Source organism: Bos grunniens, chromosome 6, assembly GCF_055505025.1.
Source record: "Bos grunniens cultivar Pamir isolate PY7600 chromosome 6, Bosgru_T2T1.0, whole genome shotgun sequence".
Classification (NCBI taxonomy): Eukaryota; Metazoa; Chordata; class Mammalia; order Artiodactyla; family Bovidae; genus Bos; species Bos grunniens.
The window spans coordinates 31,992,995-32,061,345 of NC_141170.1; the positions used below are offsets into that span (position 1 = coordinate 31,992,995).

At 36.6% G+C, this 68,351-nt stretch overlaps 2 protein-coding genes across 2 annotated transcripts; both read right to left on the reverse strand.

Annotated features, from left to right (window-relative positions):
* Window positions 1–31,596: 31,596 nt before the first annotated feature.
* LOC147370523 (uncharacterized) lies at window positions 31,597–34,578 on the reverse strand. The gene is given in 3 exon segments (XM_086405497.1): window positions 31,597–32,173; window positions 32,176–33,424; window positions 34,459–34,578. Coding segments are annotated over 3 exon segments (1,752 nt in total). The 5' UTR covers window positions 34,513–34,578; the 3' UTR covers window positions 31,597–31,724.
* Window positions 34,579–42,819: 8,241 nt separating this feature from the next.
* Window positions 42,820–55,900, reverse strand: CSN3 (casein kappa). The gene is made up of 5 exons (XM_086405498.1): window positions 55,836–55,900; window positions 53,347–53,408; window positions 47,395–47,427; window positions 44,853–45,381; window positions 42,820–42,993 (listed from the first exon to the last, which is right to left on the reverse strand). Exons 2-4 carry the CDS (start codon window positions 53,401–53,403, stop codon window positions 44,887–44,889), a joined length of 585 nt encoding a protein of 194 aa, XP_086261624.1. The 5' UTR covers window positions 53,404–53,408; window positions 55,836–55,900; the 3' UTR covers window positions 42,820–42,993; window positions 44,853–44,886.
* Between the last annotated feature and the right edge of the window lie 12,451 nt (window positions 55,901–68,351).

Genomic DNA, 68,351 nt, shown 5'->3' on the forward strand with positions numbered 1-68,351 from the left:
TACGGGGGGAGAGAATAGAAGACATCTCCAAATGAAACAGTCAGTTAATTTTTGCTTTATATCCTCCCTTTCATTTTAGAAACTGGTCTGCTTTTTCAGTTAGGAGGTGCTTTGATTTTGAGTGTCAGACAAATTTAGAATAATCTTAAAATGCATGCATACTCTGACTCTGCAACCCCATGGACTGTAGCCTGCCAAGCTCCTCTGTCCTTGATTCTCCAGGCAAGAATACTGGAATGGATTGCCATTTCCTTCTCCAGGGGATCTTCCCCACCCAGGGATTGAACCTGAGTCTCCTGCATTGCAGGTGGATTTTGTACCACTGAGCCACCAGGGAAACCCTATAACTATAAAATACCAAGGCACATTACGTGGATGATTAGAGAAAGTACCTGGGTATTACTTTCAATGCTAGTGTATTTACTTGGAAAATTGAAAAAAATATAGAAATGTAATTTGGAGGAAATCCAATTAGTTGGTTTTGTAAAATGCTACCACTAAATCTATGAAAATTTGTTTTTCCCTTAAAAACTGCTGAGTAAAAATCATCGTCATGTCCTTTAGGAATGAATGAAAGAACCACATAGGCAGCTGTGTTACCTGAATCTCAATGAAAGTATTACAGCTAAATTCCAGTTTAGAAATTATATAAAGGAACAGTATTTGGTGTTGAATTAAAAAAAATGGATATTAAAAAAATGCAGGAAAAAACTGTTTTTCCTGCTTGCCAAAGCTTTGTCTGAGGCATTGAATGTTGTGGGAAGAATTTTACAAGGAAATAATAATGATAACAGAAAAGGAAGGACTCCTTGGAATGAAGTGTGGTTGGTTAAATAAAAGTGAGCAGACATTTGAAGATCACATGTAATTCTAAAAATAGTGGATACTATACTCTCTGATCAAAGACAGATATGAGAAACTACTGAACAGCACGTAATTGAACCAGAAGAGCAGAAGTTTTTTTTTTTTTTTTTCCCTTCTCTCTCTGCAAGAGATATAAAAGGGAAAATCTAAAGCCATACAGTTCAAGAGAACCAGTCTCTTATAAATAAGAAATATATTTGCACAGTCATGGATAAGACAAGTCAAATATGTGAAATTTAATTGTTTATTTTAGATGTCAGTAGGAGACCATCTTACCCTCTTCCTTTTCACTGTAGTTACGTCTTAAGTGGAGGAACATTTTACAGCTTTTGATCATGAGAATGTGATAACAGACCCAGAGAATTACTGAAAAACAAACTTGAGAGATGGGTAAATTCACACTCATTTTTCACCTTTGGAGGGGAAACTCCTTAAAATGGAAGTGATGGGTGGATATAGACATTAAAGACAAGTAGGAGTCTTGGTGATTTATTTGCCAGTCTAGTTCTATTCCTTTAAATTTATTTGGAGATTTTCTCATACTTCACCCTCTTCAACAAATAGCCATCCCTTCCTCTGCTCTCTCTCCATTTTTCTCTATTTCCTTTCCACTCTTCCTTCTGCTTTGCCCCTTCTCCTCAGATTCCAAGTGATTTTGAATTGATCTATTTCCAAAGATGTTAGAAGTAGAAGGTAATTTCCTGTTTCTTTCCATCTCATGTGACCCTGTTCTGTTTTTAAAAATACGTACTCTCACTCTGACCCCCATCTTAGCGTTATATAACTTTCAATTTTAGGTAGTTATTCTAGTTTTCAAGTATATAAAATCTTACCAGGAAACAAATGGCAAAGACCAGGATGAGTCCAGTCAGGGTTAAAGCCTTCATCTTGTCCTTTTAACCCCTATAAGAAGATAAATAAGAGAAAAGATTTGTTATGTGCTTGAAAATGAAGAAATGATTACTAAACTGCTCAGCAATAAAAAATTAAAGTTTTATTAATAGCAATTTTAAGAATAAAAATTCTTTTCCTAAAATTAAACCTAAAATGTGGATGTAAAATTAAAATATTTATGTGTGTGTGTATATATATATATATATACACATATATATTGAAGACACTATCATTATTATTTTGAAACCACTGAAAAACTAGTTTTTTTCTACTTGATTTGCCAATGAGACTATTTTAAAAATTTGTGCTTATAAGAAGAGCTTCATTTTCTATCAAGAATTATAAAAAATAAATTCTTCACCTACTCGTTTCAGTCACTGCATGTGTGCACTCACATGTGAGCATGCATGCACACACACACAAAAGCATCCTACTTCCCCTCCCTTCCTAATTCCCATAATCATTTAGGAAAATTATGTGAGCTGTGGCATAAAAAGAGTTCTAGGAAGGTACACGGAGAGCTATTAAGTTGAGAGATAAACATTATGGAACTTGGTTTCTGTACATCTGATGGGTGATGTGGTGCTCTATGCATTACTGTATTTCAAGGACAGGTTCCAGGGAATCCTAAGAGTCTATAAAGCTATTTGACTTTTGCTCTTCTCTCTCTGATATCTGTATGTGTGTATATATATATATATATACATATATACATATATAAATACATATATATGTACATATAAATATATATATATATTTAGTCTACAGAGTTTTATACCTGTTCTGAAATTATTTTGTAAAATGTTATGTACTTTTCCTCTTAATAAATGATTTTCAGATGAGGTACACTTGACAATTAAAGTTATTGAAAATTGAAATCCAGTTCTGACCTACATTACTCTAATTGTAAAGAACACTATGTTTTTCTTCCTAATATAGACAGTTGTGTGGTTAGAGTGTGTACCATGTGTCTACCATGTCAGATTATTAAGATGAATATACAGAAAAACAGACTTCTGATAGCAGAATTTTGTGAAAGGAAATGGAAAATACAGCCTATACATGTCTTAGGCATTACCTTAGGGAAACTCAGTATAAATGAATTAGTCTCTAGTAGCATGTGGCAACCCACTCCAGTACTCTTGCCTGGAAAATCCCATGGATGGAGGAGCCTGGTAGGCTGCAGTCCATGGGGTCGCTAGGAGTCGACTCAGCGACTTCACTTTCACTTTTCACTTTCATGCATTGGAGAAGGAAATGGCAACCCACTCCAATGTTCTTGCCTGGAGAATCCCAGGGACGGGGAAGCCTCGTGGGCTTCCGTCTATGGGGTCGCACAGAGTTGGACACAACTGAAGCGACTTAGCAGCAGTAGCAGCAGCAGCATGATCATTTTCTGAAATACTGAAACATTATATTTCCAGTCATATATGGTTTGGAACTATTTGTGCTTTTACTTCAACAGTGTTGAAGTAAATTTACTAAAAGATAAAGCTTACTTGTAGAAAAATTAAAAAAAGAAAACACTATTTTTTCCAAAATCTCTTTGATCTTATAATGTGGCCAGTGAAGAGAATAGTATAGAGATCTCTTTTAAAACCTCCTTTAAGAAAACTCTGGAATTTCAATATCAAACTCTCAAAAATTAATATAATGAATGTACAGACTATATACTTTAAGAAGGATGTACTTAAATATACTGGCTTAAAGCTCAACATTCAAAAACATAAGTATATTTAAGGATATATATATATATAATATTAAAAACAAATATTAAGTATTAAATATACTTAGTTTTTAAATATTAAATATTTAATATTAAAACTCAACAGTCAAAAAACTAAGATTATAGCATCTGGTCCCATCACTTCAAGGCAAATAGATGGGGCAACAATGGAAACAGCAATAGACTATTTTCTTGGGCTCCATAATCACTACAGATGGTGACTGCAGCCATGAAATCAAAAAGATCCTTGCTCCTTGGAAGAAAAACTATGACCAACCTAGTTCAGTTCAGTTCAGTTCAGTCGCTCAGTCGTGTCCGGCTCTTTGCAACCCCATGAACCACAGCACGCCAGGCCTCCCTGTCCATTACCAACTCCCAGAGTTCACACAAATCCGTGTCCATTGAGTCGGTGATGCCATCCAACCATCTCATCCTCTGTCGTCCCCTTCTCCTCCTGCCCTCAATCTTCTCTCTCTCTCTCTTTTTTTTCCCCCTCATCAGTGTCCTTTATTTTTTGTTTTAATTTAATTTTATTTAATTTACAATATTGTATTGGTTTTGCCATATATCAAAATGAATCTGCCACAGGTATACATGTGTTCCCCACCCCGACCCCTCCTCCCTCCTGCCTCCCCATACCATCCCTCTGGGTCGTCTCAGTGCACCAGCCCCAAGCATCCAGTATCGTGCATCGAACCTGGACTGGCGACTCATTTCATATATGATTATACATATTTCAATTTCAATATACATATTTCAATGTATATGTAGACTCCCACAGAGTCTAAAAGACTGTTCTATACATCAGTGTCTCTTTTGCTACCTCGTATACAGGGTTATTGTTACCATCTTTCTAAATTCCATATATATGCGTTAGTATACTGTATTGGTGTTTTTCTTTCTGGCTTAGTTCACTCTGTATAATAGGCTCCAGTTTCATCCACCTCATTAGAACTGATTCAAATGTATTCTTTTTAATGGCTGAGTAATACTCTATTGTGTGTATGTACCACAGCTTTCTTATCCATTCATCTTCTGATGGACATCTAGGTTGCTTCCATGTCCTGGCTATTATAAACAGTGCTGCAATGAACATTGGGGTACACATGTCTCTTTCAATTCTGGTTTCCTCAGTGTGTATGCCCAGCAGTGGGATTGCTGGATCATAAGGCAGTTCTAGTTCCAGGTTTTTAAGGAATCTCCACACTGTTCTCCATAGTGGCTGTACTAGTTTGCATTCCCACCAACAGTGTAAGAGGGTTCCCTTTTCTCCAGCATTTATTGCTTGTAGACTTTTGGATCGCAGCCATTCTGACTGGCGTGAAATGGTACCTCATAGTGGTTTTGATTTGCATTTCTCTGATAATGAGTGATGTTGAGCATCTTTTCATGTGTTTGTTAGCCATCTGTATGTCTTCTTTGGAGAAATGTCTATTTAGTTCTTTGGCCCATTTCTTGATTGGGTCATTTATTTTTCTGGAATTGCTTGTAGGAGTTGCTTGTATATTTTTGAGATTAGTTCTTTGTCTGTTGCTTCATTTGCTATTATTTTCTCCCATTCTGAAGGCTGTCTTTTCACCTTGCTGATAGTTTCCTTTGTTGTGCAGAAGCTTTTAAGTTTAATTAGGTCCCATTTGTTTATTTTTGCTTTTATTTCCAATATTCTGGGACGTGGGTCATAGAGGATCCTGCTGTGATGTATGTCGGAGAGTGTTTTGCCTATGTTCTCCTCTAGGAGTTTTATAGTTTCTGGTCTTACATTTAGATCTTTAATCCATTTTGGATTTATTTTTGTGTATGGTGTTAGAAAGTGCTCTAGTTTCATTCTTTTACAAGTGGTTGACCAGTTTTCTCAGCATCACTTGTTAAAGAGATTGTCTTTAATCCATTGTATATTCTTACCTCCTTTGTTAAAGATAAGGTGTCCGTATGTGCATGGATTTATCTCTGGGCTTTCTATTTTGTTCCATTGATCTATATTTCTGTCTTTGTGCCAGTACCATACTGTCTTGATGACTGTGGCTTTGTAGTAGAGCCTGAAGTCAGGCAGGTTGATTCCTCCAGTTCCATTTTTCTTTCTCAGGATAGCTTTGGCTATTCACGGTTTTTTGTATTTCCATACAAATTGTGAAATTATTTTTTCTAGCTCTGTGAAGAATACCGTTGGTAGCTTGATAGGGATTGCATTGAATCTATAGATTGCTTTGGGTAGTATACTCATTTTCACTATATTGATTCTTCCAATCCATAAACATGGTATATTTCTCCATTTATTAGTGTCCTCTTTGATTTCTTTCACCAGTGTTTTATAGTTTTCTATATATAGGTCTTTAGTTTCTTTAGGTAGATATATTCCTAAGTATTTTATTCTTTCCGTTGCAATGGTGAATGGAATTGTCTCCTTAATTTGTCTCTATTTTCTCGTTAATAGTGTATAGGAATGCAAGGGATTTCTGTGTGTTGATTTTATATTCTGCAACTTTACTATATTCATTGATTAGTTCTAGTAATTTTCTGGTGGAGTCTTTAGGGTTTTCTATGTAGAGGATCGTGTCATCTGCAAACAGTGAGAGTTTTACTTCTTCTTTTCCAATTTGGATTCCTTTTATTTCTTTTTCTGCTCTGATTGCTGTGGCCAAAACTTCCAAAACTATGTTGAATAGTAATGGTGAAAGTGGGCACCCTTGTCTTGTTCCTGAATTTAGGGGAAATGCTTTCAATTTTTCACCACTAAGGATAATGTTTGCTGTGGTTTTGTCATATATAGCTTTTATTATGTTGAGGTATGTTCCTTCTATTCCTGCTTTCTGGACAGTTTTTATCATAAATGGATGTTGAAAGAGTCTGTGAATACACCTCAGGAGTTATTTGAAACTTTGAAATTCCAAGGTAAATTTAGTGTGAATTTGGAAATACACATTTAATTGAAGGCAGAGCTCATAATTTCTTCTGATTCTCAAAGTGGTCCACTCATTAAGACCATCTTCTGCAGGATGATATGGGGAAAATCTAAATTTATGGCTAAGTCATTGTGGTCAGAGAACTAAGCCATGGTGTTCAACTTTAGAAGACCACGAAGTGATTCTTGAGCAGCCAAGAGAGAGAATGAGAACTTTAGAGTTAGCATTAAGTGCCCAAAAGTAATGCCAATTTTAGTCTAGATCATTCCCGAGAGCAAAGTCCCAGGCTCAGAGTCTTTAACATTCTCACCAAATAAAATAACTCTCTACTTTCAAATTCTTATTTTTTTTTTTTTTAATTAACACTAGTAGGGGCTTCCCTGTGACATAGTAAATCCTTCAACTACAATTTACATTTTAAGAAAATACATTGGTGAGTTGGTTATTTTGGATTTAGATAAATTACTTTCAGAGGTAAAGTCCATCTCAACCTCTGTCATCCCCGTCTCCTCCTGCCCTCAATCTTTCCCAGCATCACAGTCTTTTCAAATGAGTCAGCTCTTCACGTCAGGTGGCCAAAGTATTGGAGTTTCAGCGTCAACATCAGTCCTTCCAAAGAACACCCAGGACTGATCTCCTTTAGGATGGACTGGTTGGATCTTCTTGCAGTCCAAGGGACTCTCAAGAGTCTTCTCCAACACCACAGTTCAAAAGCATCAATTCTTCGGTGCTCAGCTTTCTTCACAGTCCAACTCTTACATCCATACATGAGCACTGGAAAAACCATAGCCTTGACTAGATGGACCTTTGTTGGCAAAGTAATATCTCTGCTTTGTAACATGCTGTCTAGGTTGGTCACAACTTCCCTTCCAAGGACTAAGTGTCTTAATTTCACGGCTGCGGTCGCCATCTGCAGTGATTTTGGAGCCCAGAAAAATAAAGTTAGCCACTCTTTCCCCATTTATTTGCCATGAAATGATGGGACTGGATGCTATGATCTTAGTTTTCTGAATGTTGAGCTTTAAGCCAACTTTTTCACTCTTCTCTTTCACTTTCATCAAGAGGCTCTTTAATTCTTCTTCACTTTCTGACATAAAGGTGGTGTCATCTGCATATCTGAGGTTATTTATATTTCTCCCGGCAATCTTGATTTCAGCTTGTGCGTCCTCCAGCTCAGCATTTCTCATGATGTACTCTGCATAGAAGTTAAATAAGCAGGGTGACAATATACAGCCTTGACGTACTTCTTTTCCTATTTGGAACCAGTCTGTTCCATGTCCAGTTCTAACTGTTGCTTCCTGACCTGCAAACAGGTTTATTAAGAGGCAGGTGAGGTGGTCTGGTATTCCCATCTCTTTCAGGATTTTCCACAGTTTATTGTGATCCACACAGTTAAAGACCAACCTAGATAGTATATTGAAAAAAGAGACATTACCTTGGCAACAAAGATCCATCTAGTCAAAGCTATATGAGAGTTGGGCCATAAAGAAAGCTAAGCACTGAAGAATTGGTGATTTTGAACTGTGGTGTTGGAGAAGACTCTTGAGAGTCCTTTGGACTGCAAGAAGATCCAACCAGTCAATCCTAAAGGAAATCAGTCCTGAATATTGATTGGAAGGACTGATGCTGAAGCTGAAACTCCAGTACTTTGGCCAGCTGATGCGAAGAGCTGACTCATTGGAAAAGACCCCGATGCTGGGAAAGATTGAAGGCAGGAGGAGAAAGGGATGACAGAAGATGAGATGGTTGGATGGCATCACCGACTTGATGGATATGAATTTGAGCAAGATCCAGGAGTTGGTGATGGACCGGGAAGCCTGGAGAGCTACAGTCCATGGGGTCACAAAGAGTCTGACATGACTGAGTTGACTGGATTGAACTGAGAAGGAAATAGGAGATCTGAAAAGCACTATGAGCCAATTCAACATAATTAAGATTTGCAATATTTTCACACAACAGTAGAATACAAATTCTACTCAAGTTCCCATAGACTGTAAACTACAATACATTGGAACATATCCAGGGATATAAAATATGGTGCAAAATTTTCATGTGTTGAAAGTATTGAAATTATTCAGAGTCTGTCTCTTATCATTGTGGAATTATGTTAGAAATCATTATCAAAAGATATTTGAAAATAACCCACATATTTTCAAGTGCAATGTGACATTTACCAAGAGAAGTTTTTGACTTAGCCATCAAAATGCAATTTTGAATGCGGGTTATTTTGATGTACATTCAGTTCCATGACACAGAATGATTATTTCCAGACTTTTATTTGAATAAAGATAAGTTTACTAAGAATGAAAAAGCCTGTGGGCCCTTTGTGGTTGAGGGGAACCTATACCCTTCCTCCTCAATGCTAGTCTAGAGAACCCCAAAATGAGATTACTCTTTTCAGTTCCAGCAATCAGCCAATGTACACCTTGGGCAGACAAGAGAACACTTTGGATTTTAAAATAAGAGGAACCTGAGATCTAGACAAAGTTGAATTAGAAAACAGATCTAATTAACAAAAGCAACAACAAACTGGCTTTGGACATCACTGAGAAAATCTAGTCTTACTGTTCCCTAAAACTGACCCAGGCAAATTTTGTAAAGAATAATAGTCTTTAAAAAGAGTGCTGTTTTCTCGGGATGCTTCTTTTTTTTTTTTTTTTTTTAAATAATAATTAAGAGGAAGGATGGTTAGTTTAACTAAAATTTCAGAATTACCTAAGCAGATCTTTCTATCCTATCCTAGACCTTAAAACATGAGTTTCTCATTCATTCATCTCACTGTGACTAATAACTTAATTTGACTGCTATTAGTAATTGCTGTTCAAAGCAGTTGCTGGCAGTTCATTCACCATTTATACCTGAACAATTGCTTTGAGAATAGAATGGGGTCTAGTTCAAGCTGGTGGTGTTTTGCTGTGTAGTGTGTTAGTCAATCAGTCATATCTGACTCTTTGTGACTGCCTGGACTGTAGCCCACTAGGCTCCTCTATCCATGGAATTATCCAGGCAAGAATACTGGAGTGGCCATTCCTTTCTCCAGGAGATCTTCCTGACCCAGGGATCAAATCTGGGTCTCCTGAATTGCAGGCAGATTCTTTACCCACTGAGCCATCAGGGAAGCCCAAATGGTAGTGTAGTAGTGTATTTGCTGATATAGGTCTCTCAAAAACTTTATAAGTCTCTTGTCAATCAAATTAAAATTCACTCTTTTAGATAAAAGCATACTCACATCCCTTTAAGGTTGCATCCAATTTTCTTTGATTTCTTGCTGAAATCACTGAGGAACCACACCCTTAAGCTTCCTAAAGGGCTTACTATCTGATTGAAAAGACCTTTGAGGCATAGGCTTAATCTTTTAAAGGGTGACTACAGCAGTGGCCACAGGACTGGAAAAGGTCAGTTTTCATTCCAATCCCAAAGAAGGGCAATGCCAAAGAATGTTCTAACTACAGCACAATTCCACTCATTTCACATGCTAGCAAGGTAATGCTCAAAATCCTCCAAGCTAGGCTTCAACAGTATATGAACTGAGAACTTCCAGATGTTCAAGTTGAATTTAGAAAAGGCAAAGGAACCAGACATCAAATTGTCAACATCCACTGAATCATAGAAAAAGCAAGAGAATTTCAGAAAAAACATCTACTTCTGCTTCAATGACTATGCTAAAGTCTTTGACTGTGGATCACTACAAACTGTGGAAAATTTCTTAAAGAGATGGCAATACCAGACCATTTACCTGCCTCCTGCAAAACCTGTATGCAGGTCAAGAAGCAACAGTTAGAACCAGACATGGAACAAGGACTGGTTCCAAATTGGGAAAGGAGTACATCAAGGCTATATATTGTCACTCTGCTTATTTAACTTACATGCAGAGTGAAAAAAGAAAGTTAATCACTCAGCTATGTCTGAATTTTTGTGATCCCATGAACTGTAGCCTGCCAGGCTTCTCTGTCTATGGAATTCTCCAGGCAAGAGTATGGGAATGGGTTGCCATTTCCTTCTCCAGGAGATTTTCCTGACCCAGAATTGGACCCTGGTCTCCTGCATTGCAGTCTCTACCCTTTGAGCCAGTAGAGAAGCCCTGTACATGCAGTGTACATCATGTGGAATGCCAGACTGGATGAAGCTCAAGCTGAAGTCAAGATTGTCAGGAGAAATATCAATAACCTCAGATATGCAGATAACACCACCCTTATGGCAGTAAGTGAAGAGGAACTAAAGAGCCTCTTGATGAAGGTGAATGAGGAGAGTAAAAAAGCTGGCTTAAAACTCAACATTCAAAATTCTAAGATAATGGCACCTGGTCCCATCACTTATTGGCAGATAAGGAAGCAATGGAAACAGTGACAAATTTTGTTTTTTTGGGCTCCAAAATCACTGCAGATGGTGACTCCAGATATGAAATTAAAAGTTGCTCCTCAGAAGAAAAGCTATGACAAATCTAGGCAGAGTATTAAAAAGCAGAGACATCACTTTGCCAACAAAAGTCTGTAGAGTCAAAGCTATGGTTTTTTCCAGTAGTCATGTACAGATGTGAGAGCTGTACAATTAAAAATCTGAGCATCAGAGAATTCATGCCTTCAAACTCTGGTGTTGGAGAAGACTCTTCAGAGTCTCTTGGACAGCAAGGAGATCCAATCAGTCCATCCTAAAGGAAATCAACCCTGAATATTCATTGGAAGGTCTGATGCTGAAGCTGAAACTCCAATACTTTGGCCACCTGATGTGAGGAACTGACTCAGTGGAAAAGACCCTGATGCTAGGAAAGATTGAAGGCAGGAGGAGAAGGGGGGTGACAGAGGACGAGATGGTTGGATGGCATTACTGACTCAACGGGCATGAGTTTGAGGAAACGCTGGGAAATAGTGAAGGACAGGGAAGCCTGGCGCGTGCAGTTCATGGGGTCGCAAAGAGTCGGACACAGCTGAGCGACTGCCCAACAACAACTGTGCGACTTCATAGTACTTTGCAGCACTTCTGTGCTTCCTGAGGTCTTAACAGAAAAGTTGCACCCTTGGCTTTTTAATCTCAACCATATCTTCTGACAGTTCCTTGGATTTGAACTTTGGAAGCCATTTGGTAAGTTTGGAGTATCTTGCTGTCTGGAAAGATTGAGAGTTTTTGCAAAACAATCAAATCCTTTTTGCAGTCTATCCTCACTTTATGACTTATTTCTTGTTCCTCGTGTATTATCATAAGCAGTGAGAGAAAAACAGCTATAGCTTCCAGAATTTGGGGGGAAATCTTCTTAGCCAAATCATCCAGTTCACTGGGCACATTTTTTTTTCCCCCAATAACTTCAGGAGAAAAAGATACCTCTCTCTATTCTCAAGTAATTTGCTCCTCACTTTCTTCTGTCTCATCACCAGCAGTGTCCTTAAGTGTTTATTTCTGCTAAGAATCTATTCAAGTATTTTAGGATTTTTTAAACATACTCCTTAATATCCTTCTAGCCCTGTTCATGGCCCTGTTCCAAAGCTACTACCACATTTTTAGGCACTGGCTACAGCAATAGCTTCATTCTCAGATACCCAAATCTGTCTTATTTATTTATTGCTGCATAGAAATAGAGGCCTGATTATTATTTCTACACAGTATAATACTGGAGGTCCTTGCTAGAGCAGTAAAGAATGAAAAAAAAAAAAAAAGACTGGAGAGAAAATAATGAAATTAATCATTTGAAGACAACTTGTTTGCACAGGGGGCTCAGCTGGTAAAGAATCCACCTGCAATTTGGGAGACCTGGGTTTGATCCCTGGGTTGGGAAGAGACCCTGGAAAGGGAAAGGTCACCCATTCCAGTATTCTGGCCTGGAGAATTCCATGGAACTGTATAGTCAGTAAAAGAGGCAGACACGACTGAGTGACTTTCACTTCACTCTTTGCCCAGGTGAAAAATTCAGACAAATGTAAAGGAAAATGATCAGAATTACTAAGTTAATATAGCAATGTCACTATATAAAAGATTAATATACAAAATCAGTTGTATTTTTTATGTATCAGCAACAAAGGGAATACAAAATTTAAGAATTGTCACTTATAATAATAGAAAAACCCCAAATGCTTATTAAGTCTAATGAAATATGTTCAAACTTAACTCTGAAAACTATAAAACTGTATTGTATTAGTTTTCCATTCTGCCATAACAAATTATCATAAATTTAGCAGCTTAAAAGTACCTATTTATTATATTTCTTAAAAATGTCTGACGGGTCTCACCAGACTAATACCGAGGTATCCATTGTCTGCATTCTTTTTTGAAGGCTTTAGGGAAAAATCTGTTTCTTATTCATTTCGTTTGTTGACAGAATTCCATTCCTTGTGGTTGTTAAGGCCGAGGGGCCTATTTTCATTTGGCTATAAACTGAGAGCTGTTTTATTTATTTATTTTTTTTTAAGAGTTATTTACTAATTTTTTGGCTGTGCTGGGTCTTCGTTGCTGCCTGTGGGCTTTCTCTAGTTTCGCGAGCTGAAGTGGCTCTTATTTTTTGTCTTCCCATCGTGGTGGCTTCTCTTGTGGAGCATGGGCTCTAGGGCGCACAGGCTTCAGTGGTTGCAGTGCGTGGGCTCAGCTGGGCCTAGCCGCTCCTCAGCATGTGGGCTCTTCCCAGACTGGGGATCGAACCGTGTTCCCTGCATTGGCAGGCAGATTCCTCTCCTCTGTGCCACCGGGGAAGCCCTGTTGCTCGCTTTTAGAGAGTTACTTAACTCATGGCCTCCTTCCTCCGTTTTCAAAGCCATTCAGTCCTTTTGGTGTCACATCTCTCTGACTCCCTGTTCTACTTTCTCCTCTACTCTTAAAAGTTTATATGATTAAACTGGGCTTACCTAGATAATCTGTGATACTCACCACTTTAAGGTCTTTAATTTTAATCACATATGCAAAGTCCCTTTTGCCATGGAACATAACATTCACAGCTTCCAGCGATTAGGTCACAGACATATTTGGGGTGAGCGTTACTCTGCCTATCACAATCATTGCTTGCTTGCTTGCTTGCTAAGCCACTTCAGTTGTGTCGGACTCTGTGTGACCCCATAGACGGCAGCCCACCAGGCTCCCCCGTCCCTGGGATTCTCCAGGCAAGAACACTGGAGTGGGTTGCCATTTCACAATCATTAGGCAGAATTAAAAATTACCTAATAAAATAGAGGGCTCTGCTATGTTCATTAATTAGAAAACAATAGGATACAAGTGTGAATTTATTTTTATTGTGAGTCAAAGCCTTGTGTGAGGCCAAAATGTTGTAAAAGTCATTCTCTAAGAAATGAAGGGAAAAGAAGAAAAAATTCAGAAAAGTGGAGTTATTTAAATAAGTTTGCACAGATGGTCAAATAGGAATCTATAGAGAATGTGAAAACTGTGTCATCTTGTATAAAATTTTATGAAACTAGGGAATAATGTGTAATTAAGCTGTAAAATCAAGAAAATTATTTCATAAATCTTTCAATAGGTATTAAAGGAAAAATAGCATTTTAAAACTAAGAGGTCATTCTTAGAGAAACAAATAACAATATGGTTATACAATCTACATTTCTGATTAGTCCAGTTTGTGAAACAACTGTGTACTTGGTATTTGAGTGGGAAAGTGTTTATGTTTATGTTTTTAAAGACAGAATCATTGACTCAGTTAGCTGAGAACCATTAAGTCTGAGATGTAAACGCCCTCCTCACATAGACCTCAGAACACACCACCCCCCAAACGTGCATGGAGTTGGGAGGATGTGGAAATATAAGGGAAGCACAGGCTTTGTTAAAATCTCTCAGAAATTTAATTCCTTCTAATCCATTTAGAGATCTCAAATGTTCTCAATGTTTTCTGTCCTGCTCTTCCTTTGAATCCTTTGTTTACTTACCCTCAACCTCCTCTTTGTTTTACTTTTCTCTTCTAATCCAAAGAGATAGTAAGTAGAGATATGGTTATGGCTGTTGAATGAATAAAAGAATTGTAACTTTTTCAGACTTCTTTCATAGTCTAGTGGTTAAGACCCCATGCTGCCACTGCAGGTGCCCCTGCAGTGAAAACACAGGTTAGATTCATGGTCTGAGTGGCCAACAACATCCACAAAAGAATTATTACTTTTTGGTCTTTTTTACATGTTTTTTTCCCACAAGGTCATTGCTGAAGGATAAAACAGTGTAATGAACTGTATTTATTTTTAAAACCATAGTTGCTCAAACTCACTATGCCCCTCAATTAACATCTTAACTTTTCCATGCCTTTTTTCCCTCCCTGAGGAATTGGTAGAGAAATTAATGAAGAAATTTGAAACAGGAATGCCCTAGAGAATTCTTAGGGGGTTATTCAACTAGATTCTTTTCCAGGGGTGCTTTCCCTGGGTTCTGGTGAAAATTTGTTCCTTTTTGAACCTGAAAAATATCCCCAAATGTCCTGTTGCCTTCAGTAATTATAGAGGACTAATTGAATGAGTCTTCATTTGATACAGTAACAGTTTTTCTGTTTCTCTTTTTCTGGGGTTTGGGGATGATAATGTTGAGGGTGGAGGAAAACATTTCATGTAGATGAGATTGCTCCAGGTTAAGTTGAAACAAAAGCAACCAAACAGATATTTCTGGCAAAGGAGGATTTTCTCTTTGCATACTCTCTCTCAAGACCATAAGCATCCTTGTATTTGTTCAGTATGAACTGTGATGGTTAATGACTATTCTTAATAATTTATCCTGTGATTTCTAGGCTATCATTCTTTCATGAAAAATTTTAACAAGAAAAAAATCTAGTAATTTAGTATTAATTGTTATTGGTGGTGCTGCTGCTGCTGCTAAGTTGCTTCAGTCGTGTCCGACTCTGTGCGACCCCATAGACGGCAGCCCATGAGACTCCCCCGTCCCTGGGATTCTCCAGGCAAGAACACTGGAGTGGGTTGCCATTTCCTTCTCCAATGCATGAAAGTGAAAAGTGACAGTGAAGTCACTCAGTTGTATCTGACTCTTCGCGACCCCATGGACTGCAGCCTACCAGGCTCCTCTGTCCATGGGATTTTCCAGGCAAGAGTACTGGAGTGGGGTGCCATTGCCTTCATTAATTAAGAATACAATATATTGCCCTATATTTATATTGTCCTATAATCCTACCATTTTACAACTTTAATTAACTATCTTTTGCATAATTTACTCCCATGGCATTTAGGTAGAATTGAAATAATCAGTGTATGAAAACATCCAATGAGAAGATGTAAATCAAAATTCTTCCAGTTGCTTAAAATGTTGAAATATTTTCTTAAGTAATTTTATTCAGAAAAATATAAGGAGCATCTTTCTCATTAACCTGTTAGAAAGTGAATATCAAAACATTTTATTTGCAACTACTTTAGAACTTTCTGAGTATATTCTTAATTATATGAAGTTTGTTTTGCCTAGATATTTGTTATTTTATTCTTAATCATGTACCGTTTTTCACATGTAAATACATATTAAATCACAAGCCAAGTCAGATGGTAAAAATTCTGTTGCCGAGGAAATGTGGCTGTGAGAATTAGAGTATTTGAAAATTCACTGAAGTAATTCAATGAATAGACATTTACTTTACTTAATGATAGTTCTTGTACAGTAAATAGAATTAAATCTATGTTTAAATTCAGGCTATCACTTAGCAATTTTTCTGTAGACAGATCATTTAACCTCCTCTGTAGAAGAAGGGTAATGTTTTCCTAATACACATTGTAAGATCTTCTTAGATTTAAATGATAGAATTTATAAATGAATAAAATATGGTGTAAAATTATTTATAAATCTGGTTATAACAGGTTAAAACCTAACCACTTGTATACTGAGTTAATAGCATTTTATCTTACTTGATTTGTATGTAAAAATATGTATTATAACTTTAAATCTCATATTTAAAGCATTTGTTATAATGTGTGTGCATGCTCAGTTATGTCCGATTCTTTGCCACCCCATTGACTGTAGCCCACCAGACTCCTCTGTCCATGGAATTTTCCAGGCAAGAATACTGGAGTGGGGTGTTATTTTCTACTCCAGGGGTTCTTCCCAACTCAGGGATCAAGCCTCCATTTCTTGTATCTCTTGTATCTTGTATCAAGCCCCCATTTCTTATATCTCCCCATCAGTGTATCTTTGCATTGGCAGGCAGATTCTTTACCACTGAGCCACCTGGGAAACCCTGTCTGTTACAATAAATCCACTTATTCAATTTTTCAGAAATATTAAAAAAATATATTTTTAGGCTTTGTAGTTGGTACTGAGAACACATCAATTAATAATAATAATAATAATAATGGCACTAATGAAAGAGCAAGCTGGCTTAAAACTCAACATTCAAAAAACAAAGATCATGGCATCCAGTACCATCACTTCATGGAAAATAGATGAGGAAACAGTGGAAACAGTGACAGACTTTATTTTCTTGGGCTCCAAAATCACTGCAGATGGTGACTGCAGCCATGAAATTAAAAGGTGCTTGCTTCTTGGAAGAAAAGCTATGACCAACCTAGACAGCATATTTAAAAGCAGAGACATTAATTTACTGACAAAGGTCTTATAGTCAAGGTTATGGTTTTTCCAGTAGTCATGTATGGATGTGAGAGTTGGACCATAAAGAAGGCTGAACACTGAAGAATTGACGCTTTTTGAACTGTATTGTTGGAGAAGACTCTTGAGAGTCCCTTGGACTGCAAGGAGATCTAACCAGTCAATCCTAAAGGAAATCAGTCCTGCACACTCATTGGAAGGACTGATGCTGAAGCTCCAATACTTTGGCCACCTGATGCGAAGAAGTGACTCATTGGAAAAGACCCTGATGTTGGGAAAGATTGAAGGCAGGAAAGATTGATGACAGAGGATGAGATGGTTGAATGGCATCACCGACTTGATGGACATGAGTTTCAGTAAGCTCTGGTGATGGACAGGGAAGCCTGGTATGCTGCAGTCCATGGGGTCGCAAAGAATGGGGCATGACTTGAGTGACTGAACTGAACTGAACTGAATGAGAGAGCAATGCAAAAGAATGGCTTTCTTCTTCAAAGAACCACTTTTAGTAGATCCAACATATTCAATTTGGGTAATTCCTTTACTATTTGAGGAACATGACTTCTAATTCACCCTTACTTCAAAGAGTGTCTTGAGCTGAATTCTTGCTGGATAATCAACAATATAGTAAATGTGCCAGTAGAAGAACAATACATAATGCTGTCTTTTCATGAGATGTGAAGCCATCACTTTCAAACCAGAAAGGCCACATACACTTAAGAATGTTAAGCTGATTTGACTCATAATATGATTTACTTTGGAGAAGGAAATGGCAACCCACTCCAGTATTCTTGCTTAGAGAATCCTGTGGACAGAGGAGCCTGGTGGGCTGCTGTCCATAGGGTTGCATAAAGTCAGACACGACTGAAGTGACTTAGCAGCAGCAGCAGCAGCAGCAGTGATTTACTTTCTTTCGCATTTAAAATTTCCATTTGCTTCAAAACATTAATCAATATATATGTCTTCATGAAGTTCAAAATTACAGTTTTGTTAAGCAGATATTTGTAAATCTCCAAGAGGTTTTTTTGGGGGGGATGAGTGAAGAGATTCTTGTCTTCAGGCGACAGAAACTATAAGTTATTCTATTTAACAACTTCCTAAGGAAACCATTATGATCCTTCATTTATCTGTGCCTTTTGTGCTGAGGTTCTGCTTAACCTGGAGTCCACTTGGCTGATGATATTTGTGGGGGTGGGTGAAATATTTCATATTAACATTTTATTTATATGTTTGTTTAATTTTAAAATTATCTTTCCTAATGTTAACACAAGGAGATTCAGAAATTTAATCAAAGAGAACATACTCCATTTTGTGATTAATAAAAATGATTAGAACTTTTGATTTTATGTGGAAACTCCTCAATGTTGAGGTGCCCCAGGTCTTGGCATTTGATCCTCTTTTCTTTTCTTTACAGTCACTTCTTTGGTACCCTCATCTTGCCCCATGGTTCTAAATGCCACTGCCATGGCATCTACTCTTAAATATAAAACCAAAGTTGCTGGTCCTGACCACTCTCTTATACTTCAGACTTGAATATCCAACTGTTTACCTGCTATTGCCAATTCAGTTCAGTTCAGGCACTCAGTCGTGTCTGACTCTTTGTGACCCCATGGACTGCAGCACGCCAGGCTTCCCTGTCCATTACCAACTCCCAGAGCTTACTCAAACTCATGTCTGTCGAGTCGGTGGTGCCATCCAGTCATCTCATCCTCTGTCGTCCCCTTCTCCTCCTGCCTTCAATCTTTCCCAGCATCAGGGTCTTTTTTAATGAATTAGTTCTTTGCATCACGTAGCCAAAGTATTGGAGCTTCAGCTTCAACATCAGTCTTTCTAATGAATATTCAGGACTGATTTCCTTTAGGAGCTGATGCAAATTAAATCACTAATAAACACTTCAAACTTGATGTTTCAAAGTGGAACTCCTGATATTCCTTACAGTACAACCAACTACTAAACTTTTATAGCTTTCACTGTTTTTCAGACCCAAAGTTTGGAATCATTGAGACTCCCTCTTTCACCCCTCACATCTTGTCCATGAGGAGTCTTTAAGTAAGATCCAGGATCCTACCTCATTTCATCTCGCTCATCACTATCATCTCTCATCTGGCTTTCATCTACTTTTAATAATACCTGGTCTCTGCCACACCACAGCCTTATCCAAGGATGTGATGGTTTTATGTTAAATCAAAGCAAAGGTATGTTTTATACATACCTTTTTATGACTTTCTTAAGAAAATAAGCAATGGAATATAAAATGTTTTATAAAATATTTATAGAAAAATGTCTGTGTATATAACGTTGTGCTTCTATGTTGAATCATTCTATGTCTAAAGACAGATGTATATGTCTAAGTTCACAGTCATTCTATGTCTACGTATTTATTTCACAGAAATAACCGTAGATCCCAGCATGTGTATCACAGAGTTGTTTGTAAAAAAAAAATGTGAGGAAAATATATCTGAACCCCAAATAAGAATTGGTTATATAAATTATGATTTAATAATAACATAAAGAGTTTTGTATGTGATATATGCTTGAAGTTGTAGTATCTCCTAAAGTGATTCATCTATCAAGTTTTTTTAAAATGAGGTTGAAATCATTGTTTTGTTCTACAATAGAAAGTCATAGTAAATTATTTTGCATAGCATTAAATCAATTGTTGTTCAGTAGCTAGGTCATGTCTGACTCTTTGTGACCCCCTGGACTGCAGCACACTAGACTTCCCTGTCTTTCACGATCTCCCGCAGTTTGATCAAATTCATATTCACTGAGCCAGTGATGCTATCTAACCATCTCATCCTCCACTGCCCTCTTCTCCTTTTGCCTTCAATCTTTCCCAGCATCAGGGTCTTTTTCAATGAGTTGACTCTTTGCATCAGATGGCAGAGAGCTTGAAATAGAAGCTTATTTCTTAAATTCTACAATGCTACGCATTTAGTTCTCTAGCTTGGTCTTTGGCACATACTCTTGCAAACTTTGTTTTCAAATTATGATTACAGAATTATTCACTGCATGCATGATGATGCAAATGCATGTGCTCAGTCCTGGCTGACTCTTTGTGACCCCATGGACTGTACCCTGCCAGCTCCTCTGTCCATAGAATTTTTCAGGCAAGAATACTGGAGTGGGTTGCCATTTCCTCTGCCAGGGGATCTTCCTGACCCAGGGACTGAACCCTATTCACCTGCATTGATAGGCAGATTCTTTACACTGCTCCACCTGGGACATTATATTAAACTAAACTATAATTATCATTGGGATTGTTGCCATTTGGAAAAGTAGCAATTGTTCCTTTTTCAAAAACAGTTTCAATTTTGAGATCAATGTTAAAATCAATGTGATCATCATCATTATTTTTTGTTGTTCAGTCATTCAGTCGTGTCCAACTCTCTGCGACCCCATGGACTGCAGCACGTCAGGTTTCCCTGTCTTTCACCATCTCCCAGAATTTGCTCAAACTCAAGTCCACTGAGTCAATGATGCCATCCAACCATCTCATTCTCTGTCATCCCTTCTTCTCATGTCCTCAAACTTTGCTAGCATCGGTGTCTTTTCCATTGTGTCGACTCTTTGCATCAGGTGGCCAAACTATTGGAGCTTCAGTTAATCACCATTAGTGTGAGCTTAAGTCAGGGAAATCCCAAGTTTGCTAGGTTTCTCAGTATTCAAAGAAATCTTAGGTTCAACATTTTTTTTTTCAGTGCTCATTTTGTTTATAAATCCATTTGTGCTAGATTTAGTCTCAATTTTGTTGGCTGTTGCAAATGTTCTGGTGACTTATGTGCCAGAATGAGTTGTAGGTAACTTTGGGAGCATATCAATGATGATTTGGTCCTTGTGAAAACCATAGGTTTAGGGGAAGGGGAATATTTGCTATAATACTTGCTGTAATTTGAATATATCTTATATTTTGAATACCTCAAATTTTACCTTTTTTAGTGAAAGAGCTTATGATTTGCAATTTTTATTTCCTTCTCTTCAATATACATGCACACATACATACACATATGTGTGTGTATAGTCCTAGGCACAGTCCTTAACATAGTCCTAGGCATAAGCTCTATGAGCTCTGTGATGATAGTAGGGTTGGTTGACCTGGGCTTAGTGGTATTGATAATAGCAATGTTTTGCTTGCTGTCAGGAGTTAGATTTTGAATAGGCATGGTAACAGCAGGAGTTTGCTTAGAATAAGCAGTTGAAAGTGTTTTTAAGAATATATTGTAACTAAGAATTTCAACAGACAGAAATGGTATAGACCTAACAGAAGCAGAAGATATTAAGAAGAGGTGGCAAGAATACACAGAAGAACTGTACAAAAAAGATCTTCATGACCAAGATAATCACAATGGTATGATAACTCACCTAGAGCCAGACATCCTGGAATGTGAAGTCAAGTGGGCCTTAGAAAGCATCACTATGAGCAAAGCTAGTGGAGGTGATGGAATTCCAGTTGAGCTATTTCAAATCCTGAAAGATGATGCTGTGAAAGTGCTGCACTCAATATGCCAGCAAATTTGGAAAAGTCAGCAGTGGCCACAGGACTGGAAAAGGTCAGTTTTCATTCCAATCCCAAAGAAAGGCAATGCCAAAGAATGCTTAAACTACCACACAATTGCACTCATCTCAAATGCTAGTAAAGTAATGCTCAAAATTCTCCAAGCCAGGCTTCAGCAGTACGTGAACCGTGAACTTCCAGATATTCAAGCTGGTTTTAGAAAAGACAGAGGAACCAGAGATCAAATTGCCAACATCCACTGGATCATGGAAAAAGAAAGAGAGTTCCAGAAAAACATCTATTTCTGCTTTATTGACTATGACAAAGCCTTTGACTGTGTGGATCACAATAAACTGTGGAAAACTCTGAAAGAGATGGGAATACCAGACCACCTGACTTGCCTCTTGAGAAATTTGTATGTAGGTCAGGAAGCAACAGTTAGAACTGGACATGGAACAACGGACTGGTTCCAAATAGGAAAAGCAGTACATCAAGAATGTATATTGTCACCCTGCTTATTTAACTTCTATGCAGAGTACATCATGAGAAATGCTGGGCTGGAAGAAACACAAGCTGGAATCAAGATTGTCAGGAGAAATATCAATAACCTCAGATATGCAGATGACTCCACCCTTATGGCCGAAAGTGAAGAGGAACTAAAAAGCCTCTTGATGAAAGTGAAAGAGGAGAGTGAAAAAGTTGGCTTAAAGCTCAACATTCAGAAAACGAAGATCATGGCATCCAGTCCCATCACTTCATGGGAAATAGATGGGGAAACAGTGGAAACAGTGTCAGACTTTATTTTGGGGGGCTCCAAAATCACTGCAGATGGTGACTGAAGCCATGAAATTAAAAGACACTTACTCCTTGGAAGAAAAGTTATGACCAACCTAGATACCATATTCAAAAGCAGAGACATTACTTTGCCAACAAAGGTCCGTCTAGTCAAGGCTATGGTTTTTCCAGTGGTCATGTATGGATGTGAGAGTTGGACTGTGAAGAAAGCTGAGTGCCTAAGAATTGATGCTTTTGAACTGTGGTGTTGGAGAAGACTCTTGAGAGTCCTTTGGACTGCAAGGAGATCCTACCAGTCCATTCTAAAGGAGATCAGCCCTGGGTGTTCTTTGGAAGGAATGATGCTAAAGCTGAAACTCCAGTACTTTGGCCACCTCATGCGAAGAGTTGACTCATTGGAAAAGACTCTGATGCTGGGAGGGATTGGGGGCAAGAGGAGAAGAGGACGATAAAGGATGAGATGGCTGGATGGCATCACTGACTCGATGGACATGAGTTTGAGTGAACTCTGGGAGATGGTGATGGACAGGGAGGCCTGGCGTGCTGTGATTTATGGGGTTGCAAAGAGTTGGACATGACTGAGCGACTGAACTGAACTGAACTGAAGAATTTCAACATAGTAGGTTTCTAAGACATATGGTTAATTGAAACCAGCCATACTGGTTCTTGTTAGATTGCTCCTTTTCTTCCAAGGGGCAAGCATTTTTTAATTTTATGGCTTGCAATCACTTTCTGCAGTGATTTTGGAGCCCAAGAAAATAAAATCTGCCACTGTTTCTACTTTTCCCCATCTATTTGCCATGAAGTGATAGGACTGGATGCCATAATCTTAGTTCTTTGGTTGTTGGGTTTAAGCCAGCTTTTTCCACTCACCTCTTTCACCCTCATCAAGAGGCTCTTTGGTTCCTCTTCGCTTTCTTCCATTAGAAAGGTATCATTTGCATATCTGAGGTTGTTGATATTTCTCCCAGCAATCTTGATTCCAACTTGTGCTTCACCCAGCCCAGCATTTCGCATGATGTACTCTGCATATAAGTTAAATAAACAAGGTGACAATCTACAGCCTTGATGTACTCCTTTCCCTATTTGGAACCAGTCTGTTGTTCAATGTCCAGTTCTAACTGTTGCTTCTTGACCTGCATACAGGTTTCTCAGGAGGTAGGTTAGATGGTCTGGTATTCCCATCTCTTTAAGAATTTTCCACAGTTTGTTGTGATCCACATAGTCAAAGGATTTAGCATAGTCAATGAAGCAGATGTTTTTCTGGAATTCCCTTGCTTTTTCTACGATCCAACAGATGTTGCAATTTGAGTCCTGCTCTGCTTTCTTGTCTCTGAAGCCTAACAAGACTACCTCCATTTTAACTTGCCTACCACTGCAGCACTCCCCTTTCCACTATTGGTTATTTTTACTCAAAATTTCCCCTTTTAAATCTTTTGAATCAAAGCTTCATGAATTAGTGTGTGATCAGTGACTCAGAGATCAGTGCCATTAAAATGTCATGAGGATCATATTCAAATATTGAGCAAAAGAAATAGTCTCCTAGCCTATTTTCCTTCATCCATAGTCTCAACTTCAATTTAAAAAAAACAGGAAGAATAAGATTGTCTTTTCTCACTCCAGTTTCTAATTATGTTTTGAGGATATAAAAATTAAAAGTCAAATTCCTGAGCCTTTTTTAAAACTCTTCCCTTCCCAATTGATATCTGTTCTGTAGCCACATATTTAGATGCTTTAATATTTTTGTTTGACAGGAATGATTTTGAACTTGGAGTATTACCCACAGTGTCATTCCTAGAATTATTTTGAATGAGCTGGTTTATTTTAGATTTCTAGATTTTCTAGAGACAAAATCATTGGGAAGATTTTTTAAAAAATTGGACCTGGGATTCCAAATTTATCTTAAAAATTCCCTTTTAAATTCTAAAGGGCTAACCAAATTACTAACTACAGACCTTTTAATGTTTATAACAAAATTAATGTGAAATCAAATATTGATTCAATAATTGTATATTTTTTGTGCTTTATATTTCTGTATTCTGCAGTTAGACTCTATATAATCATTATGTTTAACCTTCTTATTTTTTTAAAACTATAATTTCAAAAAATTCTGATAAAGAATAAGGCACAAACCTGTCTAAATAAGCTGGAAATGTTAGTGGAGGAACATTGGAAGATTTTACCAAAGGGAACATCCCATTCTCAGTTTCCAGAGAATGTATAAACAATATTTGATGACAATAGTCAAAGGGCTTCCCTGGTGGCTCACTGGTAAAGAATCTGCCTGCCAATGCAAGAGACGTGGATTTGATCTTTGGATCAGGAAGATCCCCTGCAGAAGGGCATGGCAGCCCACTCTAGTATTCTTGCCTGGAAAATCCCATAGACAGAGGAGCCTGGCAAGCTACAGTTCATGGGGCCATAAAAGAGTCAGACATGACTTAGAGACTGAACAACAACAGCCAAACTACTCACGTGGTGCCTGTCTAGGCTGACACCTTTGTGAGTTGCTGATTTATTGCCAAAATGTAAAATATGACTTAGTGTTCCTAGATAGTATCCTTTTTCCCCTTTCTTTTTTCCTTCTTATCACAATTCTCATTTTTCCTTTGTTCACTGAAAACAGTCTCCCTCATTTACATGCAAATAATTAAATGTCTCAAAGTTGTTCTTTGACTTCATAATAATTTGTAGAGCTATATATTTATTCTGGCTTTGGTTTTTGGTTATATGAATTTATTGGTGCTAAAACTATGAATTCCAGTATAATTTTTCCTTTGGGAAATATAGTTTCTATTATGATCATCAGCTTCACAATGTGGTTTCAGAGAACACTGTTGCTGACAGTTAAAAATAATTGATGAGTCAACATGGCTTAAATGACCTCTTTAGTCTACCAATTTCATAAAATAATTTCTCATTTATTTGTTTTTTAAATTAATTTTTACTGGAATATAGTTGATTTACAATGTTGTGTTAGTTTCTTCTGTACAGCAAAGTGAATCCGTTAAAGAAATATATCTTTTTAAGATTCTATTTCCATATAGGTCATTACAGAGTTTTGAGTATACTTCTCTGTGTTATATATTAGGTTCTTATTAGTTGCTTATTTTATATATAGCAGTGTGAATTTGTCAAGTATACACATAATTTTAATGACTTATGATTATCAGATCAGATCAGATCAGATCAGTCGCTCAGTCGTGTCCGACTCTTTGTGACCCCATGAATTGCAGCACGCCAGGCCTCCCTGTCCATCACCAACTCCCAGAGTTCACTCAGACTCACGTCCATCGAGTCAGTGATGCCATCCAGCCATCTCATCCTCTGTCGTCCCCTTCTCCTCCTGCCCCCAATCCCTCCCGGCATCAGAGTCTTTTCCAATGAGTCAACTCTTCGCATGTGGATATTCCACAGGCTCTTATCCATATATTAGTTAATAGATTACTTTCAGTTTATCATTATTTTTAATAATTTGGAGATGATAATATTATTCATGAAGCTTTTTCCTTGTTTTCCTTATTTCTTTTATTTATTAGTATTAAGTAATTATATTTTTCATTTATTGATATTCCATTTTTTCAGTCTACCTTTGTTCTTATTATTAGTTTACAATGCTATTATATAATTTTCTCTAGTTCTTTTGAAATGAAGTAATTCATGTTGAAATAACTGTGCATAAAAATAAATGAATTGTCTCTATCCAAAAATCTGAAACCTTTGGTTTATTCAAATAAACCCCATTTATTTTATCTAACATCACCTATAGAGGGAGCTCTGAGTCTGGTGATTTTCTCATGACTCTTCCGAGAAAGCAAAGAAAAGCATATTTAATATTTCAAAATGAGAATTTGAAAGCTAGCATTTCTGACCTCTAGCAGTGAGGATATATAATTTCTGAGAGGCTAGATAAGAGCAAGTGAGTCCACTTGTTTGAATTCTAAGGCAAAGATGACAAAGTTAGATAAAATTTTGCTTCAAATATTTTAGTTATCCATCCCTGCTATTTAAAAAATGCACTTCATTTATTTACAAATTATGCACATTTTTTATTTTACACATAATAAATATACCAAAAATGTGGCACAATGGGGAAATTTAAAAGATGGCATAGAAAGAGATCATAGATATGGTATTACATGCCTGGAGTCTATTAAAAAGGACCATTTCTGAAGACTGGTGTTTCCTGCAGAGCTAAAATGTTGGGGATCTCCTAAGTCCTAAGAATGAGTCAGTGATTCTTGATCTTATTGAGAAACTACTATAGATTAATCTTAATCTAATGAGAATATCAATAATATGTTCTCTCCTTCTTTCTTTTATTCTACCAGGGAAGAGGAAAGAAATTAACAATTAGGTGATTACTTGTGTATTAATTCTAAATAATAATTCTAAGTAATAATTCTAAATTGACACTTATTTGATAAGCACTTCCTTTTTATGTGTAATTTTCCCAATAATGAACATATCTTTATCTTGGAGCTGGAAGAATTGACAATAGAATATGATATATTGTAGGGCCAAGTAAGTACTTTACACAGCCTAGTCTACACTCTTCAGCTATTTTAAATTAGAAAAATTAACTCTTTTTGTTCTGTTAGAAATTCCATTTCTTTATTGTTTTAACCATTTCGCTCTTTTAGAAGTTAATTTGACAGCCATCTCATAAATTATGAAATTAGGTTTTATGATTCAATTTGAATTATTGTTAGTTTTTAAATAAAAAAGTTTAATTCAAAGATATATTTCGTATTTCATGTATTTTTTAGAGGCACAAATCTTTTAGTCTCTATGTGTGCTCTATATAGGAACTTAAGCTTTCAAAATGTGTACTCAAATTGTGTGTTGACTATGTCATCTATTGTCCAGTGTTCACATACATGTATGCTTAAAAGGGCAAGATGTGTTTTTCGTAATAATTCTACTGCATAAACTTTAAGTAGATTGCTAGTTAAAGAGCAATAAACAACTTTTGCATTATATATTTATGTGTTATTGTCATGATATTAACCATTATTTTCCAGGTGAGTTTGTACAACTATAAAGAATTTTTAAGGTATATTGCTATTAATTAGTAATGCTGCTTTCATCCATTTCCCTAAGAATAACGTTTATACCTATTTTAGCTGTATTAATTTGCAGTCACCTAAGAAAAGTCATACATTGTTTCAGAGAACAATTTGACAGTACTGCAAAAATACGTTTTTCTTAATTATATACTTATAGGATTTTCCCTTTTCTTTGTAGTAAAGGGGAAAAGAGCTGTCATTTTCAAACTAAGATTTTAGTCTTTTAAATCTATTTCAAATTAATTTTTGTGAATATTGTAAAACAAGGTGTTAGTTATTCTTTTTCATGTGTATATCCAGTTTTCCCAACACCATTTATTGAAGAGACTATTTTTTTTCCTTGTTGTGTTTTCTTGGCAACTTTGTCAAAGATTAGTTGCCAAGTAAGCTAGACAAAGACAAGTACTATATGGAATCATTTATATATTAAATCTAAAAAAAGAATAATTCAAACTCATAGAAACAATGAGTAGAATGGTGATTGGCAGATGCTGGGGGTGGGGAGAAATGGGGAGATATTGGTCAAAATACATAAACTTTAAGTTATAAGATGAATACATTCTGAGGATCTAAAGTACAGTATACTACTAGGGCTAATTATACTTTATTGAATACTAGAAATTCTCTGAAAGAGTAAATCTTGAGTGTTCTCACCAAACAGAAAAAGTGACTGAGATGTTGGATGTATTAATTGACTTGATGTAATCATATTGCAAGGTGTTTCAAACTGTCACATTGAGCACTTTAAATATACACAGTTTTCTCAATTATACTTCAATAAAGCTGGAAAAAAGATCTTAGTCTTTTTCTATTCCTTCTACCCTATTTGGAATTCTTTTATTAATTTCTGGATTGTATAACTTTTTGATAAATCTGCTATAATCTTAACATGATACTAACAGAATTTTACCTCTTAATTTAACTTTGATTTCACTCCATTAGCTTGCAAAATAGTCTGATTTTTATTTTAAAATCCTTATTAATACTATTTATTTATAGTTTTTTTCTTTTGAAAAAGTAATTGGTCATTTTTTGTTATATTTTATAATTAATTTTTAGTTTGTTGCAGTCTAGCAAGAGAGATTCCCAGTTGTAGAATCTTCATGTTTTTAACATTTGAGGTTGTATTTGTGGCCTAATCTATGATCTATTTTAGTAAACATGCAATGGGCACTTGAAATTATAACATGCCCTTAGGTTTTAGGACCCAAAGGTGTGTGATTTGTCTCAAAGAGAGAGAGGGGGGGGATGTGTATTGCTGATGTTGTTCAGTTGCTAAGTTGTGTCCAACTCTTTGCAACCCCATGAACTGCAGCACATCAGGCTCCCCTGTCCTCCACTATCTTCCAGAGTTTGCTTGAAATATGTCCATTGAGTCCGTGATGCTGTCTAACAATCTCATCGTCTTCCACCTCCTTATCCTCCTCCCAGCATCAGTGTCTTTTCCAGTGAGTCAGCTCTTTGCATCAGGTAGCCAAAGTATTGGAGCTTCAGCTTTAGCACCAGTCGTTTGAATGAATATTCAGGGTTCATTTCCTTTAGGATTGACTAGTTTGATCTCCTTGCAGTCCAAGAGACTCTCAAGAGTCTTTTCCAGCACCACAATTAGAAAGCATCAATTCCTTGACTCTCAACCTTCTTCATGGTCCAACTCTCACATCCATTCAGGTGTGTGTGCATGAAAGTTGCTCAGTCATGTCTGACTCTTTGTGAACCCATGGACTATACAGTCCATGGAATTCTCTAGGCCAGAATACTGGAGTGGGTAGCTTTTCCCTTCTTCAGGGGATCTTCCCAACCCAGGGATAGAGCCCAGGTCTCTCTCCTGCATTGCAGGTGGACTCGTTACCAACTGAGCTATCAGGGAATCCATTCATGGCTACTGGAAAAACCATAGCTTTGACTGTGTGGACCTTTGTCAGCAAAGTGATGTCTCTGCTTTTTAATACATTGTCCAGGTTTGTTGTAATTTATCTCAAAGTACATTCTTCTTTCCTGCACACTGACTTTTAATCTTGCTTTGAGATATTGCTGTCCCATCAGTTATCCAAGCCAGAAAATAGCAAGCTACTTCTTGACCACTGCTACACCCTGTATAAATGATCAAGTCTTACTGGTATTGATTTCTTAATATGTCTCAAAATTGTTCCCTCAGTTTCACAATTAGGCTTTCACTAGCTCTCACCCTAATTCTAAATCATAGCTAAAGGAATTTCACTCTCCTTTTCAAAAACCTGAAGTACTTTCATTGCTAGTAGTGAGGATTACAAGTTTAAATGCCTAGAGAACCTAGATAACAGTGGGTATGTGAAGTCGGCCTGGTGGAGGCTGGCGGAATGAGGCGAGCATGCTTCATTCATGAGAACAAAGAGCAGCAGTTCCTTAGCACAGTTCACCACTCAAATACTGTTGGGGATTAGATGAAGAGGGTACACCAGAATACAGTGCTTTTGTCATAAAGAAAGTTTTGCTACTAGATGAATGGATGAAAAAAAAGATAAAGCAATAAACATAAAGGAAGCTGAAAGTGTGCATATTGACATTGATGTATGCCCTTCACTCTGACTTGAACTGTAGCCACAGCAGCTAGCTTGCTGACCACACTTCAAGTTGTTGTTGCTTAGTTGCTAAGACATGAATGACTCTTTTTTGACCCCAAGGACTGTAGCCCACCAGGCTACTCTGTCCATGGGATTTCCCAGGCAAGAATACTGGAGTGGGTTGCCATTTCCTTCTCCACGGGGTCTTCCTGAGCCAGGGATCAAACTCGTGTCTCCTGCATTGGCAGGTGAATTCTTTACCTCTGAGCCATCTGGAAAGCTACACTTCAAGTAGCACTGCTGTCAATGACAGTTATCACTCCAGACTGTGTATCCAAGCCACCAGACCTTTCGTATTTTGAAGAATAATCTGGATTTTTATATTTCTCCCATTTAAATTGTGTTTTACACACTGGCAAGCTAATTTAGTTATTTAAAGTGCTGTTCAAGTCTGAAAATTTGAGAAAGTTATCTAAAAAGTCCAGTTCAAATAACACTTTTTAAATGAACACTTTTTCTTTTTCTCCCTTGATCACTATCCTGATTTCTCAGTTTATAAGGAAGCTCCTCTTCTATTTAGACTGTGCTATCACTAGTGACATATGTGGGCATTTCCCCCTCTTTACTGTGAGCTCTCTTTGACCACAATCATTGGGTCTTTTGTATTTTCTCATATCAAACAAATAATCTTTGTTTTTTTTCTTTTTTGATTCTTCACTCTTGTTATATCTATGCTATTGACTCCATATTGTAGAATGAAAGAAAGAATTTGTGGAGTGAAATGGAAATAATAAATATAAGTGCAGCCTTACAGGTGAGTTATTGACTAATAAGTATTAGATTGACAAGTTAGTCTCTTTCTTTCTCTTATTCTTGCTGGCGCATACACACATGCAGACATACAGGGCCTATAAAATTAAATCAGACTCCTGTTTTTTTCCTCAGAGGTTTTAAGGAAGTGTGATGGTCATGGAGAGAAGGAACAGGGGCAGGGTTTCTCAGTTTATTTCCCCTTGAGTCCCAGTCTGTGCGTGGGTTCCAGTGATGGGGAGGGAGCCAGTCCCAAAGATACCAGTGACATTGTCCACACAAGACAGGGACTTGCTGGATTTAGGAAGCACATTTTTGCTCTTCCAGTGATTCATAACTCAGGAATAATTTAAATTGTCCTTTTTACATAAAACATGTTTACAGGCCTCTGGAACCCTCCTGACATTGCTGTTGTTCGGTTGCTAAGTCGTGTCTGCATGCATGGACTGCAGCATGCCAGGCCTGACATTTACCAGGGCCAAATATTCATTCAAGGGAAGAAGGCATGTTCAGTTCCTAGATTCTGTGAATAATATCTCTGCTTCTAGTTTTCACAGTTTTCCAGAAATAATCTATCTTATATAAAATATTCTTATTATTCCATAGGTAAACACCTTCCAGTGTTTATTTCCTCTCATAATAATAAAATACACTAAAAAATGTTATCTTTTTATCCTTTTAGTTATCCTTCAGTACTTAAGGAATTAAGAGGATTTCAGGAATCTTACTCTTAGGACATTAAGGACTTTTTAGAGTGAAGTGAGAAGGACAAATTCCATTTCTATGTCAAGTGAAATTAATCATAATAAAGTGCAGTGACAGTTTTTCTTATGGTGCTTCAAATATGTGGCCTGATGTGTTCGTGATAGATAAAGAAGAAAGACTAAAACCTAAAATACAGTATGCTTAAATAATTGCTATATTTTCATGGCTAGGATTTTCAGTATTTTATCACATAATTTTGATTATTGGTTGGGGTACTTGATCAATATTCAAGGGCTATGTGTAGTAGCTATTACCTCAAGTTTCTGAGTAGTGTTATCAATTATAGGTTCAGGAGGGGGTGGCCCCTGGAGTTGAAGGAGTTACAGGGCCCATGGCATTAGTTTCTGGAATTGCAGTGGAATCTTAAGCAGACTCTGAGCCATATGCATAGTCAGAGGCTTCAATCTCATCTTGAGTGTAATAAAAATACTCTTCAGGAGTGGTGACATCCTTTTCAGGCAAAGTTGTACTGGTGGTGGTGATGGCACTGGGGAGAGCAGGAGTGAGAATGATAACAGGCAGAGTAGTGCTGAGGGTAGCAGTGTCCGCTCCTGGAGCAGCTGTTGTGGTTTTAAGAACCTCTGCAGTGGTTGCAGGGTTGGTCACAGTGTCAGTTGCACTCTTGGTGCTCACTATAGGGATTGTGGGGCCAGTCACAGTTACAGCAGTTTCTTGAATAGTTGTGCCAGTTTTAGCAGTAGTGGTTTCAATGACAGAAATGGTTTCATCAATGGCAGCAGCAGTAGTATCAGTTACAGCCATAGTTGAGTCACCTTCAAGGGTGGTTGTCTCTTGTCCAGTGGTGGGGCAGCAGCAGGCAGGGTGGTGATTTGAGATGTGGAGGTAGTAATAGTAGGTGAGAGGGTAGTGGTAAGGGCTTTTGTAGCAGGTGTAATTTGAGCCGTGCTGGTAGTAATATCATCAGCTCCTCTAGTGGCTGTCTTGGCGATGTTTGCAAAGGCAGTAGGCGGTGCTGTGTGTGATGCAGTAGCTGCTTCTATGGAAATCTCTGATAGCTGCTTTTTTCGTTGATGTGGACAAGGCTTTTGAGGTTTAGATGTCTGAGTCTGAAGTTTAGAGGAATGAGATTTTATTGGACAAGATGGTGGTGGATGAGGTTTTTGTACACGATGCTTCCATATAAGTGGTAATGCTGGATACCCTGAAGACAGGTCAACAGAATACAAAGGTCTTGTCTTCCTTCGTTTGTTTTTGGAAGGTAGATTCTGGCTTCCATCATAATTGCATCTTTGAGACTTTTTGTCAGTGGACTTAGTAATTCTTCTTGTAGTAGACCTGGAGCCTGTTAAGTTGTTCGGTGGAGTCCGCTTAGAAGCCACTCACCTCGTGTTACTCTCAGGAATTTTAGGGTTTGCACTTTTAGACTTAGGAACATGATGGCTCCTTATTGCACCTTGGGAAGCTGACGTCTGTCTAAGTACAGATTTAGCAGTGGGAGTCTTTCGTTTTGTTGTCTTTATAGTTGATTTCTGTGTAGCATTGGAAACTGAAGGCCTTTTCCCTGTATTGGGTGAAGGTGATGTCTGTTTGGGTGTAGACTTGGTAACTTTTGACTGTTTTGGTTTAGGCTTATCAATTTCCTTTCTTTTTATACCAGTCTCGGTGAAAGATGACTGTTTGGACTTAGACTTGTCTCCTAAGGTCAGTTTGGGTGTAGACTTGTGGATTAAATTCTGTTTTTCTGAAGTTGATTTTGACTGAGGCTGTTTTAGTACAGTGTTGTTAGTTAGAAATTGCTTTTTGGTAGAGGTAGACTTCTTTAGTGTATCTTGGAAAGGTAACGAGTGCTTGGATGTAGACTGGGAAGTCAGAGATTTTAAAAATGCAGATGCCAGAGATGAGTTTGATAAAACAGATGGAGATGCTCTTGGTCGAATTCCAGTAAGTGAAATATGGTTTGATGGCTGCTTTAATGTCTGGGCTTCAGCTTGTTTTAATGCAGCTTGTACATGAGGGGGTTTTGTTTTTTCTGTTTGGGCAGGTGAATTAAGCCTTGATAGCTTTTGTTTTGACTGGTCATAAGTTTTAAGACTCTCACTTGACTGCAAATAAAAAATATACAAGTAAAGAATTAAATACATGGCATCAGGTCACATTGAGTGTATTTAAAAATATTCACTAGTAAAAGTTTTAAAACAGCCATTAATTTTTTTTTCAGATTTGATTTACATTTTTTGAAAAGATTACTTTATGGAGCAGTTTTAGATTGATGGTGAATTGAGAGGAACATACAGAGTTCTCATATACTTCCTGCCTAGATATGCACGGTCTCTCCACTATTGTCAGGAATGGAACTACATTGACATATATTACTCAAAGTCTATAGTTTACATTAGACTTCACTTTTATACATTCCATAGGTTTTGACAAACATATAATTACATTTGTTTACCATGCATTCACCATCTTATAGAATTCTAGGCTTCACTACCCTAAAAATTCTGTTTTCTCCTTATTCATCCCTCCTAATCCCTGGCAAGCATTGATATTTTTTCTGGCTTTATAGTTTTGTTTTTTTTGAATGTGATATAATTGGAATCAAACAATATATAGCCTTTTCAGATTAATTCCCTTCATCTAGTAGTATAAATTTAAGATTCCATCATGTTTTTTTCATGATTTAGTAACTCTCTCTTTTTTTTTATGTGCAGAAAAAGATTCCACTACATGAATATACCATAGTTTATTTATTCAGTCACCACAAAAGGACAATTTGGTTGCTTCCAGATTTTGGCAATTATGAATAGAATGTCTGGGTACATAAAAATCATAAAAACATCTGGGTACACACTTGTGTGTGAACATAAATTTCTGATTGATATATATGTGTATGTGTAATATATATATATATATATATATATATATATATATATATCCTCATTGTATGAATATATAGAAAGAAATATAATAAAGTTCATGGTACATTTTTAAAAGGCAATACAGTATGAATTATCCTGGTTGCAAGAGCATTGATGTCTCACTCTGAGATGTTTTTGTGGCATATAATTGATATGAACATCTTTATCTTTTTCTAAATGAAAAGAAAATTACCTGTTGACCAGTATTGAAAACTTACCAAGAAGAATGTAGTAAGGTTCAAGATAATCATAGATAAGATAAGAGCATTCATGTTTTCTTTATGGACCCTAGCAAGAAATAATAATAAAGACAATCAATACCTAATTGTGTAGTGATAACAGATTATTCAAATCCATATTTATTTTGTTAAATTATGATTTTAAGACCTCTCAGAGAGCAATACTTCACTAAATAATTTACTGGCTACTCAGAAGCTTTCTGCATTATTTATATATAATAATATAAGCATAATTATGTAAGTGCAACTAACACACATATATGTATAAATAAATGCATGCATAAATTATGCACAATAGATATAATATATATTATATTATATACCAGGGCTTTATATTATATACCAGGGCTTCCTTGGTGGCTCAGATGATAAAGAGTCTGCCTGCAAAGCAGAAGACCTGGGTTCAATTCCTGGGTCAGGAAGATCCCCTGGAGAAGGGAATGGCAATCCACTCCAATATTCTTGCCTGGAGAATTCCATGGACAGAGGAGCCTGGCCGGCTACAGTCCATGGGGTCTCAAAGAGTCGGACATGACTACAGCCCACCGGGCCCTCCGGGATTTTCCAGGCAAGAGTACTGGAGTGGGGTGCCATTGCCTTCTCCGACATACAGACACATGAGCATAATTTAGAATCACTGGGGTTAACAGCTTAATAGTTTAACTATAAGAAGAAACTCATTATTAAAGCAAAAACTATTTTTAAAAAAGTTTTTAGGTTAAAAAAATTTAATTCACACTTTTAGAATGTTAAAGCCAATGCTTCCATAAAAGCCTGGAAGGGTCAAGCAAGTGGTGAAGTCTGCATCCCTTTGTCACCAGAAAATATTCTAGGTGGACTGAAGCATTCCTAATATAGCATTTTTTTTTTTACTCAACAAAGACAAGTTCGCCTTGTGATTTTTTTTTTTCACTTAAGTTGCATTTTATTAAAAGCTGCTATTCAGCCATAGAACTTGAGTAATTCATAGAACTAAGCTTTGATTAAACTGCAGACAGTGGAAGTGAGTGGAATTCATCCACTTTCAGTGGGTATAATTAGTGACCATCAGCAGTTAGTTTAATTGTTTTAGAAATTCTCAATCTCAATCTAAGAGAATCTCAATCTAAGTCAGCAGATAATTTCAATTATTAGTTTATCTATTACATTTATGTCCAAACTATGGAAAACTTGGAGCCAGAAAAGGAAAATCTATGTCCCAATCTTATCTGCACACATACCTTAGAAGGAGTTTCTCCTCTGGTTTCTGGTCAGGTTTTATCTTCTCTTAACCTCACTGATTCTTCTCTGGTAGTCATATCCAAAGGAAAACCAGTGAGAACCTTTTGAATAAATAAACCTTTTGTCCCTGAATGTCCCTCCTACTTATTTTCTTTTGAGGATAGACTGAGAAAGCTTTAATAAGATTCCCTTTAGCAAGGGTTAATACTGATTAAAAGAAGTCAAGCCTATTGACAAAATCAGTTGTTTGTGTGTATTCTTCCATGGAAATATTACACTTTAGTTACATCTTTTCTTAGGAAAAAGAACGTAATTTTATTCCTTATAAAACTTTTATCATTTGTACTATGACTTGAAATGATTAGATAAAAATTTGTTGTTTCTGTGACATGAAGAACATCAAAGTTTTATTCTTTAGGGTTCTTGTCTTAACCATCCCAGTAATGGTTATAGGTATTTTGTAATTAATTAATCAAAAGAATAACTTTTAAATATAGAAACTATATTGATGCCAAATATTAATTTTACAGGGGTGTTTAGGACTTTATTTTAATTTATTAATTAATCTATTAATTAACTTATTTTTGTCTGCACAAGGTTATTTTTAGGGCTTTAATCTTGCCTTTAAGAGTTTCTGGATTTCTCAATATATTCTAATAAAATACACTCATAAAAAGAGTGCACTTGACCTGTTTTTGTTCATCAGTCTAAACTATTAGGTTTATGGCCTTTATTCCAGTAATATTAGCATCTGGCCACCACTGCAGTTTATCACATTAAGAAGATTAGGAAAAGGATATGCCATCATTTCCTTTTTCTAAATAGTGTGCTAGGGTTAAGATAATACAAAATATTGATACAACAATTTGGTTAGTATTCTGATGATATTCAGCTTTCTTTTCTTGAAAATTGAGATTAAATTATAAAAACATTCTCTCTTTACCCTTTTATATTGCTGTGATTGGTATTATGATTTTCAGTAATTTTCTTTTGAGTTTAAAATTGGCATTTGGTAGTTTGGTTTATGATCAATAATAAACTGCTAAGGTTAACATTTTCCCTCCTGGATTTTGGTAAAGAAAATTCTAGATTATTTAGTTCTATTAAATGGGTATTTTAATTTCAGTTATTAACAACTGTTTTATTTCTTTACTTACTCATTTGTTTAGCAAATGTCTTGTTGTTCAGTCGCTTAGTCATGTCCAACCCTTTGCAACCCCATGAACTGCAGCACACCAGGCTTCCCTGTCCTTCACTATATCCTGAAGTTTGCTCAAACTCATGTCCATTGAGTCTATGATGCCATCCAACTGTTTCATTCTCTGTCACCCCCTTCTCCTCCTGCCCTCAACCTTTCCCAGCATCAGGGTCTTTTCCAATGAGTCACTCTTTGCATTAGGTGGCCAAAGTATTGGAGCTTCACCTTTAGCATCAGACCTTCCAATGAGTATTCAAGGTTGATTTCCTCTAGGTATTCACTGGTTTAATCTTTCTGTCCAAGGGACTCTCAAGAGTTTTCTATAGCACCACAATTTGAAAGCATCAATTCTTTAGCACTCAGCCTTCTTTGTGGTCCAACTCACTATTTGTGATTGACTACTGGAAAAATTTTGACTATATGGAACTTTGTCAGCTAAGTGATGTCTCTGCTTTTTAATATGCTGTCTAGGTTTGTCAAAGTTTTTAAAGAAATTTATCTATTTTTAAATGAAGGATAATTTCTACACAATTGTGTTGTTTTCTGCCAAACATCACATGGATCAGTCATAGGTGTACAAGGACAAGTGTCTTTTAATTTCACGGCTGCAGTCACCATCTGCAGTGATTTTGGAGCCCAAGAAAATAAAATGTATCACTGCTTCCACTTTTTCTCCATCTATTTGCCATGAAGTGATGGGCCCCAGATGCCATGATCTTAGCTTTTTAATTTTGAATTTTAAGCCAGTTTTTCCACTCTCCTCTTTCACCTTCTTCAAGAGTTCTTTAATTGCTCTTCATTTTTTGCTGTTAGTGTGCACATCTGAGGTTGCTAATATTTCTCCAGGCAATCCTAATTCCAGCTTGTGAGCCTTCCAGCTCAGCATTTTTCATGATGTACTCTGCATATAAGTTAAATAAGTGGGGCAATAATATACAGCCTTGACATACTCCTTTCCCAATTTTGAACCAGTTCATTGTTCCATGTCCGACTCTTAACTTGCTTCTAGTCCTGTGTACATGTTTCTCAGGAGTCTGGTAAGGTGGTCTGATATTCCCATCTCTTTTAGAATTTTCCAGAATTTGTTGTGATCCACACAGTTAAAGGCTTTAGTGTACTCAGTGACTTTATTTAGCTTCTATTATACAGTGTGGCTCAGTGGTAAAGAGTCTGCCTGTAATGCAGGAGCCACAGGAGCCGCAGATTCGATCCCTGGGTCAGGAAGATCTCCTGGAGGAGGGCATGGCAACCCACTTCAGTATTCTTGCCTGGAGAATCCCATGGCCAGAGGAGCCTGGGGAGTTACAGTCCATAGGGTCACAAAGAGTAAGACATGACTGAAGTGACTAAGCACAGCACAGCACGTACAATGTATTGGGGTTTCCCTGGTGGCTCAGATAGTATAGAATCTGCCTGCAATGCAGGAGACATGGATTCCATCCCTAGGTTGAGAAGATTCCCTGGAGAAGGTAATGGATACCTGCTCCAGTATTTTTGCCTGGAGAATTCCATGGACAGGAGGTCTGGTGGATTATAGTCCATGGGGTTGAAGAGTCAGACATGACTGAGTGACTGACACTTTTACTTCAAACAGTGTATTGGGTCTTACTTTAGAGAGACAGTGGTGAGAGAACATAGTTACTGTGCTCATAGGGCTTACCTCCCAGCAGAAGAGCTGGACAGGCAGGTGAAACAGGGGAACTGGTATTGGGGAAGGGGAAAGGAACTGGTATGGAAAGGGTGCTGTGGTAGCACATGTGTGAAGCGTTTGGTATTAGAAGTTGGGGAAAGTTTTTCTTAAGGATGTGATATCTAAACCAAGGAGACCAATTTTGATAATGTGATATGAATTACCCAAAGGATTTCAGCAGCTTCAAGCAAGTGCTGGTGTTGGTGATAATGCAGCTAAAGCCATGAGGGTTTGTTTCTGAGTCATTGGGCTGAATGGTATGAGGCTCTAATAGGCCTAGAGGAAGTAGGAAGGTAGTAATAGTAAGATCATGAAATTTAACTTTACCTTGTGAATGTTCTTTATGGATAGGGGTTAAAATTTATTGAATGCCCAGTTAATGGAGGATATTATCATGAATGTCTCGGACTCAAGGTTGTGTGTCCTAGAGTCAGATAACAAAGTCTGATAGATTGAATTGCTAGAGTTCAAAACAAAACTCTACCATTTAGTGGATTTTTGTTCTTGGGCAAATTATTAATACTTAATCTCTCTGGGCCTCAGTTTCTTCATTTATATGTGAACATAATCATAGAGCCTCTTTAAGAGAGTTCTATGTGAAATAAAGTAAAACATGTAAAATCTTTTATAGAGAGCCTGACACATATATCAGTAAATCAAAAAATGCACTTTCCACCTTATTTATTACCCAGAGCCACACAGTTAAGCAAGCGATTTTGAGCAAAACTTTAATTCAGTTCTATCCAAATCTAAAGCCTATAAATTTTCATTGTACGTTTAACTAAAGTGTGGCTCAGATGATAAAGAATCCACCTGTAATGCAGGAGACACAGGAGACTCAGGTTTGATAACTGGATTGATAGGATCCCCTTGAGGAGGCTGTGGCAACCCACTCCAGTGTTTTGCCTGGAGAATCCCATGGACAGAGGAGTTTGGAAGGCTACAGTCCATAGGGTTGCAAAGAGTCCCGACAGGACTGAGCTACTAGCACTTCACTTTTCAACACTTTCATACAAAATGAGGATCAATAAGAAGCTATTTCAAGAGGTTACTAGTGAAGATTAAGAGGTTTATATGTGTGAGAACTTTTTATACATTTAAAAAAGTGGTAAATAAATTATTATTATATAACTTATAACTGTTTTGGAAGACCTGAGAACTTGAATAATAAGATGTTTTTCTATTTCTCACCAGGCCATGAGGTCCTAGAGGTGGGGAGGAAGCATGATATATTCACATAGTGGGCATTTGGCAAATAATTGATAAATGAATGACTATGTGTGACCCTCCAGATCTCATTTATTTTCCATGCTAAAGACATAATTTCTCATATAAACTACCTTTGCAGAAATGGACTTTACCTCTGAAAGTAATTTATCCAAACCCAAAATAACCAACTCACCAATGTATTTTCTTAAAATGGAAATTGTAGTTGAAGGATTTACTATGTCACAGGGAAGCCCCTATTAGTGTTAATTAAAAAAAAAAAAATCAGAATCTGAAAGTAGAGAGTTATTTTATTTGGTGAGAATGTTAAAGACTCTGAGCCTGGGAATTTGCTCCCGGGAATGATCTAGACTAAAATTGGCATTACTTTTGGGCACTTAATGCTAACTCTAGTGTTCTCATTCTCTCTCTTGGCTGCTCAAGAATCACTTTGTGGCCTTCTAGAGTTGAACACTATGGCTTAGTTCTCTGACCCCAATGATTTAGCCATAAATTTAGATTTTCCCCATATCATCCTGCAGAAGATGGTCTTAATGAGTGGACCACTTTGAGAATCAGAAGAAATTATGAGCTCTGCCTTCAATTAAATGTGTATTTCCAAATTCACACTAAATTTACCTTGGAATTTCAAAGTTTCAAATAACCCCTGAGGTGTATTCACAGACTCTTTCAACATCCATTTATGATAAAAACTGTCCAGAAAGCAGGAATAGAAGGAACATACCTCAACATAATAAAAGCTATATATGACAAAACCACAGCAAACATTATCCTAGTGGTGAAAAATTGAAAGCATTTCCCCTAAATTCAGGAACAAGACAAGGGTGCCCACTTTCACCATTACTATTCAACATAGTTTTGGAAGTTTTGGCCACAGCAATCAGAGCAGAAAAAGAAATAAAAGGAATCCAGATTGGAAAAGAAGTAAAACTCTGTTTGCAGATGACACGATCCTCTACATAGAAAACCCTAAAGACTCCACCAGAAAATTACTAGAACTAATCAATGAATATAGTGAAGTTGCAGGGTATAAAATCAACACACAGAAATCCCTTGCATTCCTATATACTATTAACGAGAAAATAGAGAAATTAAGGAAACAATTCCATTCACCATTGCAACGAAAAGAATAAAATACTTAGGAATATATCTACCTAAAGAAACTAAAGACATATATATATAGAAAACTATAAAACACTGGTGAAAGAAATCAAAGAGGACACTAATAGATGGAGAAATATACCATGTTCATGGATCGGAAGAATCAATATAGTGAAAATGAGTATACTGCCCAAAGCAATCAATAGATTCAATGCAATCCCTATCAAGCTACCAATGGTATTTTTCACAGAGCTAGAACAAATAATTTCACAATTTGTATGGAAATATAAAAAAACCTTGAATAGTCAAAGCTATCTTGAGAAAGAAGAATGGAACTGGAGAAATCAACCTGCCTGACTTCAGGCTCTAATACAAAGCCACAGTCATCAAGACAGTATGGTACTGGCACAAAGACAGAAATATAGATCAATGGAACAAAATAGAAAATGCAGAGATAAATTCACGCACGTATGGACACCTTATATTTGACAAAGGAGGCAAGAATATACAATGGAGAAAAGACAATCTCTTTAACAAGTGGTGCTGGGAAAACTGGTCAACCACTTGTAAAAGAATGAAACTAGAACACTTTCTAACACAAAAATAAACTCAAAATGGATTAAAGATCTAAATGTAAGACCAGAAACTATAAAACTCCTAGAGGAGAACATAGGCAAAACACTCTCCAATATAAATCTCTATGACCCACCTCCCAGAATATTGGAAATAAAAGCAAAAATAAACAAATGGGACCTAATTAAACTTAAAAGCTTCTGCACAACAAAGGAAACTATAAGCAAGGTGAAAAGACAGCCTTCAGAATGGGAGAAAATAATAGCAAATGAAGCAACTGACAAACAACTAATCTCAAAAATATACAAGCAACTCCTACAGCTCAACTCCAGAAAAATAAACGCCCCAATCAAAAAATGGGCCAAAGATCTAAATAGACATTTCTCCAAAGAAGACATACAGATGGCTAACAAACACATGAAAAGATGCTCAACATCATGCATTATCAGAGAAATGCAAATCAAAACCATAATGAGGTACCATTTCACGCCAGTCAGAATGGCTGCGATCCAAAAGTCCAGAAGCAATAAATGCTGGATAGGGTGTGGAGAAAAGGGAACCCTCTTACACTGTTGGTGGGAATGCAAACTAGTACAGCCACTATGGAGAACAGTGTGGAGATTCCTTAAAAAACTGGAAATAGAACTGCCTTATGATCCAGCAATCCCACCGCTGGGCATACACACCCAGGAAACCAGAATCAAAAGAGACACGTGTACCCCAATGTTCATCGCAGCACTGTTTATAATAGCCAGGACATGGAAGCAACCTAGATGTCCATCAGCAGATGAATGGATAAGAAAGCAGTGGTACATATACACAATGGAGTATTATTCAGCCATTAAAAAGAATACATTTGAATGAGTTCTAATGAGGTGGATGAAACTGGAGCCTACTATACAGAGTGAAGTAAGCCAGAAAGAAAAACACCAATACAGTATACTAACGCATATATATGGAATTTAGAAAGATGGTAATGATAAGCCTATATGCGAGACAGCAAAAGAGACACGATGTATAGAACAGTCTTTTGGACTCTGGGAGAGGGAGAGGGTGGGATGATTTGGGAGAATGGCATTGAAACATGTATAATATCATATAAGAAGTGAATCGCCAGTCCAGGTTCAATGCAGGATACAGGATGCTTGGGGTGGTGCACTGGGATGACCCAGAGGGATGGTACGGGGAGGGAGGTGGGAGGGGGGTTCAGGATGGGGAACACGTGTATGCCCGTGGCAGATTCATGTTGATGTGTGGTAGAACCAATACAATATTGTAAAGTAATTAGCCTCCAATTAAAATAAATAAATTAAAAAAGAAAAGAGATCCATTGCATTTGATTGGCTTTATTATGCAGGAATCAAAAAATTAAATCTGGCATAAAAGTAAAATGTAAGAGGAGACGAGAAAGGAGCCGGATCTGTGAAAATCATATTCTCTGTTCACCGAAGGCAGACAACTGGCCAAAGGAAAGTTTGAAGTAGTCATTTGGTTTCAGCTAGACCTATAAAAATGACAGTTTAGAGATTTAGTTCACAATGTGCTAACAGTTCTCATGATATGTATTTTATTTAGCTTCTGTGATTTGCTTCATGTCTGTATCCAAGTAGTTTATCTAACTAAATATATAAATTTAAATATTTAAATTCACCACATAGTGAACTGATACAATTGTCTTCATCTAATATTCACAGAAAGACACAGTCCTATACATTCTTTTTTTATAAGTGATCTTATACTGTGTGGTTTTAACTTAGGAATCTAGGTTCTTGAGTTTTGAACAAATGTTGACTATTGAGATAATGATTATTTTATTAAAAACAATCATGTAAATATAATGTATTTCATATCAATAAAATAGATAGTTGCATACTCAATTACTTGTTTTCATTTTGTGTCCATTAATTTTTTCATTTTCTTTTTGAAATTTTAATGAGTCAAAGATTTATCAGCTTATTATCTTCTCTTTCTTACCAGATGTCCTATTAAACACAATCTCAGTAATAAAATTTACACATATGCTGATCTTGGAAAATTAGAGTATGTTTTCTGTTTTTATTTTTATTAACAAATAGCCCATATGGAAATAGCAGACATACTAATTAAGCCTTACTATCTGAAATCAAGCAAGTTTGATTTGGTTTCCAGTTTTGAACTTTCAGCTGTAGCAATTTGCATCCATAGCTTTCATTTGTGGATTTAAGATGGTAATATAATCCATTCCATATGGCTGCTACAGGATTAAACTGAGATTGTTATGTAGTTTTGATAATTTAGTAAGGACTTGATATTTTAGTTGAAAGTAAATTTTAATATTTACTAATTATACTTCTTTTCTAGAGCATTATATTTCACAGATTGATTGCTTTTTACATCTCATTCACAATATGCTTTCTCACTTGAATCTCATAGCAACCAAAATTATGAGAAAATGAGAGTGATGACTCTTTAGAGAGAGTAATGAATTGCTTAAAGTCACACAACAGAAGAACCAGGCTTCTCTGATCTATTGCTATTACCATTATATCATGCTGAGTTCATTTTAGACCAAAAATCATGTAGACAGTGTGATGAAAGTATTTGTTGCCTAGAATCTCAAAATGTTGTCACTTTCTTCCTAAATTATTTCACAATCTTTAGTTATTTTCTATCTTATTGATCTTTCTGTTTAACCTCTTCATGTGTTTTAAATTATTTTGGACTCTGCCATTATCCATTGATTCAAATAATAAATAGACATATTTTACATTATATTTAAAGTTCTGAAAGTTTCCTCTTAATAAGTAGGTGCTTTTCAAGTTAAAAATTAGAATTTTTCTGTGGGATTACCTTACAATAGGAGAAATTTGGGTGCCTAACCTTATACAGCCTTTCGGAAGTGATGCCTGAGATAAAATGCTATGAGTGAAACATTGTTTCCTTTCATTCTATTCTTACCAAAAGTAGAGTGCAACAACACTGGTATACAATTAAAATATATTTAAACTCATATCCTATATGATTTTTTTCTAAGAAAACATATTTTTGAGATAAGAAAAATCATGAGTTGACACTGTACTTTACTGTTTTTGTGTGTGAACAGGAGTAAAATAAAACTAATAGATTCAAGGAGTATACCAATTGTTGAAAAAGGTTTAATAATAAAATCTGCAATTTTTACTCATTTTGTAAAATATTTTAAAACTTTCTTGTTGGGAAAGAATCTAGTATATACATGATAAAGAACCAGCAAATGTAAGTTATAATTAGCCCATTTCGCCTTCTCTGTAACAGATTTAATTTATCCATCTACGCTAGTTTAGATGTTAACGATTTTATTAATAAGTCCATGAATCTTGGCTGTTATTCATTTTGCTTATTTACCTGCGTTGTCTTCTTTGATGTTTCCTTAGAGTTTTTAGACCGCAGTTGAAGTAACTTGGACTGTGTTGATCTCAGGTGGGCTCTCAATAACTTCTGGAGAAGCTTCTGGAGAAGCTTCTAGAGTAGCTACAGTGCTCTCTACTGCTTCGGTGGTAGGTGTACTTGTAGGCTCACCACTAGCAATGGTATTGATGGTAGGGATTTCTGTTTTATCCTGATTTTTCTTTGGTGGAATGGCCATAAATGATAAATGTGGGTGTGGGTGACGTGCCATGGTAGTTGGCTGGGCTTGGCAGGACTTGGCAGGCACAGTATTTGACAAAACTTGCCATTGAAGAATTTGGGCAGGTGACCTAACTGCAGCTGGCTTTGCATAATATGGGTATGGCAGAAATTGATTATTAATTAGTGCAACTGGTTTCTGTTGGTAGTAATTGAGTCCATAACTAGGATACCTACTCAGCACATACTGAATTGGGATATATTTGGCTATTTTGTCACTGAAGAATCTTTCATCTTTCTCACAGCGCTGTAAAAAAATAAATTATGCAGAATGGTATTATTTCTTGCCTGGAGAATCCCAGGGACTGGGGAGCCTAGTGGGCTGCCATCTATGGGGTCACAAGAGTCAGCCAGGACTGAAGCGACTTAGCAGCAGCAGAAGCAGAGTGAAGAGATATCTTAAATCAGAATTTTTTGAAACAAATTGTTACAGTATTTGATGTTAAGAAAGTACAACATTGGGAACAGTGAACCCAGAAACCATATTATTTTATAAAATATGGATTTGTACATCTTCCTTCCACTTCTTGATTTTCAGCAAATATTAAAAATAACATTAGTTTCAAAAAAAATTAGATGAGATAGCTCATAATGTAAACCACTTTGCCCAGAGCTTGGCATATATAAAAAGTGCTCAGTAAATGTTGCACTTTATAAGCACCACAGCTAGACCAGTTTCATAGAGAGCTTTGACATACAATACACAAGCATACTACACACAAAGAAAAAAACTGTATATCTCTTTCCATATATATGAGTGTGTATATGTGTGTGTGTGTATATATATATATATATATATGTTTATTCTCACCACATGTTTGTAACTGTTTTTTATTTTATTTATCTAGGGATTAGGTTAAGGGTGCATTTTATCTAAACTAATTCAAGCAAAATAGTAAAAATAATGTGATGTGGATTCCTGGGTTTATATGTTGGGGGTTTTTTTCTGCTTAGTTTTATCCGTTAAAAATCAGTTAGGAAATTTTCCATCTTTATTTGCCACAGTTCTATCAATTAGGTGCAGTCATAAAATACATTAATTACGTGCAGTTAACTATATACAATTATATTATATACTGATATATTAGTATTGTATATTATATAATCATCTAATATTATAAATTATATTATACATTATATTATATATTATATGTAATGATGTGATGTGATATGGATTCTTGGGTTTATATATATTTTATATAATTTATAAAATTTTATAATATATATTATATATAATATTATAATATTTATATATTATATATTCAGTTCAGTTCAGTTCAGTCACTCAGTTGTGTCCAACTCTTTCTGACCCCGTGAACTGCAGCACACTAGGCCACCCTGTCCATCACCAATTCCTGGAGTCCACCCAAACCCATGTCCATTGAGTCCATGATGCCATCCAACCATCTCATCCTCTGTCGTCCCCTTCTCCTCCTGCCTTCAATCTTTCCTAGCATCAGGGTCTTTTCAAATGAGTCAGCTCTTCACATCAGGTGGCCAAAGTAATAGAACTAATCAATTATTAATATATATTATATAAAACTATATAATAATATAATATATATTCCACATCACATCATGTGATATATTGTGATATAATGTGATATATATCACATAATATCACATTATATGATAAATATATATATTCCACATCACATCACATCATGTGATATATATAATATTATATTATAATTAACTAATTATAATAATTGATTAGTTCTATTAATTAATATTAATTAGGTACAGTTATAAAATACAAAATCATTAGATCTTTCCTTATGAATAGAAACAAATTAATGAAATTATACCTCAAAGCAAGGCTTTCTCATGAAAGGAGACATATTTAAAGGTATTCATTCAAACAAACTGGGGGAATGAATACAATTGTATGAGAAGCATCTGAAGATGTTTCAGAGAGGGATCATTCCCCATTTCTTAAAAAGTAGACAGAAGAAATATTAAGCTTTGCTTTTGTTTTCATTGTTTTCCCAGTATTAAATTCTGAGAAGGTTTTCTCATGTTGCTAAATACTCATGAAAATCAACACGACTTGGCCTGTAAAGTGATACCAAGATTTTAGATAAACATTGATGTGGATTCATATGAGTGGTTGCTGAAATGATTATTTTTACAAAGATTATTCAACTATTTTATGTAGTTTAAATATTTACTTAGTCTTTTGATAGAAGGCATTTTAATATCATTAAACTTTGCAGAATTTTATTCCTTGGATTCATATCTCTACTGGAAACAAACTTACTATTGGTTGTTCTTGGTTTTGCTCCTGGGCACCCTGTTGAGATTCAGAGAAAGAATCAGAAACAAGAAGTTAGAAGAAAAAAAAGCATGATAGAGTCTAGTTTTTGTGATTTAAAAATATCTTTTATAAAAAAGATAAAACATGTTTTTCTTGCTTTTATTTTAGTATTGTAAAATATTATAAAGCACTTTTCTAGGTTATCTATAGTCTGTGACAGAGAAGGCAATGGCACCCCACTCCAGTACTCTTGCCTGGAAAATCCCATGGATGGAGGAGCCTGGTGGGCTGCAGTCCATGGGATCACTAAGTGTCGAACATGACTGAGTGACTTCACTTTCACTTTTCACTTTCATGCATTGGAGAAGGAAATGGCAACCCACTCCAGTGTTCTTGCCTGGAGAATCCCAGAGACGGGAGAGCCTGGTGGGCTGCCGTCTATGGGGTCGCACAGAGTTGGACACGACTGAAGTGACTTAGCAGATAGTCTGTGAAACCCTCAAGAAATGACAGATACATGCTAACTTAAATAGCAATAATGAGCCCCATGGTTAAGTTGTTCTTAAAAATCACTATTTAGGGAGAAAAATTTAAGATTGAAAAGAATATGATCATTTGATCTCTGTACCAACAACTATATATGATATTGCTTAAATGAAGAACATGAACAACCGATATTCAATTTGTATTGAATATATATTGCTAAAAATAAGAGGAGAATTTAGCATATTTTTTTGTTTCTGCTCTCCTAAGATGATTTATGAGGTTTTCTTTTTTTTAATATAAATTTTTTTATTTTAATTGGAGGCTAATTACTTTACAATATTGTATTGGTTTTGCCATACATCAACATGAATCCGCTACAGGTGTACACATGTTCCCCATCCTGAATCCCTCTCCCTCCTCCCTCCCCGTATCATCCATCTGGTTGATTAAAAATCCATCCATCCAGTGCTTGATTAAAAAATTGCCTCTAGCATAACACTGGTATATAAATGTTATATAAATAATAGCATTTAAAAAATTATCATGTATTTATAGTACTTTTCTTAGTTCTGGATTGTAACATGCATAGGAAATCAGGAGTGAGAAAGTAGTTTCCAGGCATATCTATATGAAGCTTTAAAACTTACAAAAGGTGAGTTCATAATGGTAAATAGTTTTAAGATGACAGTTTTAGTTTAAGACTTTTCACACATATCCCTGGGATATAAAAGATCCTATAAACCTTTAGGAAGTTGTTGGTATAGGATATCAGAGATTTAAAAAAAATAATAAAATACAGGGTGTGTTAAGACAGGGACTTATTTACCTCTAAATTTATTAAGTCATTAGTTTAAAATTTAAAAAGTTATATTAATATTGAAAGTTTGCCTACACTAAAAAATCCTGAAAATTTAGATATAGATTTGATATAATATCAGTCTACCTGCATTATGTATTCCTAGTATATGTTCATTTTAGTATCTTGTATCTTAAATTTTTTAAAGGCATATGATCTCATATCATTTTTTCCATCACCTCAGTTTTCATACTTGCATATTCAAAGTTGAAAAACAATCAATGGTTATGTCATGAAATGTTTGTTCTTTACTGTTAACTTTTAAAGGTTTATCAAAAAATGTTTTTATTATAAATACAGGCATGGATAACATCTGGATAGATATCAATGGACTTTTAAAATGACCTATGAACTTTAGCCCACGAGGCTCCCCTGTCCATGAATTCTCCAGGTAAGATACTTGAGTGGGTAGCCATTCCCTTCTCCGGGGAAATCTTCCCAATCCAAGGATGAAAACTAGGTCTCCTGCATGCAGGCAGATTCTTTACTTTCTGAGACACCAGGGAAGCCCAGATGTCAATGGCCTTTTAAATAGTTTTCAGTGATTTCTTAAAACAGTCCATCAAAAACATGATTTTGGGGGGAAAATACAGAAATTATTAAACTTCTGTACAGTAAAGATATACCAATTTATAATGTCATCAATAGACTATAAGATTGTGCAGTTCATCTTGTAATTGCTAGTAATAAGTGTTATCTTAGTTATTTATATTTTGGAGAGAAGGAATACATTTAGCACATAAAAGATGCTACAACATTGCTGTATTGCTGCTGCTGCTGCTAAGTCACTTCAGTCGTGTCTGACTCTGTGTGACCCCAGAGACGGCAGCCCACCAGGCTTCCCCGTCCCTGGGATTCTCCAGGCAAGAACACTGGAGTGGCTTGCCATTTCCTTCTCCAATGCATGAAAGTGAAAAGTGAAAGTGAAGTCGCTCAGGATGTCTACTTGAAAGTTACACAGTCGTGTCTGACTCCTAGTGACCCCATGGACTGCAGTCTACCAGGCTCCTCAGTCCATGGGATCTTTCAGGCAAGAGTACTGGAGTGGGGTGCCATTGCCTTCTCCGATTGCTGTATTAAGTTGTATGATTTTGATTGGGTAAGTAAGATTGTATAAGATTGGATGGTAAAAATTATATAAACTTTCATTCTTCTTTTGAATTATTTGTTTATATCCATGGGGCTTGTAGCTTTGTGAAGACAGGAAGGAGAGTTTGGGGATAGCACTGGCTTAAATAGTTCAAGAAGATGTTTTCAGAGGTCAAGCAGTTGTGAATCACTTTCTGATTTAAACTTTAACCTCTATCCCTCAAGAGAAAGCCCAAGTTCTAAATATGCAGGTGACCACAATAAAATCAAGTTTCAAAGAAGAAAGGAAGAAATATGAAGGTCATAGTAATTCAAATTTTTAAAAAGATTCTAAAAATTTACCAAATAGAATTATTTAAGAGATATTAACTTGAAAGCAAAACTAAATTTAATAATAAATAAATTATGAAACAAGGACTAGTGCTGTTCCAAATTTTACAGTTTAAGAGGAGGTCATCAATTCAGTTCAGTCGCTCAGTCATATCAGATCTTTGCAATCCCATGGACTGCAGCACGCCAGGCTTCCCTGTTCATCACCAACTCCTGGAGCTTATTTAAACTCATGTCCAGAGTCGGTAATGCCATCCAACCATTTCATCCTCTGTTGTTCCCTTCTCCTCCTGCCTTCAATCTTTCCCAGTATCAGGGTCTTTTCCAATGAGTCAGTTCTTCTCATCAGATGACCAAAGTATTGGAGTTTCAGCTTCAGAATCTGTCCTTCCAATGAATATTCAGGACTGATTTCCTTTAGGACAGACTGGTTGGATCTCCTTGCAGTCCAAGGGATTATCAAGAGTCTTCTCCAACACCACAGTTCAAAAGCATCAATTCTTCAGTGCTCAGCTTTCTTTATAGTCCAACTTTCACATCCATACATGATTACTGGAAAAGCCATAGCTTTGACCAGACAGACCTTGGTTGGCAAAGTAATGTCTCTGCTTTTTAATATGCTATCTAGGTTGGTCATAGCTTTTCTTCCGAGGAGCAAGCGTCTTTTAATTTCATGGCTGCAGTCACCATATGCAGTGATTTTGGAGCCCCAGAAAACAAAGTCTGTCACTGTTTCCATTGTTTCCTCATCTATTTGCCATGAAGTGATGGGACCGGATGCCATGATCTTCGTTTTCTGAATGTTGAGCTTTAAGCCAATTTTTTCACTCTCTTCTTTCACTTTCATCAAGAGGCTCTTTAGTTCTTCTTCGTTTTCTGCCATAAGGGTGGTGTCATCTGCATAGCTGAGGTTATTGATATTTCTCCTGGCAATCTTGATTCCAACTTGTGCTTCATCCAGCCCAGCATTTCTCATGATGTACTGTGTGTATAAGTTAATAATCACGGTGATAATATATAGCCTTGATGTACTCCTTTCCTGATTTGGAACCAGTCTGTTGTTCCATGTCCATTTCTAACTGTTGCTTCTTGACCTGCATACAGATTTTTCAGGAGGCAGGTCAGGTGGTCTGGTATTCCCATCTCTTTATGAATTTTCCAGTTTGTTGTAGAGTAGAAGTAGTTTGTTACAGAGTATAAGGACTTGTGCTCATCTTCTGCAAGAACTCCAAAATTTCACTCACTGCTGAACAACCATCAACAGAAGAATGTTGGATCCCACCGAGGAAAGATACCTCATGTCCAAGGGCAAAGGAGAAGCCCCAGCAAGATGGTAGAAGGGTGAAATAGCATTTAGAATCAAACCCCATACCCGCCAGAGATGCTTGGAGGGCTCAAATAAGCCTGGTATGCACCAGGACCCAGAGACTCCACAGAGACTGAGCCAGAACTTTGTTTGAATGTCTCCTGTGGAGGTACAGGTCAGCAGTTGACTGCTGCTGGGCAGGAGCTCTGGGTGCAGTAGACCTGGGTATGGCATAAGCCCTCTTAGAAGAGGTCACCATTAACCCCACCATAGAGCCTCTAGAACTTACACAGGACTGAGGAAACAGACTCTTGGAGGGCACAAACAAAAGCTTGTGTGCACCAGGACCCAAGAGAAAGAAGCAATGACCCCACAAGAGACTGAACCAGACTTGCCCATGAGTGTCCAGGAGTCTCTGGCAGAGGCATCGGTCAGAGGTGGCCTGCTGCAGGCTGGAGGCACTGAGTGCAGTGGTGTTAGCATGGGACCTTTTGAAGGAGGTCGCCAGCCATTATCTTCATTACCTCCACCATAATTTGGCCTCAGGTCAAAAAACAGGGAGGGAACACAGCCCTGCCCATTAACAGAAAATTGGATTAAAGATTTATTGAGCATGACCCTGCCCATCAAAACAAGAGGAGGTCATACAGCATCAGATATTTAAATTTTAAATGTATTTATTTTTAGTTGGAGGATAATTGCTTTACAATATTGTGTTGGTTTCTGCCATACATTAATATGAATCAGCCATTGGTATGTTATGTCCCCTCCCCCTTGAACCTCCCTTCCACCTCCCACCCCATCCTACCCCTCTAGGTTGTCACAGAGTCCTAGGTTTGAGCTCCCTGCATCATACAGCAAATTTCCACTGGCTATCTAATTTTACACATGGTAATGTATAATGTTTTTAATTAAATTCCTATCTCACACAAACTCCAGTCTATTTAGAGACTAAATTCTTAAAATATTAGGATGTTGTTTAAGTTTTTCTTTTTTCTTTTTACCAATTTCAAATAACTTGATATGTATGTTTAACATTCAAATATATTGTAACTTTTGTTATAATCTTCATATTTTGTCAACTCCCTCTCAAGGATTGTATGCATAAATAACTATGATTTTCAGGCATTACACTCTGTAATGTACTATAATTACATGTAATATGAAAAAGGTTTGGGGTTTTTTCCTTTTAATTTTTTTGACTAGTTTTCCTCATTGTTTTGGCTATTGGTCTGTTTTATTTTCATGTTCATTTGGGGATCCCAGGCACTTATTTGCCAACAGTAAGAACAGGAAAATAAACATCTGATGGTTTCAGATGTTTGCCTAAAAATCGAAGAGGTGTTTATGGATATAATCCCTGAGAGGGAGTTGACACAATGGAAATATTATAACAAAAGTTACAATACACTTAAATATTAAAAGTACATGTCAAGTTATTTGAAATTGGTAAAAAAGCTTAAACAAGCTCCTAATATTTTAAGGATTTAGTTTCAAAACAAATTGGAGTTTGCATGAAATAGGAATTTAACTAAAAACATTTCTGATCTTCGTCTATGGTTTATATATTTATTTTTTGTGAATTATTTTAAGTGCATATTATAATTTAAAAATATTTTCAGGATTTTTTCCCCCAAATGTATTTTCTCTATCATATAAGAATTTTAAAGGTTTTCTCTAGATGATAAAGTGTGATTTCTTTATTCCTAGAAACCAGAAGAATATCCAGAAGAATATGACTTTAATAAGAAAAATAAATGTAAAAATAAATTACTTATGCAGCTATTTTGTTCTATAAAATATAACTGTATTTAGAAATTTACACAATTAAAGCCCTTCAATAAATTAAAAAAATTTGATACAAACTGATTAGATGAAATTAACTCACCAAAAATGGCAGGGTTAATGCCAGGATAGTCACAACTAGGAAAAAACTCTTCATCATTGCACCTAAAATTAAATTAAAAACATTAGATTAACAGGATCTGTTGCTGATAATTTAGGAGTGACTTGGAGCAATGTTTTATTTGATTTAAGGGTGGGAAAAGCCAGAATGAGGGGGAGATATAGCCAATGTGAAAAATCTATTTTATTAAAAGCTTTAGAAAAACAAAATGGTAGGAAATATATGAATTTAATTTTTGGTTATGTTACTGAATGAGTCATTACAAGGTTAATCCTGTATTCATTTCATATGTACCAAGAACGTAGTAGGAACAAAGCTCTGTGTGTCAGCGTTGAGCTTATTAAGGTGAATTGGTCAAGTAACATAAATTTTAGGAAGAGTTGCAATGTACACAAATCACTGTTAGATAAAAGAGTAGAAAGTGTCACAAAAGTGCTGTTCTACAGATAGAAGTGTTCAGTTAAGAAATCAATAAATTATTTCTGTAGGACATAGCATATAGGTGGGACTTGCCCATGCAGAGATTAATAGCGAGGAACTTCAAGGAAAAGAGAACTCCTTAGGAATATCCATGGGCATTTGAATGGAGGGAAGGGAAAGACAAAGTTGGATAGAAAGTTTAGGGCAAAGAAAGATGAGGCATTAAATGCCAGGCTAAAGAATTAGATAGCTTTCCTAACGCTAGTCGAGTGGCTTCAGGTAAGAAACTGAGGTGACTACACATTCCTTTGGAGAACTGATCTCCATCTTGGGCTCTATTCTCTACTTTGAATAAGTATTTCCCTTTATCTGGCCCTAGTATTCTTTTTGCCTATAAATAAAAGTTTGAACTGAAATGTCTGAAATTCTCTAATTCTGTGATTGATCTAGTAGGAATACTTAAAGAGATTGGGGGGAGTATCCTGAAACTGCATTTTTCATAATCTGCTTCTCCAGTAATCATAAGTTATATAATTAGCTTGATCAATTTAATGAAAAAATGTAAGATATGACAATTACAGTTTTCTGGATGAAATATTTGAAGAAATAAATTAACCTTATCTTTCTAAAGACTCAAGTATAGGGTAGTAATACCTATTTATTTGATTTGAAAAGCTAAATTGTCTTTTTAGAAAGATCATATAACATTTTAGATTTTTAAAATATTAATAAATTTTGCATTTATAAATTAAATACTACATCTTGTTATAGCCATTGTTATCATGCTTGTATAGACTTGAAACCTGCAAACTGAGTTTTATAGACTAGGGTCACAGAGTTAGAAGTTCAGGCTTGATAAAGAGCGCACACCAGACTCAACTCAATTTTGATTTCCAGGTAAGAATGACTAAAAAGGCTGTCTACTAAACTGACTTCAGAACCTCTGATGGAATATCACTGAATGGAAAAGAACTTAATGTGAGTTCAAATTTGAGCAACCTACAGCACTGATTGTTTCCTCAAATTTCATTGAATAGAATGGAGCTCCTTATGAATTCTTCACTTGCCAGTGAAATTTTTCTTAGTTGAAATAGATTTAATATATAACATTGTGTTAATTTAATGTGTCTAACATGTTTATTTAATGTATTTGTGCATCATAATTTGATTGCAATTGTATTGATAATTAACAACTCTGTCATGTCACATAATTATCATTTCTTTTTTGTGGTTGGAATAATTAATATCTAGTCTCTTATTAAGCTTGATGATTACAATACAGTACAGTGAATATAGAAAAAATATTGTACAATAATCATTGGCTAACTTTTAAGATTGTAGTCTGAACAATATTTCTATGGTGAATCATGGAATTTTTTATAATTCATGCAAAATGATATCACAAACACTCATACAAAAACATCTTGTAAAATGGTAGTAGTTATTCTTTTTTTAGCATAAACAGAAACCAGAGAAATAAGACCATTCTTATCAGTTACTTAAAACAGTAAGTACTTGAATTTGCCTTCATAACTTGGCAATCCAGAAAAATTTGTGAAACAGAACTATTCAGCTTTCATGAAGGATGTATAAGTCCTGTTATTTTTTAAAGTTGTATACTATGACAAATGAAATTATAACCTTTAGACAGAAATAAAATTTTGAAATTAATTAAGGGATCAATCTGGATTATGCTGTACTTTCATCTTCCTAAAAAGTTAGCCCTCCACATTTGTCTGTAGGAATAGATTCACTGTCTTGAACATACTTTTTTTTTTTTTTTTAAGAATCTACATTGTCTTCAGTACTTTAGCAAGTATCAAATCTTGACTTTAACCCAAAGTGAAGTTAAAAATAAATTTTATCATAACATTATACAGAATCTAAGATTTAGATTAGAAACTAATATCATAATGATGACAAAGGATATTCAAGCTTAACAATAAAAGCCAAAAGGAAGAAAATGTTCTTCTAAAATAACTTTGGTGGTGTAATAATTACAGTCTGCTGTGAATAAGAATTATTCTCTTTGAATGTTTTAATGTGATTACCTTTCCTTGTGACCGTCAGCTCTTGCTTGGCAGTAGGTTCAGTTGGCCTTTCCACTGTAAGGAACACCCAAGGTAAATAACCAGAGACTAATTAAAGGGTGTTAGTGTCTTGCGTCATGAGATTTATCTTCCTTTTACATTGCACCAATAGGAAGATGACAGAAAGGAAAGATCTGAGGATAGCAGGGCCATCTTTACATCAGTCTTGGTTAATGGAATGCAGAGGAGGAAATAGAGTTGTCATTCATAAGATTTGAAAACAGATTATTCACACTTTTGTAAGACTGAACTTTTATGTTTATGAAAAGATATAGAGATTTTTAAGAATATTAATTGCATTTTAATCAACTAATTCCACCTATTTGAATTTAAAGCTATTATTAAATGAAAAGTATCTAGCCATAGCACTTTTACATTTCAAATGTTTCTTATTATTTCAAGAACCTGGGTATGAAGTAATTCTACATATATTATGGGCTGTGGTTGATCATCCTCTTTCTAGAATTACAGCCATCAGTATTTAACAATTAGAAAACTGACCATCTTTTATATGCCCAAGAATAATTTATGTTAAATCAAAATATGAAATATTAATCAATATAAAGTAGGGATCCATTTTCATTTTGTTCTTCAGTAAATTCATCATATAAACACCTGTTTGTTGATTGATTAGTTTCTTATGAATCAAGTTGCACATAGATTTTTTTTTTTAATTTCTGAAGGAATCTCCATAATGTTCTCCATAGTGGCTCTGCCAGTTTACATTGCCACCAACAGTGTAGGAGGATTCCCCTTTCTTCACATCTTCTTCAGCATTTATTGCTTTCACTTAGATTTGTAAATTTCAATAATATAGGTGAATCATTCTGGATGTACAAAATTAAATAACTAAATTCAGAATAATTGTTCTGTTTCAAAGACGGCTTATTCTGACTTACAAAATATATATCTTAAAGCCACCAAAATGGGGGGTATTTTAGTAAAATACTGCTAACCAAATAATTTTCCTACATAATTAAGGAAAGAATATCTGCTTTTGCTTACATTTCTCCACAAAAAAATGTTAACTGTGATTTCATTTTTTCTATGAAGTCCTCACCCAATTGTGGTATTTACAGGAATTGATGTAGGACTGCCAGGATACAAACAAGAATTAATAACAGCATTGTGTTGTATTCCTCTTTTTCTTAGAAGTATTTCATATCTTAGAATGTTCAGAGTGATGGTCATGACCCTAAAATGTTTATTCAGCTTGTACAGAGTAAATTGAAAATTTCTATTTCTCAGAATGGTTTGACTTCTGCTGTCAAAAGAGAAAGATGGCAGAATTTCCAAACTGCTAACACGAGCTGCTACAGTAAGACCAGCCATTCTGTTTAAACTGTTTTGTCACATCATTTTCCTTTGGTCATTTGGGTCAATTGATAGTTGCAAGATTAAGGTCTGGTCAGTCCCTAAATTATGAAAGTTTTCTATTCCACATAATAATTTCTCAATCACTGATTTAGAGCCATAAAATTGTATAGATTTATAGTTGAGTCTTTATTTAATTCACAAATGCCATAGACTCAAAATATCTTCAATGAGATTGTTTTCTCAAGGTAATATATTTCACCTGGGAAGGATAAGAATTCTTCCCCCTACTAAAAGACAAACACTTCTACAGTGGGGCAGGAGGTGGGGGTCTCCCATCCACTTCAAACAATAATCTGTGCCTTGGGGAACTTTGCAAACTGGATATTATTCTTTTAGCACTTATAGTATTTCAGGTTCTGTTCCAGGCATTAGGCTTCTCTGGTGACTCAGTGGTAAAAAATCTGCTGCCAATGCAGGAGACACAGGAGATGTGGGTTTGATCCCTGGATTGGGAAGCTTCCCTGGAGAATTAAATGGCAACCCATTCCATATTCTTTCCTGGGAAGTCCACGGACAGAGGAGACTGGTGGGCTACTGTCCATGGGGTTGCAAAAAGTTAGACATGACTGAGCACACATGCATGCATGCTCCAGGTATTAAGGATAAGTTAGTAACCAAAGCAGGCAAAAATTGTTGCTCTGGTGGAGCTGATAGTCTAACACTTACTTGAATACTAGTGACACTGAACATTCCCCATATCAAATATACTGAACTAAGGGATTGAAAGAGTTTTGAATGATTGTTGTAGACAAACTGGGTATAATCTATACTGGAGCTATTCAGATACCCTGGTGTTTTCCAAAGAAAAACTAAAGAAGAATCAGATCTCCTATGAAATGAAATCTGCCGGGATGTTGGGATGGTGCTGAACAGTCTCAAAACTACTAGATCACCAGCTTTGATCTAGTCATGTATTCTTCAGAGAGGCCATGGTAGACTCCTAAAACACTGCTAGAATATGGGAGGAGGACCAGCAGGGCTTCTCAGTCAGCTACAACTTCCTTTTGTTTAGATCCTGATAAGCAGTATCCATTTATGTAACTCTTACACAGTGGAACCCTTGTATTTTATAATAATGCTGTATTTCCAGCACTATGAAATAAACATTTTGTGATAAGTGGTATGATTATTATTGACTCATATGCAGTTTTTACTCACAACAATTTCCCCTTGTTAGTATTTATTATTTTGATTGTGTAGTTTATCTCTATTTTCTCTTCTTTTGGTGGTATTCACTTGCATATGGTTTTGTTATTTTTTTTTAATGTACTATTTTATTTTTCAGCAACTTCATTAGTATGAAGCTAATCTCAATAGTCTACAATATGCTTGAAGTACGACAATGTTTGTGATAGTCACAATATAAATTACTAACATAACTTTCTATATGATTCATTCTTAAGACATCAGAAAAGTAACATTTTAGTGCAGAATCATTTATGCTTCAGAAACCATTGCTGTGACATGTGAAAATCATAGGAAAATAGCATAAAATGCTCCTAAAATTATTTTAACACTGCATTGTGTTCAGTCACTAAGTCGTGTCCAACTCTGCCACCGATAGACTGCAGTACGCCAGGCTTCCCTCTCCTTCACTGTCTCCTGGAGTTTGCTCAAATTCATGTCCATTGAGTTGGTGATGCTATCGAACCCATCTTCTGTATCCCGCTTCTCCTCCTGCACTCAATCTTTCCCAACATCAGAGTCTTTTCCAATGAGTTGACTCTCTGCACCAGGCAGACAAAGTATTAGAGCTTCAGCTTCAGCATTAGTCCTTCCAATGAGTTTTCAGGGTTGATTTCCTTTGAGATTAACTGGTTTGATCTCCTTGCAATCCAAGGGATTCTTAAGAGTCTTCTCTAGCACCACAGTTTGAAAGCATCAAGTTTTTGGTGCTCAGCCTTCTTTAGGGTCCAACTCTCACATCCATATATGACTACTGGAAAAACCATAGCTTTGATTATATGGACCTTTGACTGCAAAGTGATGTCTCTGCTTTTTAATATGCTGTCTAGGCTTGTCATAGCTTTCCTTCCAAAGAGCAAGTTTCTTTAAATTTCATGGTTGCAGTCACCATCTGCAGTGATTTTGGAGCCCAAGCAAATAAAATCTGTCGCTGCTTCCACTTTGTGATGGTAGCAGTAACTAAGTGAAGTCCAACTATTGGGACCACATGGACTGTAGCCTGCCAGACTCCTCTGTCCATAGGTTTTTCTAGGCAAGAATACTGGAGAGGCGAAGAGTTGACTCATTGGAAAAGACTCTGATGCTGGGAGGGATGGGGGCAGGAGGAGAAGGGGATGACAGAGGATGAGATGGTTGGATGGCATCACTGACTCGATGGATGTGAGTCTGAGTGAACTCTGGGAGTTGGTGATGGACAGGGAGGCCTGGTGTGCTGCGATTCATGGGGTCGCAAAGAGTTGACACGACTGAGCGACTGAACTGAACTGAACTGAAGGAATTTTCCCAACCCAGGGATTAGACCCGGTGTGCACTACAGGCAGAATCTTTACTGACTGAGCTACCAGAGAAGCACCTTCTATTTGCCATGGAGTGATGAGATTGGATGCTATGAACTGAAGTTTTTTGGATGTTTTGTTTTAAGCTGGCTTTTTCCATTCTCCTCTTTCACCCTCATCAAGAGGCTCTTTAGTTCCTCTTCACTTTCTGCTATTAGAGTGGTATCATTTGCATATCTGAGGTTATGGCTATTTTTCTGAGAAATCTTGATTCTGGCCTATGATTCATCCAGCCTGATATTTCACATGATGTACTCTGGGTAGAAGTTAAACAAGGTGATAATATACAGCCTTGATGTACTCCTTTCCCAACTTTTTAGTCTGTTGTTCCATGTCTGGTTCTAACTGTTCCTTCTTGACCTGCATAAAGGTTTCTTTCCCGTCTCTTTAAGAATTTTTCAGTTTTTTTTTTGTGATCCACATAGTCAAAGGCTTTCATACAGATGTTTTTCTGGAAAGCAGTAGATGTTTTTCTGGAATTTTGTTCTTTTGTCTATGATCCAACAGATGTTGACAATTTGATCTCTGGTTCCTCTGCCTTTTCTAAACCCAGCTTGTACATCTGGAAGTTCTCAGTTCATGTACTGCTAAAGTCTAGCTTGCAGAATTTTGAGCATAACCTTACTAGCATGAGACATGAGAGCAATTATCTGGTAGTGTGAACATTCTTTGGCATTGCCCTTCTTTGGAATTGGAATAAAAAGTGACCTTTTCCAGTCCTGTAGCCACTGATGAATTTTCCAAATTTGCTGACATATTGAGTATAGCACTTTAACAGCATCATCTTTTAGGTGTTTAAATAGCCAACTGGAATTCCATCAGCTCCATTAGCTTTGTTTGTAGTTAATGCTTCCTAAGGCCCACTTGACTTCACACTCCAGGATGTTTGGCTGCTGGTGAGTGACCACACCATTGTAGTTATCCAAGTTATTAAGACCTTTTTTGAATCAGTTCAGTCGCTCAGTCGTGTCAACTCTTTGCGACCCCATGAATCACAGCACGCCAGGCCTCCCTGTCCATCACCAACTCCCGGAGTTCACTCAAACTCATGTGGATCACGTCAGTGATGCCATCCAGCCATCTCATCCTCTGTCGTCCCCTTCTCCTCCTGCCCCCAATTCCTTCCAGCAACAGGGTCTTTTCCAATGAGTCAACTCTTCACATGAGGTGGCCAAAGTATTGGAGTTTCATCCTCAGCATCAGTCCTTCCAATGAACACCCAAGACTGATCTCCTATAGTTCCCACCTATTCTTAATCTCTTCAGTTTCTGCTTGGTCTTATCATTTCTATCCTTTATCATGCCCATCCTTTCAGGAAATGTTTCCCAATCTCTCCAATTTTCTTGAAGAGAGCTCTAGTCTTTCCCATTCTATTGTTTTCCTCTACTTCTTTGCATTGTTCATTGAAGAAGGCCTTCTTATCTTCCTTGCTATTCTCTGGAACTCTGCATACAGTTGGGTATATCTTTCCCTTTCTCCCTTGCTTTTCGTGTCTCTTCTTTCCTCCACTATTTGTAAGGCCTCTTCAGACAACCACTCTGCCTTCCTGCATTTCTTTTTCTTTGGGATGATTTTGGTCTCTGTCTCCTGTACAAATTATGAGCCTCTGTCTATAGTTTTAACACTAGCAAAATGGAATATCATGATCTTGCTCTCCTGTAGACCATTAAAAAATAAGGCACTTTGGGGAATACAATAGATAGTCATGATCTCTACTTAAAAGAGAACTTGTTTTCAGCTGGAAGAAGGCTGTGAAGAGACGTTTGATGTTATATGGAGTCTTAAATGGGATGTCATTATGGCTTCAGTACTAGTGCACACATAACTTCATGCTTTAGTAACTTTTCTGATTTCAGTATTTCTGGGTTTCTTTTAAGGACACAGATTACAAAATATAAGGGGTAAGCACAAAACTTTTCACTTTTCATTTCTGTGAAGTGTTAATCATCCATTATGGTTTTAGGGCTCTCAGTAATTCTGTCTTACATTTACTCCAACAGGCCTTTTACTCCTTTCAGGACTTTCAAAACAGATAGCCAGGTCAATTGTGACCTACATGTGGCCAAATCCATTGCTAACGTTTAGAATCTCTGCTTAGTCTTAGCAGCCCTTGGAAATGGTGATGGCCTTTCTGACTTTAATGACTTATTTTTTGTTTGTTTTTTCCTCTCAAATCGCTGGTTGCCCTTACTTTCTCTCTAAGTTCCTTTTATTTTCTTTAAACTCTAAAGTTGAAAAAACTTTTAAAGATTCTTCCTGAGTTCATCCCTCCTCTACCTTCCCTCCAGTCTCTATCTTAGTATCATTCTAGTTGACCTACCCTATTTTATATATATATATCATCTCCATGCTGTTAACTTCACTGAACCACAGATATAAGTATCCAATAGCTTTTGTAATATCTCCATTTGTATTTGAATTAGATGCCCCAAATTTATCATGAACAAAACCTACTATTTGATCTGCAAACCTGTCCTTGTCTCAACCCTGTCTTCCACTGGTCTTTTCCTTTTTAATAAATGGTCCTATGATACTCCCAGTGGTTCAGGAGAAAATCCTATGGGTTATCTTTTGTCCCATCCTCCTCCTTTCCAACAGTCCATTAGAAGAATTATAAGCCCTGAATTTGCCACCACTTTCTAGTCTTACCTAATGACTGTGGCTCAGATCATGAACTCCTTATTACCAAATTCAGACTTAAATTGAAGAAAGTAGGGAAAACCACTAAACCATTTAGATATGACCTAAATAAAATCCCTTATGATTATACAGTGGAAGTGAGAAATAGATTTAAGGGACTAGATCTGATAGATAGAGTGCCTGATAAACTATGGAAGGAGGTTTGTGACATTGTACAGGAGACAGGGATCAACACCATCCCCATGGAAAAGAAATGCAAAAAAGCAAAATGGCTATCTGAGAAGGCCTTAAAAATAGCTGTGAAAAAAAGAGAAGTGAAAAGCAAAGAAGAAAAGGAAAGATACAAGCATCTGAATGCAGAGTTCCAAAGAATAGCGAGAAGAGATAAGAAAGCCTTCCTCAGTGATCAATGCAAAGAAATAGAGGAAAACAACAGAATGGGGAAGACTAGAGATCTCTTCAAGAAAATTAGAGATACCAAGGGAACATTTCATGCAAAGATGGGCTCGATAAAGGACAGAAATGGTATGGACCTAACAGAAGCAGTAGATATTAAGAAAATGTGGCAGGAATACACAGAAGAACTGTACAAAAAAGATCTTCATGACCAATATAATCACGAAGGTGTGATCACTCACCTAGAGCCAGACATCCTGGAATGTGAAGTTAAGTGGGCCTTAGAAAGCATCACTACGAACAAAGCTAGTGGAGGTGATGAAATTCCAGTTGAGCTATTTCAAATCCTGAAAGATGATGCTGTGAAAGTGCTGCACTCATAATATGCCAGCAAATTTGTAAAAGTCAGCACTGGCCACAGGACCAGAAAAGGTCAGTTTTCATTCCAATCCCAAAGAAAGACAATGCCAAAGAATGCTCAAACTACCGCACAATTGCGCTCATCTCACACGCTTGTAAAGTAATGCTCAAAATTCTCCAAGCCAGGCTTCAGCAATATGTGAACCGTGAACTTCCAGTTGTTCAAGCTGGTTTTAGAAAAGGCAGAGGAACCAGAGATCAAATTGCCAATATCTGCTGGATCATGGAAAAAGCAAAAGAGTTCCAGAAAAACATCTATTTCTGCTCTATTGACTATGCCAAAGCCTTTGACTGTGTGGATCACAATAAACTGTGGAAAATTCTGAAAGAGATGGGAATACTGGACCACCTGATCTGCCTCTTGAGAAACCTATATGCAGGTCAGGAAGCAACAGTTACAACTGGACATGGAACAACAGACTGGTTCCAAATAGGAACAGGAGTACGTCAAGGCTGTATATTGTCACCCTGCTTATTTAACTTCTATGCAGAGTACATCATGAGAAACGCTGGGCTGGAAGAAGCACAAACTGGAATCAAGATTGCTGGGAGAAATATCAATCACCTCAGATAGGCAGACGACACCACCCTTATGGCAGAAAGTGAAGAGGAACTCAAAAGCCTCTTGATTAAAGTGAGAGTGGAGAGTGAAAAAGTTGGCTTAAAGTTCAACATTCAGAAAACGAAGATCATGGCATCCGGTCCCATCACTTCATGGGAAATAGATGGGGAAACAGTGGAAACAGTGTCAGACTTTATTTTTGGGGGCTCCAAAATCACTGCAGATGGTGACTGCAGCCATGAAATTAAGAGACGCTTACTCCTTGGAAGGAAAGTTATGACTGACCTAGACAGCATATTGAAAAGCAGAAACATTACTTTGCCAACAAAGGTCCGTCTAGTCAAGGCTATGGTTTTTCCTGTGGTCATGTATGGATGTGAGAGTTGGACTCTGAGGAAAGCTGAGCTCTGAAGAATTGATGCTTTTGAACTATGGTTTTGGAGAAGACTCTTGAGAGTCCCTTGGACTGCAAGGAGATCTAACCAGTCCATTCTGAAGGAGATCAGCCCTGGGATTTCTTTGGAAGGACTGATGCTAAAGCTGAAACTCCAGTACTTTGGCCACCTCATGCGAAGAGTTGATTCATTGGAAAAGACTCTGATGCTGGGAGGGATTGGGGGCAGGAGGAGAAGGGGACGCCAGAGGATGAGATGGCTGGATGGCATCACTGACTTGATGGACGTGAGTCTGAGTGAACTCTGGGAGTTGGTGATGGACAGGGAGGCCTGGCGTGCTGTGATTCATGGGGTTGCAAAGAGTTGAACACGACTGAGTGACTAAACTGACTAATGAGACCCAGCTACTGGCATCACACACTTGACTATCCTAACAATTTCCTGTCTGATCTCACTACTTTCACTCTTCTCATCTTATAATCATTCTTCATATAGCTATAAAAATGTGACTTTTGAACATATATCTAATGTGATTATTCTCCTGTTTAAAAGCTTTCAATGAGTTCCTGTAGCACTTAGAATAAGTTCCAAGTCTTTCATCAGAGCCAATACTCTTTCTTTAGTCCTCTTACCTTATCTTCTACCAATATCTTTCAATATGTGCCAGTTTCAACAACCTTTCTGTTCCTAGAAAGGGCCAAATTCTGGGATTTCTGGGAAAATCAGGAACTTTTCACTTTCGTTTGTAGTCTCTGAAACATTCTTACCCTAATTTTTCTTGTTAGTGTCTCCCTTATATTATTCAGGTTTCAGTTTGAATGTCTTTTTCTCAGAGACACTTTCCTTGGCACTTTTTCTGGATAGTCATTTCCTTTTCTTCATCACCCTATCTATCATTTAACTTTTTATTTTCTTCATAACTTATCACAAGAAATGATTTAAAAAATTTACATGTCATTTACTATTCTCTGTCTTCTTCCACTAGAAAATAATTTCCCCAGTGCATATACCTTTTTCTGGTGCATATGAGACACTCAAATGTTGCAGGAATGATTAAAAGTGTGGGCTGTTTAAGTTGTAAATTCTGGCCTCACTCCACACCACTGAGTCAGAATTTTTAAGTGGAGACACGTTCCTGGAAATCTACACAGTTAATAAGCACCTAAATAATTTTGGTACAGATGAAAGTTTGAAAACCACTACTTTCTTCTTGATGAAGACAGAACCTGGTCATGAAGAACTTCTAAAGTGGACAAGCATATTATCTGGAATTCTAATTTATTTCACTGAAGAGCTAGTATATGTGGTTGAGTGATGCATTTTTATGAGATTCGTTTTTCTGTGAGAGCCTTAGAACAGACTTCCCCCAACTGCTGGGGAAGCTGGGCTCTAGCTGAGCTCTTGTTTGAAGTGAGGGCAGCTGGATTTCAGTGTGGCCCTAAATTCTTTTTTTTTTTTTCCCTTCTTCATTCCAGGACCAAAGTCTTGAACTGTTAAGGGAACTTGGAGGCTTTCTTAGGCTCTGGGATGGAGGGCACTTCAGTTGTCAGTGCTTCACTTTTCCCCTTGTTTTGTGGCTGATTACCTTCAGCTACCTTGATTTGACCCAACTTTGACCGGAAGTTTCAACTCTGCCTGGGTGTCAATAAATTGACATACATATTTGGGAAAATACTACCTCTTGGATATCTTAACCATTTATATAAGAAAATAACTCATCAGGTGAAATTTGTTCTTTATATTTTTATAACAGAAATGTTGTACACTGAACAACAAGAACATTGCTAACATATTTATTTCTTTTCCCTTTGTTTCTCAGGTCACAGGGTATTTCTAAGACTAAGAGAACTTTATAAATTCATTTGTATATTCATTAGAAATAGCTTCTAAATGATTTTATTTCCATTTTTTCCTTCTTTTTTACTTTGCTGGTTGAAGCTAAATGTTATTAAAAATACCACTTTGAGTATTGAATTTATATATCTGATAAGCATCTATTGAACATCTAATTTATGTTTCTCTGTCAATACCTATTTATCCTTTCAGGTTCAGCTCAAAGTCACCGGTAGGACCTCACCAAATTTGTGTAGGCAGAACTAATTTTTCCTTTGCTTAAAAACAAAATGACCCCCTCCCCCAAAAAACCCTCTCTATGAATACCTTATTGGAACATTCATTATATTTATTGAAATTGTATACATGTTTTAGTTTCCTCTTGCTAGACTAAGATCCTTAAAGCTGAAAAATAAATAATTTTGTTCAAATCCCTAGCATTTAGCAGAACAATTGACACATAAATAATACTTAGTTTTTTAGTGAATGGATAAAATTTGGAAGATTATATGGGGGACATATGAGTCCTTTCCCGCAAGGAAGTAGCAGAATACTGGAGTTGAATATAGCTCTTTGTTTACTTTTCCATGAAAGCTTTTTTCAATAATTAGTACATAAACTCTACATGAATATGGCCCCCAGTGTCTCTGTAGCTGACTACATTTTAAGATGGCATAATGTGTTCAGGGACACACTGATTTTTCCAACTGTTTTAGATGAGTTTAGGGGATTGGTCTATAGTCAATATAGTTTGGAAAATATAGTGAAGCAAAATTATTTTTTAAACAGGCATTTTTAAGAATGTTACCATGTGTATATATACTGTAAATTTATGAGAGATATTTTGAGGATAAATATTTATTTGAGGTGTCACCTAGTGATATTAATGTTTCAAGAAACACACTTTGGTAAACAGTGCTTTAGTGGGTCCTATCTTTTTTAACATTGGATTACAAAAGAAAATGAAGCTTTGATTGACAGGTTTATTGGGAAACTACCCCACCAACCACAATAATCAAAAATGTCAGGACCAAAAATGATGTAGTCCAAATACACTGGAAGAATAATTGATTCATTTTAATAGAATATATTTGCCTCACAAATATAGTAGATAAAACATATGATGTTTTCTTTTTTCCTCAGAAGTTTACAGTGATGTAATTAAGCTGGATAAAGTAAAAATCCAATTCCAAGAGTTAAGAAATATATCAAAGACTAAAAAGAGGAGGGAAGATCATAAATTATTTGCAGAGCTGCCCTCCTAACCTTCAGAGCAGTCAAAGTTTTTCTTCGGCTACTCTTCAGGGCTCGGGATCCCTATCTTCTTTATGCCTCTCCATCTTGCTTTCTCACGACTGCCTTTCCTCAGTCATTCAATGGCATTCAATTTGTCAGCTGTAAGGTTGGGAAACAATTCCTATAAAATTAATTTTTCAAATTATATTGGGGACAGTGTGGTCCTCTGGCTGTCACTCATATAGTTTTAATTGGGATCACTAATTTTAGTACCAAAGAAGGAATGTTTAATGTTTGAGGAAATCCTGATCCCTGAAAATGGTTGACAGAGACAGCAGTTTCCCTGCTCAAGCCATGCCAAGAGGCTCATTAGGCTGGCCTTGATCTACAGCCAGCTTATGGTCATGGCAGAATTTCCCGCACTGATGCTAAGGGTCCAGTGATGACTTAAACTTGGGGTGAAGAGATGTAATCTTTACTCAGTGAGAATTCTAATTTCCTGATAAATTATCTATGGGACAAAGGCTCCCATTGTGACACAATGAAAGGCTTATTGTGTAGGTAGATTCTTGCTGGATGACTTCTGTCATATACTGCAGGGAAGCTTCTTTTCATTGCCACATGCTACCTTTTTTCCTTTCAGGGGTTTTGTTTCTAGAATGTTCATCATTGAATTTACGGGAACTGATGATTAGGACAAACTGATCCTCAATAAAGGTCACAACCCTTTGCTATATGCACTTACCTTTATATGCAAGATAAGTTATACTTGATAAACTGAAAGTCTCTGAGCTTGGTTTTCCCGTAGTTGGTGAAATATTAAATGCTTTAAGACATTGTGTGTGTGTGCGTGTATGTGTGTGGGCATGTGTGTGTGTGTGTGTGTGTGTATGTGTGTGTGTGTGCTGCTTTCATTATCTTGGGGAATCGTTATATTCTTATGACACTCCAGGGGATCTTGGGTGGCCTTGGCTGGCAATGGCTTGAAGCAGGGCTTGGGTTCCTAGCCAGAGACCGAGGCCAGGTCACAACAGTGAAAGCGCCAAATCTTAGCCACTAGACAGTGACAAGGTCAGTGACAAGGGCCCTGGAACTT

What these genes read in the sequence shown, in the direction of transcription:
- CSN3 (XM_086405498.1), bottom strand. Translation starts at nt 53,403, where the DNA reads ATGATGAAGAGTTTTTTCCTAGTTGTGACTATCCTGGCATTAACCCTG. An exon ending in CATTAACCCTGCCATTTTTG is followed by an intron (nt 47,428 to 53,346) that starts GTGAGTTAATTT and finishes GAATCTCAACAG; the next exon opens with GGTGCCCAGGAGCAAAACCA. An exon ending in AAAACCAAGAACAACCAATA is followed by an intron (nt 45,382 to 47,394) that starts GTAAGTTTGTTT and finishes ATTTTTTTACAG; the next exon opens with CGCTGTGAGAAAGATGAAAG.